A 72089-nucleotide genomic window follows, 5' to 3' on the forward strand; every position below is an offset into this window, starting at 1 on the left:
GAATGGTATCTGTGTTGTTGATCTCTAATATCAGTGTTACGTTGATTTGTTTCTCCTTCTCGGACCATGCGCTACGCATTTCAGTGGTGTTGTGTTAGAAAAGAAAGCAACCAATCATATCTTGTTCTGGGTCTCTGGGTAGAATATCCTGCGTTTGTTTGTGCCGACCCTTGCTCTCATTTGTTTGTAAGGTTGGCAGAGCTGGAGTAAACCCTGAGCTGCTGCGGTAAACGAGAAAAACAAAAAGCAGAAAATGTTAAAGTGTACCTGGGAGCTCTTCTCCATCTCCTCCATCATCCTCTCGTGCTGCTGGGCGATGGCCAGCGTGGAGGAGTGGACCCGCTGGTAGATCATCTCCCCCTCCCGCGTCTGGAACGTGAACAAACCCTCTCCTGTGTCACACATCCTGCGCCAGGAACACCACACACACACACACACACACACACACACACACACACACACACACACACACACACACACACACAGAGAGATAAACGCACATGCTTTGATCGCGTTCACTCTTGAATTGCTGATTTACAGAAAATGCATGGTTGAACGTGCACTTACAGAGAGAGGGGCATTGATATAATACCGAACTGAAGTCAAACACACACATGCCTGAGTAGATAACAGTACACACACACACTCTCACAGAGGCACCTGTCACATCAATGCCTGAAGCGCTCTGCGGCATGTGTTTCCTGGGATGCTTCCATATCCGAAAAGCGCTTTGTTGAAGTTTTTTACATTTCCAACGTTGTTTTTCCCTCCCGCCGCTAACATTTCAATCCCACACACACACACACACACACACCACACCACACACACACACACACACACACACCACCACACACACAACACACACACACACACACACACACACACACACACACACACACACACACACACACCCACACACACACACACACACACACACACACACACACACATACCATGTATACATCACTTCAGGGGACATTACATTGACTTACATGCATTTCTTGGAGACTTATCCTAACCTTAACCATAACCAACACATGCCTAACCCTAACCCTTAACCTAACCCTAATCCTAATCCTAATCCTAACCAAGTCTTCACCCTAAAATTAATGATTCCCCTCATGGGGACCTCCATTTTGTCCCCATAAGGGAGGCGAGTCCCCACACGTGACTGTGTAAACAGATTTAGGTCCCCACAAGTATATTAATGCTAGACCACACACACACACACACACACACACACACACACACACACACACACTGATCTGCGCGCACACACACCTTCCAGACTCAAAGGTGAACCAGGTGGAGTCTCGCCCCGTATCTCCGCAGCGAGCTGAGCGGCCACATGACGAGTTTGAGGCGGTTGTTGTGGATGTCCCACAGGTAGATGTTCTCATGAGTGATCTGCATGGTGCACTCCCCGTAGATGTCCAGGTTCGGCGTGGGCATGAGGTACACGTTGAACCGCTCTGGAGAGATTCAAAAAACCTCATTAGTTAAAAAGAATAAACCAATCAAAGACAACCTGAATTCTAGGATTCTAGTGGTAGCCTCTCTACAGTAGCCATGCAACTATTTGTATCTCCGTGTTTGAGCGGTTGCCTTTATTTCAGTAAAATGGAGATTCATATATTTAGTTTGTTGAGCTTGAAGCATTAAAAGTGACATTTGAAATATTCTCTTTCACAAACTTGTGATCCACTGGAGCTGCTGGGGAACTGTCTTGGGCTATTTTCTTTTAAATGTGCATGGCTTAAATATCACTGAGAAATGTCCGCCTTTAGTAGTGGTCAAGATGAAGTCATGTGACTGCGGTCATGCTAGCATATTAGCTTTAGCAGCTTTAAAAGTCATAGAATTGAGAGTATATTCTGCTGAAACAAACGTGTACATATAATAAGCGTTTGATGACATTATTTATTTTTAAATAATGTACGAAAAACATTGGAAGAAACCCCAAAATGTGTCACCCCTGCAGCACTATATAAATACACAGTCTGCCTCGACTCAATTCACTCGAAGGTAGAGGGTGTTTTCCAACGTGTCAAAAGTGGAGTCGCTTAAAAAAGGTATTTTAAGTTCACCTGACGCCGTAAAGTGAGCTGCTCTGGGATCAGCCGCTGCATCTGCCCCGTCACATTAAGCTGTGGGAGGCAGACAGAGAGGGAGCGCTCTATAATCTAAATTAGTTCTCACTAATTAAGCTTAATGATTCAAATAAGCCGTGTGTCCTGCAAGCGGAGATAGGAAATGGCAATGGCATAGTGCGGCGTGTTTTTAGGGACAGGGAAAATGAACTCTGATTTAATCATGTTGTAGATATATAGTAGTAGTTTGAGGAGATAATTGAAACATGGCTGCAGGGCCTCTTGATTCATTCAGGGTTATTTCACTGCTGCAACTCTTCCCATGAGCACCACCACTTCAGTCGAGTGGTGATGCTACACTTCCAGTGCGCTCGCCAAAAAACTTAATTAATATCTAAAAAAAAAAAATGGCTATGTTGAAGAATACAATTTTCACTTCCTCGGCTGCGGAGAAATGAAATGACTGCCGATTATTTTCAATTACTTCGCCTTCCTTCTTTACAACTTTAACTTCTCTTCTTTGGCTGTTGCCTTTTCAATTTCCTCCCCAGTTTACACAATGACACAGAGAATGAGCTCCGGTGTGTATAGCCAGCGCCCCGTTGTCTCCTCTCTTTTCCATTTCCATCTCCTGTGAGTGGAATATGTGGGGATGAAGCACATTTATTTCACATGGCTTTTGGAGCCATAATCTCATCCATCTCTGTGACAAGCTTCATTATGAGGGAAGCCAGTGATGCACAGCAGCTCTCATTAGCGCTGGAACAGAGCCTGTGACCTGTGCTCCAACACATATACACACACACACCACACACACACACACACACACACACACACACACACACAACACACACACACACACACACACCGCACGCTCATACTTTAAAGTTGAAACCAACATGCGCTCTTTAAAGACTGCAACAGGTGGACTTTGGGGATCAGATATTGACAAAAAATGGCCCTTATTAGCCGGGCCTAATTGGACGGGAGGATGTTTTGCTCCCCTAACCCTCTGAGGACTTGCTTTTTTAACGCTCTGCAACCGCTAACTTCTCCTGAGAGTCAGAGCTTGACCCTGAATGTGACTAATTGGGGCACTCACCATTTCTGCTCCCGCTGCAACCCCCGCTGCTAACAGGTCCGGCTCCCCCAGGCTGATGTCGTTCAGACGGCTGCCGAGGCCACTCCCACGCACCAGAAGCTTACAACCACTCCTCTGCATCCAGCTCTGCAACACACAACGCACGCACACACACACACACACACCACACACACCACATACACACACACACACTCACACCACATACACACACACACCACACACACACACACACACACACACACCCACACACGTTACAGAAGTGATGGAGACCATGGTTGAAGGCAAACAAAAAGAGGAAATAACAGATCAAATCAAGCAACTCCCCCTCTCTGATTCCACAGCAACCAGAAGAACATAAATACTGGCTGGTGATTTGATTCATCAGCTTTGTGAAGGAATACAAAATGCACAGTGCATTTCCTTAGCTGTGGGTGAGTCCACTGACACCACTGACAATGCTCAGTTGCTGGTGTTTGTGAGTTGTTATGATGAGGCAAAGGGGGAGTTTGTTGAAGATGTGTTGGGCCTGACGAACCTCAGTGGACACACAAGGGGGAAGACATTTATAACGCAATCATGGGAATGCTGAATGAAAGAGGGGGCAGCTGCCTTTATTCATAACTGTGCAGCTCTGCGACTCTGAGGGATCAAGCACAGACACAATAACAATGAAAACTGCTGCATACAGATTATTTTTTTGTTTTTGCAACCTCGTGTTAAGAATCTTGTTGCAATTGTTTAAAAGTTTGAATGACCGTAATAACGGACCTTTGTCGTATTGAAACAATTTATTTTGGACCTTTAAGATTTGTATTTGAGTACCCCCTGCTCTAAATAATAATGATCACGCCACCCAAACACACATTCAAACTAAAGGAACCAGCCTGTTTGGAAAATGAGAGAAGTAGAAAGTACAGATATTTGAGTTCAACATGTAAGAAGTAGAAAGTACAGGTATTTGAGTTCAACATGTAAGAAGTAGAAGTACAGGTATTTGAGTCTCAACATGTAAGAAGTAGAAAGTACAGGTATTTGAGTTCAACATGTAAGAAGTAGAAAGTACAGGTATTTGTGTTCAACCTGTAAGAAGTAGAAAGTACAGGTATTTGTGTTCAACATGTAAGAAGTAGAAAGTACAGGTATTTGTGTTGAAAGTGTAAGAAGTAGAAAGTACAGGTATTTGTGTTCAACATGTAAGAAGTAGAAAGTACAGGTATTTGAGTTCAACATGTAAGAAGTAGAAAGTACAGGTATTTGTGTTCAACATGTAAGAAGTAGAAAGTACAGGTATTTGAGTTCAACATGTAAGAAGTAGAAAGTACAGGTATTTGTGTTCAACATGTAAGAAGTAGAAAGTACAGGTATTTGTGTTCAACATGTAAGAAGTAGAAAGTACAGGTATTTGAGTTCAACATGAGAGAAGTAGAAAGTACAGGTATTTGTGTTCAACATGTAAGAAGTAGAAAGTACAGGTATTTGTGTTCAACATGTAAGAAGTAGAAAGTACAGGTATTTGAGTTCAACATGTAAGAAGTAGAAAGTACAGGTATTTGAGTTCAACATGTAAGAAGTAGAAAGTACAGGTATTTGTGTTCAACATGTAAGAAGTAGAAAGTACAGGTATTTGGGTTCAACATGTAAGAAGTAGAAAGTACAGGTATTTGAGTTCAACATGTAAGAAGTAGAAAGTACAGGTATTTGTGTTGAAAGTGTAAGAAGTAGAAAGTACAGGTATTTGTGTTCAACATGTAAGAAGTAGAAAGTACAGGTATTTGAGTTCAACATGTAAGAAGTAGAAAGTACAGGTATTTGTGTTCAACATGTAAGAAGTAGAAAGTACAGGTATTTGTGTTCAAAGTGTAAGAAGTAGAAAGTACAGGTATTTGTGTTCAACATGTAAGAAGTAGAAAGTACAGGTATTTGTGTTCAAAGTGTAAGAAGTAGAAAGTACAGGTATTTGAGTTCAACATGTAAGAAGTAGAAAGTACAGGTATTTGTGTTCAACATGTAAGAAGTAGAAAGTACAGGTATTTGAGTTCAACATGTAAGAAGTAGAAAGTACAGGTATTTGTGTTCAACATGTGAGAAGTAGAAAGTACAGGTATTTGTGTTCAACATGTAAGAAGTAGAAAGTACAGGTATTTGAGTTCAACATGTAAGAAGTAGAAAGTACAGGTATTTGTGTTCAACATGTAAGAAGTAGAAAGTACAGGTATTTGAGTTCAACATGTAAGAAGTAGAAAGTACAGGTATTTGTGTTCAACATGTAAGAAGTAGAAAGTACAGGTATTTGAGTTCAACATGTAAGAAGTAGAAAGTACAGGTATTTGTGTTCAACATGTAAGAAGTAGAAAGTACAGGTATTTGTGTTCAACATGTAAGAAGTAGAAAGTACAGGTATTTGAGTTCAACATGTAAGAAGTAGAAAGTACAGGTATTTGTGTTCAACATGTAAGAAGTAGAAAGTACAGGTATTTGAGTTCAACATGTAAGAAGTAGAAAGTACAGGTATTTGAGTTCAACATGTAAGAAGTAGAAAGTACAGGTATTTGTGTTCAACATGTAAGAAGTAGAAAGTACAGGTATTTGAGTTCAACATGTAAGAAGTAGAAAGTACAGGTATTTGAGTTGAGTTCAACATGTAAGAAGTAGAAAGTACAGGTATTTGAGTTCAACATGTAAGAAGTAGAAAGTACAGGTATTTGAGTTCAACATGTAAGAAGTAGAAAGTACAGGTATTTGTGTTCAACATGTAAGAAGTAGAAAGTACAGGTATTTGAGTTCAACATGTAAGAAGTAGAAAGTACAGGTATTTGAGTTCAACATGTAAGAAGTAGAAAGTACAGGTATTTGAGTTCAACATGTAAGAAGTAGAAAGTACAGGTATTTGAGTTCAACATGTAAGAAGTAGAAAGTACAGGTATTTGAGTTCAACATGTAAGAAGTAGAAAGTACAGGTATTTGAGTTCAACATGTAAGAAGTAGAAAGTACAGGTATTTGTGTTCAACATGTAAGAAGTAGAAAGTACAGGTATTTGAGTTCAACATGTGAGAAGTCAAAGTGAAAAGTAGCGGAGTAAAGTACTGATACCAGAATAATATACTTAAGTACAGTAACGAAGTATTTGTACTCCACTACTTCCCACCTCTGCACACACACACACACACATCCTGCACACTGCAAACATAATAAAACACAGATGATACAGCAGTGCTGCCTTTAGTGAGCCACATAAATCACAATCAGGATAAAACGCTGCATGCACAGGACACGTGCTAACTGTAGCCACGGGGAGAAAATCCATCTGATCGATGAGGTGCAGATTAAAAGAGGAGGTGGGTTCAGCAACAAACAAAAAAAGGCAGGCTTCTCCAAGGCCGTATGTCCGCAGTCACCACTGAAGCTACTGATCCTGCATTCAGACAATCAATAAGCTATTTTCCAAATTGAAGCTGTAGCTTGTTAAGTGGAAAGGAAATGCGGCACGTTATAAAAACAGAGAGGATGTTTCAACGGAAGGAGGGAGAACACTTATGTGCTTACTTGTTGAAAGTTAGATGATAACATCGATATCACTCTCATATCTGTACTTTAAATATGAAGCTCAGTTAGCTTAGCTTAACACAAAGACTCAGTAAAGTGTATTGCTTTCATCAAGTTTAAAGGGGACATCATGAAGAAGTCACTTTTGTAATGTTTGTGTATGAACATCTTGAATGCCTTTGTTTACATCAGGGGTGGGGAACCTTTTTCCTCTCAAGGGCCATTTCAATTTTTTCAACATCCTCCGAGGGCCGTACAAATTATTGACCTCTGCTTAAAAAAACTAAAATCACAGCCCATTCATTTGGCCTTTCTTTCATGGTGTGCAAAGAAAAAGCAACCTCTCAATCCAGATATCTTACCATGACTCGCGCATGCATGCACGTGCACGGTTGTGGCAGGACCACCAAAACAGAAAGATATGGACACAAGATGTGTGCAAATTCAATGCAAAGGACTTCGAATCAGGGTAAGTTTGAGTCCCACTGCAGTCAGCATCTCGTTGTGTCCCTGGGCAAGGACTTCACCTCAAATTGCTCCTGTGGGGATTGTCCACAGTACTGAATGTATGTAAGTCGCTTTGGATAAAAGCGTCTAACAAATGACATGTAATGTAATGTAATGTAATGTATTTAGTGTCCTAACCATGTGAACATGATTTAAGGGGGGGGGACCTAACCTCCTCTAGCGGGGTCCGTGGGCATGCTCCCCCAAGATTTTTTTTTAAATGTTGAAGTTAAAAGCATCAATCTGGTGCACTTTGAGAGCAACATGAAGAGATCTATGGATACATCTCAACACCCATATGAAACAGAACTGGAAGCAGATTTTCTTTTTCTTTATGGATATTTTACAAATCACTCTCCTTTCAAACTGTATTTTTGTTTATTAATAACAACTTTGTTTTACTATCATATAGTATTTTATACCCGTTTACTTTATTCTCTTATTTTTTTATAACTATAATGATCATATAAAGATGTGCCTTTACCTCACTGGTTGTAGAAAAAGCTTCTCATATTCGTTAGCATAGCTAGCTAACCAGATGCTAATAACAACAAAGTTATTGACTGTATGATCAGTGTGACAGATGAACAGATCGCCACTGGGCTTTCAACTAAAGACACAGCCACGCAAAAACTGCGGCATGTGTACGGCTCCTTATCTGAAGTGCCGGAGCAGCCCACGTGATGACACGTTAGGCTCGTGTTGTGTTCAATGACCCTGATTTTAGCAAGGAAAAACAGGTACTCGCTTGTTTAATTCTTTTGCGGTCTAGATTTCTTTAATTTCTTTCTTTTTTGCGTGTATTTATAAATTACATCGAGGGCCGTATCAAATGGTCTCGCGGGCCGTATACGACCCGGAGGCCGGAGGTTCCCCACCCCTGGTTTACATCATGTCATCTTTGCTTGCTTTGATGCTCATACGAAGCTTTGCATGCCAGATATTCACTTTATCATGATAGCAATCAGGGTCAAACTTTACTCTTAAGAGGCTGACATATTCTGCTATGTTGTATAAAACCGTTTGACAAATGGATTAGTGGCCTCATCCCTGCAGCTCTATTGTTAACTCATTTTGAAGTGAGCCGGAGTTATATCTACAACATGTGACAGCTGGCACCTAAAGGTGGGAGGGCATTCATTGTGAGACTGAATGCTTTAATTGGAGGCTAAGTGGAGACCAATGATAATTCCCTGAATCGAGTCTGCATGGCAGTTTGTTGTTTGTGAATATCAATTCAACTTCCTGTTGATTTAGAAACAAAACGGTGTTTACAGAGTGGAAGATTCTCCAATTGTCTTCTGTGAGCTTTTGGTGAGAGTTACTGGAGGATGAAATTAGGCATTTGGTTATCTTTCTGAAGCTCAAAGCCCAGGGGAATTCTGGGTAATGTCACCATGTCCAGTGATGTGTACAGAGGCGCATTTTGAAACAGCAGCACCATGTTTCTGTGTCCATCAAATCCATGCAGGATTGTGTACTTTTTAGGGTTGGTAACTTGTTTAGTTTGGAGGGAAATATCTTTTCGGTCTTTTTTACTTTCCTCACTTTAGGATTTAGTGACAGCCTGTTTTTCAGATCAGCTGTAGAGTCCAGTGGGACAGAAACACACAACTTTGCAGGGTGAAAGAAAGGTCTGCCGCTGCCTGAAGCACTTCATTCACACACAACAGAAACACACACACACACACTTACAGGCAGCAGCTCTGCACTCTAACTCCTCGCCCATGCCTCCCAAGATTCAGCTCGTCTCATTCAGAGTTACCATGGCCTCTGAATGCCTCCAAACTAGGGATGCATATCGTTGACTTTTTTATGATACCGATACCACTGAACGATACCGATACTCAACCGATACATATCGTGATACTTTGAAAATGTATCATCCCACAATTACTCCCATGAAGCGCTTTACGATATAGTTAACATGTCAAATGAATATTAAATTCAATTGTGGGACTTCTTGGACCTTTTAGTTCTGAACAAACAATGAAAGATAGATTAAAAATATGAAGAAAACCGATTATGGAATATCTTTTATAACACATCAGGTGTGCCGCGTGAATAGCACACCTTGATCTTGTCAATGCAAACAGACCGTTATAGCACCGTTATAATTAATGTTAAACCTGAGATTCGACTAGAGAACAAATACATAATAGAATAAAGGTCATGAGATCTCGGCATTGCACAAACAAACAAATCTCATCTTTAAAATCAACATTTGCCTTCACTGGTGAGAGAAAACAATCACAGTTCATTTGTGGGACTTTTACCTTTCTAGTGTTGAACAAACAATGAAAGATACATAAAATATGAAGAAAAACGATTATGCAATCTAATTTATAACACCCGCCATCACGGGCCACGGACTCACTTTTAAAAAAATATCTATATATATTTTTTTAAAGTATCGAAACCGGATCTGATTTCGGTACGGTATACCGTAGCCACCAGTAACCGGTATTTCGGTAATACCGGTATGCATCCCTACTCCAAACTCCCACACTTTTGAGACCACTGAGTGGAAACTCGGCTAAACAAACACTTCATCAGCCTCGCTAGTTGATGTGCCGTGCATGAAGAATATGGTAGGAGGAGGGAGGATGTTTCTGTAGGTGTGTGATGGGAAAGGATTGAGTGGTGCTTACGGCCCCTACACACGGCGGCGTGTGTTGCCGCTTCAACGTTTCTGCCCATTCACTTTGAATGGGGTGACGTCACGATTTGCCGAACTGCATTGTGGGAGCAAAGTGTAGCTTCTCTCGTGGTGCTCGCTGCAAAAGTAGAGCAATGTTCTACTTTTGCCGCCTCGACGGAGGCGTCAGCCAATCAAATCCCGCATATGCAAATCTGACAGTACAAGCGCTAGCCAATCAAACCGCGTGTATGTTGGGAGAGCCAGACTGCAGTTATTTCCCATATGTCAAAAAATTGAGGGAGGGAATCACCCGGTATATGACCAGTCCCTCTTTACATACAGGGATACAAACCGGAGGAGCCAGGCATGGGGGGAGGTGGCAGAGACAGTGGGTGAAACTGGTAGGTGTTCGCCTGTTTGGGGAGTTTATATCCAGTGTACTTCGTTTGAATGGACAGCTAGCAAGCATAGACAGTATATTTAGCCAGCATGGATGTAGCATGAATGCTTTGCTTTGTATGTCCGGGGCGGGACATTCATGTGATTGGTTGTTGGTCGCGTTGACTCCCCAAGCTCAAGACACGCCCACCGCCAAGCGGCAACGCACGCCGCCGTGTGTAGGCTCCGTTAGTGTTAGAGAAGAGGAGTGAGGATACATGTGATCAGGATACTCAAAGATAACACTGTATGCAGATGACGCTTTGTTCTCTCTGCAGGTCACACTCTCTTTATCTCCAAAGCACACACCTGTCAAGAAATGTCAGATCTGTTACCGTCTTTTGTGTCGTGTGTCTTTGACAGCACATGCCTGGGTGAAGGCATCGCAAGTTATTTTAAGTGTATATATATATATCAGGAGATCACCATGAGGCCTAATTATGTTTTTTATTGCTGTTAAAACCTGTCAACACCTCATCGTTATTTGGTTCTCTAGGACTTTAGACACGTTTAAGACTTTCCATCTGACAGGTTGAGTTTCAGATACAAACTATTTGACATCGCACATCAGTGGGACGACTGACATGGAGATAAGGTCTCTCTAGTTTTTATTATAGTCACATAAAGCCTTTAAAATACAAATGTTTCCACTACAATTGCTTCTCATTTGGTCCTGGACTCGAGCCACGTCTCCATGCACACAGGTGTGTTTGTGATTGTATATTTCTTTGTGTGTTGGTCTGTGCGCACACACACACACACACACACACACACACACACACACACACACACACACACACACACACACACACACACACCACACACACACACACACACACACACACACACACACACACACACACACACACACACACACACACACACACACACACACACAGTGTGTGAGGTCACTTAAAATGAGCTTTTGTAAAACTCTGTCCAGGGGGAAGATTTCCAGAAACAAATGTGTCTGTGTGCATGTCCACATTGAAAACCATGTTAGGGTTAACAACACCAGAACAGAGCCATAGAAATCATTAACATCAAGTGTTTCTTGATGTTAATGATTGTGTTGCAGCAGCATAACAAGACATGGCATTGCACAATGAAAATTAAAGACTGGAAATAAACAAGAAAGTAGAAAATGTTGAATTAGTATTTGTGTACATATGCTGACATAAGGTAGTGAGGCGTGAGGGGTGTAACTGTAAAGGGCTTCCAGGAAGTGAAGGTCAATGGGAGGTCATTGATGCAGGGTGATAGAACCATCCATATGGTGGTGTGAAGAGGAGGGGGTTGTGCCTGGCTATGAGCCAAGGGACAGAGAGAGTGCACCACTCTGAGGTCAATAACATCTCGCCTCATGTTTATCGACTACCACGCTCATGCGCAAAATCCACTTCTTCATGTCTCTTCTACATCAACATGTGTCCCCTCTTCCTCATGTCTCTTCTACATCAACATGTGTCCCCTCTTCTCCATGTCTCTTCTACATCAACATGTGTCCCCTCTTCTTCATGTCTCTTCTACATCAACATGTGTCCCCTCTTCTCCATGTCTCTTCTACATCACATGTGTCCCCTCTTCTCCATGTCTCTTCTACATCAACATGTGTCCCCTCTTCTCCATGTCTCTTCTACATCAACATGTGTCCCCTCTTCTCCATGTCTCTTCTACATCAACATGTGTCCCCTCTGTGGAAAGAGACTCTGAAAGTTTCAGGAACAAAGATTCTCTCTTTTTGATCCATTTCTATAAAAACCTGTCTGAAAATGAGCTGATCAGATTTTGGCCACTTTATGATGTCATAACGATGTGTTGTCTTGTGTAACCATTAGCCAATCAGCAACCAAGGTAACCCCCCCCCCCCCCCCCCCCCTTATCACCTGAATCTCCTCCTAGAGCACCATTGAGTTCTTTGTAACCAAATGTCTCTCAGAGGGGCGTGGGGAGGGGCTCCTTATTTTCATCTAAAGTAACAGACAGAGAATCAGCACTTTGGAAACAGGGCTGAAACAGAGGGGATTATGGGTAATGCTGCAATGATCTGTTTGGTGTTTCAGCCAATCAGAGACAGGCTCTGTATATATCTGAGACCTGTGATATATTGAGGAAGAACAGTATAATAGGGGCCCTTTAAGATGGAGAAGTTTACCCCGTCACATTAAGGTTCATCCTCCTTATCCTCCCCACCCGGCTCCATTTATTTTCACCTTAACGAATACAATCATGTGCCTCTTTGGCTTCCTATCCACGTATTAGATGCAATCTCGATTGTTACAGTCCATAATTGGGTTGCAACCCGTTGCAACACACTGTAAACAACGGCCAATATCATTTCTCATATACCTGCAGTATGAAAATCAATATTTCGGAACGGATCCTCCCACTTCTTAATATGGCGGCAAATGAGCAACACTTGGCTAAACTCCAATTCTCCACTGCCTCTTTCACCTCTCACTGGAGTTCAGTCTTCCTCCGCTTCTTGACAAACTTTTCTCATGCAGCCTCTTGTGTTTGCATGCAAAACAAAGACATATAGTAGTCCTTCCCTAATTTCCTCACTCACCTGATTCACAGGCGAACGTCTTGGATGTGTCGTCGCAGAAAATAATCGCCACCGCGTGTTTTTTTGTCTCCCGCGGCATCCGGGTTATGTTCTTGACGTTATGGAGCTCAGTGATCTAAAGAGGAAGAGAGAGAGAGAGGAGGCAGCACATTATGAACAGCAGCAGAGACTTCATTTCCATCTTGCATTGACTTTGCTGAAAGTGTAGTATTTAAAGGCTTAGCATAAAAAGGTAGGAACGGAAAGGAAGTAAATATTAGCCGTTTTCTGCTGATGACAGAAAGCAACACAACGTATCGCTAAAAGCACTTTCTGAATGAATGTGACCCGATGCACACAGTGTGTAATTGTGCAGCTGCTGTTTAAGCAGCCTCCTGTCCTTGAAACTGGTTTTCCAGTCAATGAGGAGAGGAGGGCGATCAAAAGCATCCGAATCACTTTACCAGGAGATTGATTGCGGATGAAAAAAAAGAAGAAGATTACATTTAATTGAATATCCCCCGCATTTACAGGCCATTTTGTTCGACGGTCCTCTGTGTGTTCGCTCTGCCTGGGAGATAAGGCCCATTACATTACTGTTGTCCATTGTGCGCTAACTGTGGGCTTGTTGCCAGCCTGTTGGGAATGAATTAGCTGGGCTCAGTGCCCATTTTGTAAAGGTCCAAAGATAAAAGACCCTATACACACACAACATATGTGGACTACACGTTTATGTGCTCCATATCATTAGATATAACACGTTTCTTCTGTGCTCAGCATTCAGCTAACAAAGAGCTAATACTTAGTGAAGTGCGAGCAGGATATGGATATTGAAGGATAGCCACCTTAAAGATAGTATCTATATATATTTTATATGAGAAGTGGATGTTTTATTCCCCTGTGAGGAAACGGTACCTTGTGTTCTTATCCTCGGGCAGACTCATACATATAACTGACACAAAGCAAGCATCCACTTCTGAGCCATGAATACAGCCTCTCATCTCTGCCTGTGTGTGTGAAGATGTGCATGTGTGTGTGTGTGTGTGTGTGTGTGTGTGTGTGTGTGTGTGTGTGTGTGTGTGTGTGTGTGTGTGTGTGTGTGTGTGTGTGTGTGTGTGTGTCTAAGAGAGAGATTTGGGTGCATTCCTGGCCCGAGGCGCTAGAGTCCGAGTAAAGTGAATCATTTGTGATGAGACCTATTCCTCATCTCCTCTCCTCTCCTCCATCTTTTCAAAAGGTGTACGTCAAATTTGATATCAAAAAGTGTACTCGGCACACAGCCGTGCTTTCAGTCCACATGCACACAGTGACGATGATAACATCTTGACGTTGGCAGGTCATTTTTTCGGGATTGAAATACCTGGGCTGATACATGTTGATGAGTCATTTGATGTCAAGGCAACATCACGCTTGACATAGAAGACGTTTATTTTTATTAAACCAGCACATCATGGATTGAGGATGATATAAAAGACGAGGGAATGACGTTAGTTCAGCAAGTATTCAGTCGTGATCCAAGGTGTTTTGGACATTACCTGATAAAGGTGCTAGAAGAAATGAAGGGGTCGATACAGTAATGTTTCGAAGGGGAAGATGAATGTCTGTATCAAATTGCATGCCAATCCCTCCGATAGACGTCGAGAAATCCAATTAAAATGGTTACTGTCTTTATGTATTATTGTCCTTGTTTTTTGACAATCATTCATCCAATTAGATTCCGACTTGACCGCCGTATAGGTGAAGTGAAGCGTGTGAAGTAGCTCGGATAAAAGACAAAACAATCAGCTTCTAGTGTCAATAAAAAGCATAAATGTCAAAATGTTAGTCGTAAAAGTCCTTGCGATCCATCCACTTTTGACGATGAAGGTCTGTGGAAATCTAAATGACAATCCCTCTAATATTTATTGAGATATTTCCCTCCAAACTAAACAAGTTAACCAGCCACCCTAATATAGTGTAACTAAAACCATCCTCTGTTCAGGCATTTAAACACAGCTCCATCTCTGCAGAGCTCACAGAAAAACAACTTTTCTACAGGAGCTACAAATATTCTAGGGATTGTTTTACTGAGTGGCCCGGCGCCTCTAAGACAGAGGAAAGGGCACAGGGAAATAAACAGAGAGAGAGAGAGAGAGAGAAACAACAACGACATAAAGCCAATCCCCTTTGTGGTGATTGTGTAAATCAGCCAGCAGTGCAGCCTATTCCCTCCCAGAGCAGCGCAGCGTTGAATGAAGCCCTCGGACGGGACCTTTCTTGATCTTTGTGGCGATGCATTACGAGGAGCACTGGTGCATGTGTGTGTTCATCGCTCACTGCTGCGCTGTGTGTGTGAGATACTTCTGGGAGGAGGGGTACAGCCACACAGCACCCCCCATATGACAGCATGATGCAGGAAGGCACTTCATTCACAATACTGATAGCGTAGCAGCGTGGGATGCTAACATCATGTAAGCCAATGCAAGGTTTATTTATACAGCACCTTTCAACACAAGGCAATTCAATGTGCTTTACAAAAACGAAACAAATTGAGAAAATGGCGCAAAGAAGAGAAGAAAGAAACACATGAATAAAAGTTACAGTGCAGTGTGAGATGTGAATAGTTCAATTAAAAGCAGCGGCAAAAAGGAAAAGTCTGCAGCCTGGATTTAAGAGTAGTCAGAGTTGCAGCGGACCTGCAGGTTTCTGGGAGTTTGTTCCAGATATTTGGAGCATAGTAACTGAACTTCTCTGTGTTTAGTTCTGACTCAGAGAGCTGACCAGAAGACCTGAGAGATCTGGATGTAGCTGTGTGTGTTCACCGCTCACTCCTGCGCTGTATGTATGAGATACTTCTGGGAGCCACACACATACAGTGGGGCAACAAAGTATTTAGTCAGCCACCAATTGTGCAAGTTCTCCCACTTAAAAAGATGAGAGAGGCCTGTAATTTTCATCCTAGGTAAACTTCAACTATGAGAGACAGAATGGGGGGAAAGAATCCAGGAAATCACATTGTCTGATTTTTAAAGAATTTATTTGCAAATGATGGTGGAAAATAAGTATTTGGCGAATAACAAAAGTTCATCTCAATACTTTGTTATATACCCTTTGTTGGCAATGACAGAGGTCAAAGGTTTTCTGTAAGTCTTCACAAGGTCTTCACACACTGTTGCTGGTATGTTGGCCCATTCCTCCATGCAGATCTCCTCTAGAGCAGTGATGTTTTGGGGCTGTCGCTGGGCAACACGGACTTTCAACTCCCTCCAAAGATTTTCTATGGGGTTGAGATCTGGAGACTGGCTAGGCCACTCCAGGACCTTGAAATGCTTCTTACGAAGCCACTCCTTCGCAATTGGTGGCTGACTAAATACTTTTTTGCCCCACTGTATGACAGCTTGATGCAGTCTGCAGGAAGGCACTTCATTCACAATACTGACTAATAAATCTATTAGAGCCCCCATCTCATGTTCAGTGGATCCAGGAGGTTCTAAACAATGTGAAGTTGGAAAAACTGAGGTTCTCTCTTAAAGAACTTTAACACAATACGGAGCCCGTTTTTATATTTCATAGACACTCTGGTAACAGATCAGATGACAGTCCTTTTGGTTCATATTATTCTTATTGTTAGGGAATCATTTGCTTAGGTAGTCAACCTTCGACACAGTTCATAACGTTCTCCTCTCACTGTCTCCTTTCTACGGCCTTGGGTATCGCTGCTATCTCTCTTAAGGAGGGGCAGCTTGGGTATTGCTGCTATCTCTCTTCAGGAGGGGCAGCTTGGGTATTGCTGCTATCTCTCTTAAGGAGGAGCAGCTTGGGTATTGCTGCTATCTCTCTTAAGGAGGAGCAGCTTGGGTATTGCTGCTATCTCTCTTAAGGAGGGGCAGCTTGGGTATTGCTGCTATCTCTCTTAAGGAGGGGCAGCTTGGGCGCATTGTTGTTGCCAGTCTGTGACCGAGCACAAGCCGCCATGAGGTAGGTTACTGTTCAGGGACGAAGGTTCCCTGACGCACGTTCTTTCCTATGGACGAGAGCTCTATAGATTCAGGGTCCATAATGTTTAGTCTCACTGATGAAGAATGTTGATTATTACACTCTGAACTAGTTAAAACCTCGAGCTGCAGAAAGAGTTCTTCAGAATTGGTTTGTCAACCGCTGTGTCACCTCGTGACGCACCACATGTCTCGTCAATTCTCCGGCCGTAACTCCAAATAAACCGTCAGTGTTTGCCATCAAAGCTCCAGCTCTCCTCGTGTCTCTCTAAGTCCTGTTTCCAATTGCTTCAGAAGTTTCCCCCACACTTATTGTAAGAATATTTTTGCTTACAGTTTTCCCTTATTATTTATTTATTATTTGTGTGCTTAATTTAGTTTCTTACCTGAGGTCGAGGCGGGGTGGGGATGGACGGTGGGATGTTTAAAATAGAAAACTGAAAGTTATGTTTCTGCCCCTTTCTTATTCTGTAATCGTATATGTTTTACTTTTAATGCTCAATACAAATATGTAAAAACAATAACACTAAGAAAGTGGATCAGTCCAGTTCTGAAGTCTTTACACTGGCTTCCTGTCTGTCAAAGAATTGATTTCAAAATACTGCTGCTGGTTCATAAAGCATTGAATGGTTTAGGCCCAAGATGCATGTCTGAGCACTTTGAATTGCCTTGTGTTGAAAGCTGCTATATGAATAAACTTGCCTTGATAGCGTAGCACGGGATGCTAACATCATGTACCAGTGTGCAGACTGAGGATGTTTCTTTTGAGAAATCCCCTCATCTATAATTACATGATGGCAGACTGAAGCCCCGAAGGTGTCAGAGACCCCTCTCATCTGCTCTTATCTCCTCTCATTACTATTCGATACTGTTCACGGTGCTATCCTTTAACATCATCTCCTCTCTCCACGATAATGAGCCATAATTGGAGAATTTCAAAGGGCTTAAGAGGCGGGGAGAGATATTATACACTGGATTATTGCTTTCAAAAATCCCTGGAGGAGAAGATAAAGTTTCAAAAATGTGTCTTAATGGATTCTTAACTCCATCATCTGGGGCCAACGGACAGATTTACATCGTTTTATATGAAGATGAAAACAAGGCTCTTGGTGGGAAAGTGTTAGCAGTTTAGTAAACCACACCTTGTTTCGTTTGGCAAAGATGTGTCACATATATCGGCTAGTTTAGTGGCACAGAGGATGTTTTAAGATCATTCATCTGGTGCATTAATACAATGAAGGGCAATCATTTTTGGTCGGGGATCATTGATGTCACATTCATCAGCTAAAGATAATTAAATCACCAGTCGGCCAAATGGCTAAATGAAACTCTTGGCTGATTCCTTTAATGTTTTTATTCCAGATGTGATCAAGTCACTTTGAAAACTGTTTGCATTTTCTGAGTGTTTTCCGACATGTTATGGATAGCTAAATCGAGACTAGGGAGATTGTATTGATCATAAGAATAATTGCAGATGATCTTTCTGTCAATGAACTAATTGAATATTTGACTTATCATTCCAGCTCCAATACTATTGAAGCTCTAATGCTGTGCAGTATTGACAAGGTAAATCAATAGATAAGACAAATGGAGATCATAGTGGATTCTATAAAGTGTGTGTGTGTGTGTGTGTGTGTGTGTGTGTGTGTGTGTGTGTGTGTGTGTGTGTGTGTGTGTGTGTGTGTGTGTGTGTGTGTGTGTGTGTGTGTGTGTGTGTGTGTGTGTGTGTGTGTGTGTGTGTGTGTGTGTGTGTGTGTGGCCTAGCATTACTATACTTGTGGGGACCTACATCTGTTTACACAGTCACGTGTGGGGACTCGCCTCCCATAAAGAAGACTTGGTTAGGTTTAGGGTTAGGCATGTGTTGGTTAATGTCAATGTAATGTCCCCTGAAGTGATGTATACATGGTATGTGTGTATGTATGTGTGTGTGTGTGTGTGTGTGTGTGTGTGTGTGTGTGTGTGTGTGTGTGTGTGTGTGTGTGTGTGTGTGTGTGTGTGTGTGTGTGTGTGTGTGTGTGTGTGTGTGTGTGTGTGTGTGTGTGTGTGTACCTTGTGAAAGGTCCTGAAGTACGCCGCCTTCTCGTCTGGGTATTTCTCTATCCGCCGCGGTCCTTTACTGGAAGCTTTCTTGAAAACCAGCCAACACCTCCGGAAGATCTGAACACAGACAACGATGTGAGTTACTGAAACGCCACCGAGACGTGCATTTCGGTAACTGGAGACACAGAAAACAGAAAAACAAGCTGAGGACGACCCTCTGAAACCAAAAGAGTCAACCTCCAAAGCAGACAGCAGATAAATCAATGCTGCTTCACCAGAACTCTGTCTATTATCCACCAAAATACCCAAAAAACTAAGTATTAAACTCTTTAAAAGTAGCTCTTAATGTTTCCCATTGATCAAAATATAGATTGGCCTAATACAGCGGAGAGAAAATACTTTGGAGAGGAAATTAAACCATTAAGCCTCATGAATCAAATCTGAAAATACATTTTAAAGGAACATATCTCATTCACATATTAAGAACCCATTATTAATGCATTTAGATCAAACTGACAGCTGGAGTAAATGCTTTCATTTTGGTCAAAGCAACTCCAATTACTCTTTATTTAATCTCTCAGTCGTCCAACGAATAACTGATGAGCTGAAGGATTATGATGAATAGTTTATTTGTTGTGTGTTCGTTGTTTTCAAAGACATGTCCACGATATCCTCAGCAGCATATTATGCAAAAGATAAACAACAAGTGCACCAGCTGGGAAAAATATATTTAATTAGTAAAAACATTTAGCAAAGAGGGAATGTAGGTTAGTAAATACACAATTATTTATTAACTTTTTCTGTTATTAATTCAAAACGTAAATACTGGATATTTTATTGTTTTAGTGATGAATTTATTCATTATTTTTCCGATTTCTAAGTGAATTCACTTTATTAGGCGTTAGGGCAGAAATAGGCTGTCACTGTAGGCTATAAAATGCATGTTAGAAAACACACACACTTCTCTCTGTGGTGCAGCACATACCAATACACTGTATTGATTATACTCTGACCCATACACAGGCTGAAGATGACACAAAACTAGGTTGTTGTATATCGGAGTACTTCAAGGTCAAATCATGACACTAATGGATGCAAACACACATGCACACACACACACACACACACACACACACACACACACACACACACACACACACACACACACACACACACACACACACACACACACACACACACACACACACACAAAATCTCTCTGCAGTTTTCCCTCTTATGGCGGAAAGCTCATGCATGCACGTTTATTTGAACATGAACATCTGTCATTGTAAGATAAGGAAAACTAAAGAGTGTAAACCATGTAATCCTCATGACTTAAGAAACACCTGCCAATCCCTGCGTCCAATTTTCAGCTTATACATCGTTTTCTTAACGGTTTAGGAGAATGTCATCAAGACACACTTCATCCGTCCGTTTATACGAACAGAATTGAAATCTCCACCTTTGGAAATTCATGTTTTTCTTTGGGCCACGACATCACTGAGGACTGAGGATCAATAACAAGATAGATATCATTCCGCTGTAGTACCCCGCAGCAGTACTTTGAAAGAGCCGTGACTCCAAAACATAGCTTCCCCCTCTACAGCCGGTGTGTGTCGAGGTGTGAGGAGCCAACACACACCGTTTAGAGTCTGAGGAAGTGTAATGGTTTCTCATGAGTCCTGCGTGGTTTCTCGTCTCTAACGGTGGGACCTTTTTATTTCCTGGTGCAGACAGCCTCGATCACTCTGCCTGATGTATGATTGCCCCGGGCCGCATGTTGTGTTGTTGATTAATTTGTTTACTCAGCTGGTGTACTTCATAAAGGGCCCGCTGAGTTGAACTTGGCACTTTGCAGTAATTGACTAGAGCGGATCCCTCGGTCCTTATCGGGCCGCCTTGATGGGCCTCATTCTAGTTAAGTGTTGCCCAGGCCCATTATAAACAGCAAACTACACAGAATGATAAACAACACTCTCCCTCCATCATTCCCCACACCCACCCTCCATAAAAGGCTTTCAAGAAGAAGCCTAAGGACCTTAAGAGGCGATAAAACTGATTGATCATACTGTATTTATACCCGCAGCTTTGACAGAAAAACTAGCAGAGATCTGAAACCCTTTTGACAATGGTTGTTACCACATGTGGGAGTTTTCAAATGAACCCTAACCCCATTCCCCACACCCACCATCCATAAAAGGCTTTCAAGAAGAAGACTAAGGACCTAAAAAGGCGATCAAATCAGATCGAGCATACTGTATTATATATATAACCGCAGCTTTGACAGAAAAACTGTGAATCCCTTTTGACAATGGTCATTACCACATTTGGGAGTTTCAGAATTAAAGCTAGCTGCAATTCCCTTTTGGGAGCGTGAGTCAAAGCAATGCTGCCTGCCCACAAAGTATTTTACCCCAGCGCTGCTCAGATTAAGCAATTATAGGAGCACAAAAGCAGTGAGATAGCTGGTGCATAATAAGAACAGGAGGGTTTGAAAGGAGAGGGCTTAATTTCTCCTGTTCCTCAGTCGTCGGAGCTTTGTGAAGGCGCTGCTATCCTCTGGCTCATTCAGAGACACTCCAACTCTGATTGTAATTACATGGACGTGAATGAGACTCTCTGCTGGTTTGGTGTAACTCATTTAATGCCAGAACAGTAAAGAGTGCGCTGCCTGGCACTGAAATCTAACCACTAGTTCCAGGAGAAAACACAATGTGAAGATGAAGAGGGTTCGGGGGAAACTAAAATCGTCCATGTTTTTGATGTCCTCTGATTACTGATGTGTGAAAGATGTTACACCTCCACTCGCTGTGTGGTTTACCTTCGCTCAATTACACAAAGTAGGTTTTGAAACAATATGCACAGTAAACTTCATTTCATGATTTCACATATTTAATGTGTGTAAGCTTTCGTTCATCTTTTCATTAAAAGGTAGAGAACAAAACCAGAAATGACTGAGGAAAACAAATGTGCCTTTTTATGGTTTAAAAAGGGCCAATATGTTTCATATATAAATGAATGCAGTAATAACGTGTGAAGTGTATTATCACATATGTGCAACTTAAATCAAAGTACAACTGGCAAATAAACCTCATTTTAAATCCCCATGTGTAAAGCTTTAGCTGTCTCTAAAAATAGGGTTTAACTTGTCATGGAGATTATTTTCTACACTACAATTATAAAATGTCCTTGAGTATATATTCGTGTTTGCACAGAGGGGGTATGCATTACTCTTGTTCTTCTAATCATATTGTTTACCAGGTAGAAACGTGTGTTGTTTTATAAATATTTTCTTTCTTGTGTTTCTGGAGGTCCTACAATTCCCAGAGCTGCCCTTTAGGAAGTGCATTCCCCTTTAAAGTGCTTTAATGTGAGTCATTTCCATAGCAAGGCGTGTCCACTTGTTAAATAACTTCACTAACTCATTTGTCTGTTTAGATTATGTCATTGTTATTGTTGTTATTGTTATCATCATGCGTCGCTTTCCACCTTCTTCTCCAGTAGGACTCAGATGAGGGTGTTGCACTTTTCTTTTCCTTATACATGTGATGTTTTGGTGTTGTTTTGTTTCTTTCCGTTAACCGTCAAGTGGGAAATAAGTATTTTTTTTGTGTGTTTCATGCGCTCTCTGTACATCCTTCATGCACTCAGTTTGCCCCGGGGCAAACGAGAGTGTTGCTGAAGCCCAACCCTGCCTTTATACCTAAGGTGGTTGGCTCATGTACCCCCATTGACATTGTGGCATTTCCTCCGCCGCTGTGTTCCTCTGAGGAACAGCGGCCGAATTTGCTGTGTCCAGTTCGTGCTTTACGCATCTATATGGATAGGTCAAAAGAGTTTCGTTGTAATGACCAACTCTTTGTATCCTGGGCTAACCCTCAGAAGGGCAAGCCCGTTACCAGGCAACGGCTCTCCCACTGGATTGTGGAAGCGATTGCTCTGGCTTATACGAGTCAGGGTTTGCAGGCACCAACGGGCCTGCGTGCTCATTCTACTCGTGGACTGGCTACATCCTGGGCTTTGTTCAAGGCTGTTTCCATCCAAGACATCTGTGCAGCAGCGAGCTGGTCCTCACCGCTCACTTTTGTCCGCTTTTACAGGCTAGATGTTCCAAGTGTGGCCTGCGCAGTGCTGGGCCCCGTGTTGAGACAGGGTTCTACCTGTTAAGTTCTGGTTGTTTTGGTGATTTTCGAGATAAGCATGTCTAGCAATACGGGAGTTTCAATATCCCATAGTGAGACATCGAACGGAGTGTTATGAATGAGAACTATAGGTTACTTACGTAACCCCAGTTCTCAGAGTAACATGAAGTGAGATGTCTCACCAGACGGCCCTTCTTGCTAAGGCGAAGCGAGAAGAGGTGCTTATTTTGAATTACGCTGCGTCGTAGCGCAAGCTACTTAAAGGGTGGGTGGATTCCCTGACGTTGACGTCAAGATCACCAGCCAATCAGGATTGGCGTAATGAGATTGATGCTCCTGTTTGCATACGCATTGAGGCGCATCCCTAAGATACTGTTATGTTTGGCTGTGAAAAAAATATATATATATATTATGAAGGGCAGACCATCTATTTGTATTTATTTTGTTTTTTTTAGAAAGGGGCAGGTCACATAAGATGTTATTCTTCTCCCTGCTCCTTTTCGCTCAATGGTAGAGTCATGTTTTGTGGCAATTATTGTACATTTGGTTTTGCGTACCATGAGCGGGACAAATAAAAATGAAAAGAAGACTTTTGAGAGTTTTTGATAAAACACTTGGAGGTGCATTTGAGTACAAATCAGCTCCAAACGAGGGCAGATATGCCACCTGCTGCAGAGCTCCTCCCTGATTGGCTACAGGCAGCAGGTGACAGGTATAAACGATTTCAGGAGAGAGCATCCTGGTTGGTCTGTCCTCTCCATAAAAATGGATGAATGAGTGCTTTGTTTTCTGAGATATTTCCCTTCCAATTGTCTGCAGAGGCTCCTCGAGAAATTAAATGTTTTTTGATGCCATGAATATTTTTGAATCAGTACAAATCTACAATGGCATGCTGGTCCAGTCTTTGCCTCTGCCTGACATCTTTAAGTTTCAACAAACATTATTGAATCAATGGACTGGCCGGTACGGAAGAGGGCCCCCCGTTGACAATTGACTAGCGGTACCGAGTTGGGCCGGTCGGTCGGTCGAGTTTCCGGGCTGATTTTTAGTCCCAGTCCGCCCCTGATCAGGTCACATGCATGTTTCTGCCGAGCACATGTTTTGGCTAACCATTGCCATTTTGAAAAGTGGCAGGAAGTTGTCAACAAGAAAGAGCATCAACATTATGAAACAGCAGACAATGGAAAGCATCTTAAGCCACAAAATACTGCAAAGTGTTTTTAGGTTTCAGTGTTTGAGAATGATCTACTACACAAATTGGCATCAAAAATACAAGTTTAAAGAATAGTCAGTGGAAAGTAAGATAACACAAAACTGCAGCTTTTTAAAACATGTAATATTAACCTCAACTACTGGTGTCTGCAGAGGAAGTGACAGGTGCCCCAAGCCACAACTTGATTTCCAATGAAAATGTAAAAACTTGGGTTTTCCCTGAAGCACCACCAATACAATGTAACTGACCTTGAGAAAATGTGTAAAAGACTTGACAAGGATGTCACTAAAAATGTAAGACATGCAATGTTGAAATATTGAGAACATAGTTATCAGGGTTGAATTCCTTCTGCAAACATTGGGTGCTTTACCTTTTTCTTCTCAATGTGTCAAAAAGGTGTATTTCCACACAATGCAGTTTGTGGTCTGTGTGTTTAGGAAATCTCTTCAGGAAGTGCTTGGCAAGGTGCAGCGAGTTCGACTCTACGAGACGGATTAGAGCCAAAATACGACCACAGATGGACACGGACTGTCGGATAGGCTTTAATAAAAGGTTGAAAAGGAAACTAAGAGCACATCTGTCTACATATAAAACAAGAATGGCGTTCAGAGAGTGCCAAGTCCCGATCATAAGTGAAAAATATAGTCCAGGATCCAGATCAACTCCAAATTTGTGTGGGTTGATCTTCAATTAATCTACTGAGAAATCTTTAAAAAAGAAGCTCCTGCAACTGCACACTTTGCCTGAGAATCACGACATTTCTTCAGTCTTCTTCACCTTCCAACTAGTCCAGTGATAGATGTCTATACAATTGATGAATGCATTGCAAACAGGACATGCTAACAGCTAATTTAGCATACTTTTAATAGTGCTAATGAACCAAAATGTAAACAAATCCTGTCTTAAAGCAGAGGAGACTTGCGCGGCTTTCTCTGGGGTAAAGAGACATATTTAAGATGCATTTAAAAATAGTGTTTGTTTACCTCAGTCAGTGCTTCACCCTTTCACGAAGTTTCATGAAAGTCGGGCTAGTAGACCTCCGCTAATCCTGACAGACAAACAGAAAACATAACCTCTTGGCAGCGTGATCAATTTGCTTTATGGTGTGACATTAAATGCCACAATAAACGTTAATTAAATGAGAGTGTAATAAACCATGACTCTGAGAATTTAGGACCCAGACACCTCGCCGTAATGAGTGATGGTTTAGTCATTTCTGTAAGTGGCCTCACACACAAAGTCCATTCACCTCACGGAGCATTATCAAACTTCTGGCGCTATTAAAGAACTGTCTCGCCTCTCAATAAAATATAGGCCCTACTTTCCCCTCGGGCGAAATCACTTGTCATTTGGATGAACTGTTTGAAGACAGGAAAAAGATTTCCCATGACAGGCTGCTTCAGGTAAATGACTAATCACAGGGCGGAATAAAAATAGCTTCCTGCTGAATTCTCAGGAGTGAACACAATCATAATACCTCAGAGGCTCACCACTTTCATTATTCCTAAGATATTTGATTTGAACAAGAAAAGGGACAATGTGGGAAGGCTTTGTAGTCTCTCCGGGATTTATGAGCGCTAGAAAACATGATTTGAAGATGATTGCTGCTGCACTTATTGACAATACAAGAGTGGAGAGCACTTCAATCAAAAGAGTCCTGCAACACTCAGACGTGATGATAACAGGCAGGATTTAGCACTTAGCATGTTGAATACTGAGCCATTTCTGACTGAACAAAATATTTAACCTTGTAATCACGAAGAAGACAATGAATAAAATGTCATACAGCATGTTTCTGTTACTGTTTGTTTTTCCTGTGTGACTTGTATCACAAGTCGAGGATGAAGCTTTTCCAACTGCTGCAGATATTGCACACATTTCTGTAGTCCGACCCTGAAGGCAGCATCTCACTGGTTCCCTCCACAAAAAGTCAATGGGATCTTTCTATTGGATTTTGGATTACGTAATACTTACACGTTTTGTTCAGAAGGATACTCTCCACATATCAACACTACTTTATGATTTCTGAAGTAAAAAAGCTAACGTTTTAAAGGAACTACAGCACGGTCACATGACTTCACGTCACCACCGCTAAGCTAAAGGTGGCTAATGTTGGGCTATAAAGGAACTACAGCACGGTCACATGACTTCACGTCACCACCGCTAAGCTAAAGGTGGCTAATGTTGGGCTATAAAGGAATACAGCACGGTCACATGACTTCACGTCACCACCACTAAGCTAAAGGCGGCTAATGTTGGGCTATAAAGGAACTTCAGCACGTCACATGACTTCACGTCACCACCGCTAAGCTAAAGGTGGCTAATGTTGGGCTATAAAGGAACTTCAGCACGGTCACATGACTTCACGTCACCACCGCTAAGCTAAAGGAGGCTAATGTTGGGCTATAAAGGAACTACAGCACGGTCACATGACTTCACGTCTCCACCGCTAAGCTAAAGGAGGCTAATGTTGGGCTATAAAGGAACTACAGCACGGTCACATGACTTCACGTCACCACCGCTAAGCTAACGGAGGCTAATGTTGGGCTATAAAGGAACTACAGCACGGTCACATGACTTCACGTCACCACCGCTAAGCTAAAGGAGGCTAATGTTGGGCTATAAAGGAACTACAGCACGGTCACATGACTTCACGTCACCACCGCTAAGCTAACGGAGGCTAATGTTGGGCTATAAAGGAACTACATCACGGTCACATGACTTCACAGCACCACCGCTAAGCTAACGGAGGCTAATGTTGGGCTATAAAGGAACTACAGCACGGTCACATGACTTCACGACACCACCGCTAAGCTAAAGGAGGCTAATGTTGGGCTATAAAGGAACTACAGCACGGTCACATGACTTCACGTCACCCCCGCTAAGCTAAAGGCGGCTAATGTTGGGCTATAAAGGAACTACAGCACGGTCACATGATTTCACGTCACCACCGCTAAGCTAAAGGAGGCTAATGTTGGGCTATAAAGGAACTACAGCACGGTCACATGACTTCACGTCACCACCGCTAAGCTAAAGGAGGCTAATGTTGAGCGTGATGACGTTTAGGCATCTCATTTAGACACTTGTTAGTAACCGCTGTTTTTAAATCCACCAGTGGGGTCTCTTCATCTTGTGTTAACCACACCCCTTATTGGTTCAACAACCAAAAACACACTCAGAAAACCATTGACTTCCAAAGAGAACAGGAAGTGCTTAAACGCTAACTCATTTCCATGTTTAGGACTCATTCCTGCACCTCTCCGTTCTACATGAGGTGCAGTGTTCCCTCTGATAATGACGCCTGATGGACTGTGACAGACATCCTGGTGCTGGCAATCAATTCCAGACGGCGGCGGGGTCGGTGCCACGGTGCCCACCTTTTATAATTTGATTTGTTATTCCGTTGGACAGTTGTTACAGCACTCATCACAGCAATCACTCCCCCCCCCATCTCCCCAAATCCTCCCAGATCTCCTCCACCATTTCGACAATCCTCCTCTCAAAAGCATTTGTCCTCGGTCACTCTCATCCCTAGTCGCCGGCTGTCACCTTTTGACTTGATACACAACATCCCCCGCCTGTACGGACATATATATCCCATCTCAAATGTTTGGACATCCCATAATTTCATAATTCGCCCCTGACTACAGCTGTTGGCAGGGTGGCAAGCCAGCCGCGCCCCAGTTAATCATAGATTACTTTATCTGGGCCATTCCAAATCCTCATGTGTAATGCAGTGCTACCTCAGCAGCAAGTAATCACTGCCCCCCACTCCACCCCAAACACACAAACAAACACACACACACACACTCCTCCTGCCCTTCTGTCGCCCCCCTCGCTCTTCTATATTTCTCCTCTCAAATTCCTCATCTCTTTCTTGTGTCTCCGCCTGACAGGACATTCTCATCAAACATGCACGAGCCAAACTGCTCCCGAAATGTAATATTACTGTATTAGAAAAACCCTTATTCTCACACGTTAAGGCGTTGGCTGTGGTGTGTGTGTGGCATTAACACTCGCTGACGATTAGATCCTAGTCACAAGGTCAGAATCAGAATGCCTTTATTAGTCATTAGGACATTTACAGCAGAAAAGAGCCAAAGACAGCTTAATGTTACCAAAGAAATGTGGCATTGGAAGCTTTCCTTTTTGGGTCATGACAAAGACTTCAAGGGAAACTGAAAGAAGAGAAATAAGAAAGCATGCTTAGGAGAAAGGTTGGAGAATGATTATGAGGTTGTGAGAGCAGTTGCTGCAGCCCTCCATTAAGAGTCATGATGAAGTATTTCGGAGCACAAACTGTGTCCACTACCTTTTCTCTAATTCCCTCTCCCCAAATGTAGCACAACATATGCACCAAGCTACAGGCCGAGTGTTTTCCTGCTTCCAATTGTCATGCAAATACCATTGTTGAGAGCAGGGGAAGAAGTATGTCTGCTGTTGTTTCTCATTACTGGGGGAGACAGCGGAGATGTTGTGTAATCCAGCCATCACACACTGTAGCAGGGCTGCTTCTTTAAGGATGGCACAGAAATAGCCACCCAAATTATTCTGCAGGAGATATAGGTCAATATTGAGGTTTCTCTCCCAGGTATAAGGGAGGGAAGAGGAGGAGAATGTGTTTTAATGGTGTAAACAGGGGGATGTATTGCGTGTGCTGGCAACCCAAATCTTCTTTTTGACAATTTACAAAGCTGGGACAAAGGATTACACCGCAATCATAATCCCATAGTAAACCAACATAGTTCGTAATGCTGCTTACTTTATTTATTCCATCGTGTATATTATTGATTTTTTGTGACACTGATGTTGACAGGCGCTGCTGGGTACAGTAAACAAGACGGTGCATTTGGAAACCATTTTTACAGTGGGACAATCGAGCTTTAAATCATCATTATGACAATTGCATGCTCCTTAAACCATCCCTCATCCAAAACCTCTTTATGTATTACAGCTTTAGTCAGCAATCCTCTGCACACACACACACACACACACACACACACACACACACACACACACACACACACCACACACACACACACACACACACACACACACACACACACACACACACACACACACACACACACACACACACACACACACACACACACACACACACACACCAGGCAGAGCAATCTCCATGTAATCCATGTACAAGGCTTGATTGTTCACAGACAATGACACGCAGACAAAAAGGGGGATTTGACTATTGCAGAATACCCTCGTCGACAAGCATGCTGAGACCACCGAAAACACAGAAAAGCAACAAAACACCGCCGTGTGGTTTTCTACGAGACGGGAATGAGTTGTCCAGCTCTGTGTCATCTGCATGCACGGAAACCCAGTTGTAATGTAATTGCAACTAACTGGACATAAACCCTACAAACATGTCTTCTGTCTTCAGTGGGAGCCATAAGCCATATTGCTATAATGAGTGAAATCAATGGGGATTTGGACATTTAATGGATGTTTGCAATGTAAAACACACAATTAATGTGCTTTCCTCAAAGCCAGACTCCATTGGCAGAAACAGGAAGGTAAATTCATTTAAAGTAAAAAAAAAAAATGTCGGGGTTCGGGTGTTTTGTTTGATTTTAAACAAACAAAGTCTTGGCTTTCAGAATATGAAACTTTTATTTCCAAAATCACACGATAAATACATGTTTGAAGCTTTTAAAGGGACGAAGACAGGCACCTCTCCCTCGCACCCTGCTCTTCCGCAGCGCCGCCCCCCTCCCTCCGGCTGACATTATGAATGTACGAGTATAGTAATCATAGATAACACGGCAGGGTCCGTTACAGTTTGTTTTCATCTGATTTCAAATAAACAAAGTCTTGGCTTTCAGAATATTAAACTTGTTTCGGCAAATTCAGATGATAAATACAACTTTGAAGCTTCGGCATAATTACAAGCGGAGAATGGAGTAACTTGACGTCACGGCAGGCATAACAACAGCCGGTGTTTCTCGTGAGTGTTTTCCCCGGGAAACAAACACAATACACACAAACACAAAATTACACAAACACACACACACACACGTATACACATACACTCGCAAGCTTCCCCTCCAAACGAAAATATCTTCCCTCCGTAGTATTTTGATAATTTGCTCCACTAATAACCAATCAGATCGATGGATTCCAGAGAAGAGACAACTTTGAAGGCCTTTTTCTCAAAATGATGACTCGGTGACAGTCATTATATAATGTGACATATTTCGCTTAATATTCGGAGAACAACAACAATCCTGATATCATTAGAAAGCTAGGAATCTCCTCTTTCCAACAGTGTATACAACTCAAAATGTGTCTTCGGGTCAATGCGACTGATTTCGATGGAGCAGGTCACATATATGATTATATAGTCATTATTCATTTGTTTTAAAGCTCAATAACAAAGAAGACCTTTGAGCGGCACTTTTCTAATTTTGTCCGAAAGATTTAAACTTTAACGGACATGTTGACCAGCTGAATCTAACTGAAACTCTGCCGCACTCTGCTCGTCCCTTGGAAGAGGCGGAGAGGTGGGTGTTTTTCATCTGCTGGTGGACTACCGGGGAGATTTACAGCAGGAGCACACGCTTGCCTCGGGGAGGGAGAAAAAGAGCCAGAGCGGAGAATAAACAGAAGGGCAACCATGGCAACCATGCGTGGGAAGTCTTCTTCGCTGCTTTTGTGGCAGGAGTACAGCGCCACTTACAGGCCTGGCATATGTACTACAGCGTCTCCAGCGCTTTCGAGCGGCAATGGCCGGCCGTGGCCCAACCCCCCATTCCCCTGATAGGTGGAGAGTTGCCCATATAGGCGGAGCTCCTCGTTTCTGACGTCAGAACAATTCAAATCTGGATCAGCTCCGTTTTTAGAGATTTGGGTATGGAGGAAAAGAGAGAGGGTTGTGTTTTCTGACACTTGGTGGGTTCCCTGACACACCGGGGACACATATTCATGTGTAAAAGATGTACAAAAGTGCATTTTACTTGATAGGTCCCCTTTAATTTAAACTGGCACGGAAACCCAGTTGTAATGTGTGCAAAGGGTTATTCTTCACTTTAGTATGTTGGTGCTCGCGCCGCCGCCGGCTTCTAGACGAGCAAAATTAGCATCTAGGCCAACAGGTGAGGGTCTGCAGGAAGGATGGAAACCAAATGCAGAGCCTCAGAAGTGACCGAGCAGCCTCTGGGGGAAGAGAATATAAAGTAAGAGGATGAAAGGAGCCACCATGATGCAACTCCACCAAATGACTGGCTTAATTAGCATTAGCTGACCACTTGATTATCATATCAATAAAGACGGTGAAATGGAAAGAGGCGCTGCGAGGTGTTTCCGGCGAACCCGTGCATGTTTAGAAGGGTATTATGAAACGAAGAGTGTTTTCCAGGACAGTGTGTGCGAAGCGTTTGATATTTGAATTCCATCAGAGGCCCTAAAAGCAGTAATCCTCATGCATTGGTGCAGTCATTCCCCCCCGAGGATTAATTCTAAAGAGGTACTCGCTCACTGATGTTCGGCTGCTTCTCTGATACGGTTAGCTGTGTCTGCAACAACTATTCCCTCACATCCAAAAGAGATTTCTGCTCCCTGGAACCAACTCGACTCAGGCTGCAAATCAAAGAGGACGCTTGGGCACAAACACACTGAAAGAAAGGGGAGATGTAGAGTTTACTTCAGTGCCAAAGAAGGGGGTCGGATATTGTTTTTGTCTCATTTCCTCCCTAAGAACACACTCCCTTGGAAATAAGTGGGCTGTGATTCGTTGTCACTGTGTTTCTCAGCATGAAATCTTTAAGGAATGCAATTATCACTTCATTTCTCGGAGATGTGAGCGAACATTAAGAGGGGAGGGAGGTGTGTGTAATGTTGACCCCAATGTGTGCTCTCTACTTCTGACTTACTTTCTTTCAAGTCCTAATCTGATTGCATGCTTTAAGCCCCTCAACAACTGGACAAACAAGTCTTCTGTCTTCAGAGAGAGACGTTAGAATCTCTGTTTTGTTTCCCGGGACAATCGACACGCTATTTCTCAAAGATGGAAACATGACAGCCAGATAGACACGCTCATTTTCACCCACGCCATATTGCTATAATGAGTGAAATCAATGGGGATTTGGACATTTAATAGGATGTTTACAATATAAAACACACAATGAATATACTTTCCTCAAAGCCAACAGACTGCTTTGGCAGAAACAGGAATTTAACTTCATTTAAACTGCAAAAATATGAAATAAAACTCATCAAAAGCATCATATTTCCACTGTTCAACAATCTTCAACTTTGGTTTGATTGTTTGAAAGAGTCTTAAGTAACAGATATAAAACAAGAAGTAACCACTTTAGTTCAGAAACACTGATTTCTGACGTGTTTGTGACGTTAACACATCAGGGGAAAAAACTATTTTAAGCCCTGTTTCTCCATTAAAAAGCATTCATATACACGTGGAATAAGATTAATGATGGGTCAAAAGCTTACCATATTATCTCCTCCTTCTTCCAATATATAATAACCTCATGTTTTCAATTGTTTTATGTCTCTTAAGAGCCAGTATTTCCTCCATTTTGACCTTTAAATTATCCGCTCAAAGTGCCACTGCCAAGGCTGCCGTTGTGCTCCGTTTCCCTTGGCAGACCTTATCCAGAACTCATTCCCAGAACAATATTTCTTGGTGGAAATATTAAAAGCTGTTTAATAGAAATAGAAAATGGGATCAGATTGCCTTGGCCTACACTCAAGGTCGTTAGGATGAGAGTGTGAATTAAAAAAAGCAACGTGAGCTGTAGCTTCAGCGCTGGCAGGTACCAAACGGTCACCTCCTTACTATTAAAAGAAGCCCCCTGAGAATATAAAACAAACCCACAGACAGATTCCCCGACTCACACAAGGTCAAGGTGTTTCCAACAACACATTAATAATACAGAGACAATTAGTACCACATAAAAAAGCCGTGTTTACCCGATAGCCCCGGCTAATTGACATCAGGCTATCTGCTTGCATTTTAAAGCAGATCAGGTTTTATATTTAATTATTTTTTCAAGGCCATAATAATGTTTACCTCTGCAATGCACTGAGTAAATTAAGAACCCGACAAGCCCCTTAACACACACACACACACACACACACACACACACACACACACACACACACACACACACACACACACACACACACACAGATGAGGCTATCTTTGGAGCGCACTGTACTCAATGTGCCTGGCACGCCGGCTGATGAGAGGTAACAGCAGGAGAAGAACTCATTATAGATCGTGGTTCAAATATTAAAAGGGAGGTGGGACGACTTTCTCCAGGAATAACTTCATCTGGATCCATTTTCACACAGATACAAGTCGCTAGGCGTATTATTTATTGGTTATAGTATTTCCCTGAACATCAGTACCCTAACATGTTTATTTCTCTTTATTTACATGTGTTTGTTTTCTCACATCAAATATTGAGATGAAGCTTTTATCAAGGGCACTAAATAAAAAATGTATTTGGTCAAAAGTTGATTCCTCAATGTTTAGTTTTGGATAACCTCTAAAAAAATAAGAATAAGTGAATCTCAGATAAACTGAGAAACCAATAACATTGTTAAATAAAATAAAATCTAATTTCAGTCTAATTTCGCCCCAAAACATCTAGTTTTATTTAATCTGATGCTAAAAAAGAACAACAACAATGTATTAGTTTTATATATTGGCTTCCCTGGTCTATGAATATAGGTGTGGGCCATTAAAAGAAACATATAAGTTATATTCATATTTATATTTTTGACAACTTGTATACAAGATAGACTATAATATAATAGCAATTTTTCGTAAATATACCACTGGAAGGAGGATTTTCATACATCTAACACACACAAACACCTGCGCATGTACACACACACACACACACACACACACACACACACACACACACACACACACACACACACACACACACACACACACACACACACACACACACACACGCACACACAGTGAAAGTGAGCGTCGCTGCAGAGCCCGAGGGCCGGTGTGTTGATTAATGAGGGGAGGAAGGCGAGGAGAGGGGATGAAGAGTGTTAATGGAGCTATGATAGATTCCTCGGCTGTTTTATAGGTGAGTCTCCAGTGGATCTGCACAAAGTAGCAAATAATACAGTACTGGAAGACCCTGTAAATCCACCAGGGAGAGGATGCTTGGGGATCAGACTGACTTTAATACGGAGCAAAAATATAATCACCTTTTAAAGTCACAGGTTGCATTTTACGGGAATTCATGCGAGTGACTAAGATATCTATTGCACCGACAAAACATCTCAACCAAACAACCTTAATCTACGGAGTCCTGGCATGAACATATGGGTTAAATATGAATGAACGTTGACTAAGAACAGCTGTCAGATGTTAGCTTTTATTTTGTTGCATTTTTAAAGCGTCATAACCTTTTGGGCCACACAGGGGCAGCAGAAACGAGAGAAAACATGCCACTGACATATTATCACTTATGCACAGCGGCAAGTTCATAATGACCACCTATGAAACTATTTATCGACTGACCTGATCATAATGTAGCAATTAGCTTCTGCCAAGCCAACAGAAAATAAAATAAAAATACATTTACAACATGAAACATAAAACAAGTCGCATTTCTAAATAGATATTGACTCATTGAGGCCATGGAATGCAAGACAGTTGCTTTTTGTCTTAAGGTAATGGTTAATGGCTTTTGAAAGCTAATTGAATTGAAACTGCCATCCCGACTATATTGAATATGCTGCTTTAGATGCTATTAACGTTCAAAGAGAATGACTGAAAGACAGAGCAAAGTGAAACAGGGATTTCAATGCGGTCGGATAATAGCTTGAATGAATCGAGTGTCCCGTCTGTTGTCGTGTCTTCAGGGATTGGGAAGATTAAATAGCCACGAGGAGAGTCGTCTCCCATTGAGCTGTGACTTCCCCCTCGATGGGATTAGAGAACTTTGCACTTTACAAAGCAGCTCATCAGAAAAACATGGGGAACACAAAGCTGTTCTGGACAGCGGCAGCTTGACGTGACATGTGTTTGTGTTCGGATTTCAGGCCGAAACAGAAGCAATACAGCGAGAGAGGGATAACAAAAGTAGCTGGGATTGAAAGGAGACAGAAAGAGAGTGTTTATGCAAAAGGTCATTTTAGCAATCAGCCTTTCCTTTCCATCAACTGGGTTTTAATGCATTACGAATAACTAAAAACAACATCCGTCCATACGGCAAAAAGCTTTCCTGATAATTAGGAACAACGAGAATCAATGAGTTGAAATGTTCAAGTGGAGATTTATTTATGAAAGCGTCTTTATAATAGGGGCACATTTTTCACCGTGAGGTGTTGTTCCCATATCCCGCTCCAGGCGCAATTCATCAGAGCCAATAAGAGCCGGTGATCTGTCTTCAGGTCTGTTTCTGAGGGAGGAGGCTGATGAAAAGGAAAGGAAATGACGTATAGCTCTGCATATCTGAAGATTAATGCACCCAATCGAATAACATCTATCACCAGAAGAGAGGGAAGAAGGATACAAGCACACATATAAACAAGGCTTATTAAAAACCTGCAGCATTTTCAATTTGTGTTTGGGAATCAGACGGCTAATTGTGACCACTTAGCCGTATTTAGCCACTTGCTAATTGATATAATGTGGTCGGTCACAAGTGTGTCTTTCTACGCTCAACCAGAGGTGGGAAGTAGTGGAGTACAAATACTTTGTTACTGTACTTACATTTTTCTGGTATCAGTACTTTACTCCACTACAACATTTCTGACGACTTTTTAATTTAACTTCTTACATTTTGAACACAAATACCTTTACTTTCTACTTCTTACATGTTGAACTCAAATACCTGTACTTTCTACTTCTTACATGTTGAACCCAAATACCTGTACTTTCTACTTCTCACATCTTGAACTCAAATACCTGTACTTTCTACTTCTTACATGTTGAACTCAAATACCTGTACTTTCTACTTCTTACATGTTGAACACAAATACCTGTACTTTCTACTTCTTACATGTTGAACTCAAATACCTGCACTTTCTACTTCTTACATGTTGAACACAAATACCTGTACTTTCTACTTCTTACATGTTGAACACAAATACCTGTACTTTCTACTTCTTACATTTTGAACACAAATACCTGTACTTTCTACTTCTTACATGTTGAACTCAAATACCTGTACTTTCTACTTCTTACATGTTGAACACAAATACCTGTACTTTCTACTTCTCACATGTTGAACTCAAATACCTGTACTTTCTACTTCTTACATGTTGAACACAAATACCTGTACTTTCTACTTCTCTCATTTTGAACACAAATACCTGTACTTTCTACTTCTTACATGTTGAACTCAAATACCTGTACTTTCTACTTCTTACATGTTGAACTCAAATACCTGTACTTTCTACTTCTTACATGTTGAACTCAAATACCTGTACTTTCTACTTCTTACATGTTGAACTCAAATACCTGCACTTTCTACTTCTTACATGTTGAACACAAATACCTGTACTTTCTACTTCTTACATGTTGAACTCAAATACCTGTACTTTCTACTTCTCTCATGTTGAACACAAATACCTGTACTTTCTACTTCTTACATGTTGAACTCAAATACCTGTACTTTCTACTTCTTACATGTTGAACTCAAATACCTGTACTTTCTACTTCTTACATGTTGAACACAAATACCTGTACTTTCTACTTCTTACATGTTGAACTCAAATACCTGTACTTTCTACTTCTCACATGTTGAACTCAAATACCTGTACTTTCTACTTCTTACATGTTGAACTCAAATACCTGTACTTTCTACTTCTTACATGTTGAACTCAAATACCTGTACTTTCTACTTCTCTCATGTTGAACTCAAATACCTGTACTTTCTACTTCCTACATGTTGAACTCAAATACCTGTACTTTCTACTTCTTACATGTTGAACCCAAATACCTGTACTTTCTACTTCTTACATGTTGAACTCAAATACCTGTACTTTCTACTTCTTACATGTTGAACTCAAATACCTGTACTTTCTACTTCTTACATGTTGAACCCAAATACCTGTACTTTCTACTTCTTACATGTTGAACTCAAATACCTGTACTTTCTACTTCTTACATGTTGAACTCAAATACCTGTACTTTCTACTTCTCACATGTTGAACTCAAATACCTGTACTTTCTACTTCTTACATGTTGAACTCAAATACCTGTACTTTCTACTTCTCTCATTTTCCAAACAGCTGGTTCCTTTAGTCTGAATGTGTGTTTGGTGCGTGATCATTATTCTTTAGAGTCATTGCGTGCCTATTGATTTGAACACGATCCGTGTATCCATCATTTCCTGGTCTTCTCTAAAGAAGAGGGACCAATGGAAACATTGTCATGTTGCCGTTGTTCAGCATGGAAACATTCATTAGCTAACAATGACATTATTGTTCTATTAATATAAAGGGAGGTCAGGTACTCTTTAAAACAGCTGCTAGTTATGGGTACTTTCTACTGAAGTATATTTCAAAGCCTCTTTACTTTGACTTGAGTAAAGAAGTTTAGTCAGTAAACATGAGTCTTTTCAAACACGAGTATCTATTCTTCTACTTGAGCAAAGGATGTGTGTACTTTTGCCATCTCTGCGCTCAACTGACCTGTAAAGTTCCTGCAGTGAATAATCCCCTGAATGCACCGACGGCCTCTCATTGTTAAAAGTGAGTGCATAGAAGTGGCAGGATCCTATCTTAAACGGCCATCTCGAACAATAGACACATTGTTCTCTTTGTGGGAAACACACACACACACACACCGTGACAACACACACTGTCCACCTCAAGGCCACAAATACACACTTGTGAGACAAAAACAGCTGAGTCAGACAAAACTGTTAATAAGTATTTAGGTAGGGATGGGAGGAGAGCACTACTTGGTCCAAAAAAGTACTTAAAGAGTGATACATCTAAATGTTGTCCTCATATTTAATGGATGGAAAAGGCTCTATTTGCACCATTAGTGTCTATCTGTGTAAACTGCAAGCTTAGCATCGGACTCAGGTGTTAAAGGTGTCCAAAAGACAACTTTTTAAGATTGTTTTATAGATGCAACCCTTTATAAATATGTACTTTGTCTAACCAACACCCCCCCCCCCCCCCCCCCCCCCCCATTTATTGCACTTCAACACTTTACCATTCATTTTGGCACTTGGTTTGATACGCAGAGAGATTTCTATGAACAGAGCCTGCACCTTGAAAGTCAATATCGCATTTGAACGGGTTCATTCAATTGTGGGAAGCCAAAACATGATTAATATTAATTTGATTGTGCTAGTTTAATCCATATTTCTGATTATATTAAACAAAAGGTACAATTTGAGAAGCTTTGAACAAAGGCATTATTTCTATAAATAGACTCAAACGATTGATCAATTATCACAATCATTGCAGCTTTTCTGGAATCTAATCATTGCTCCAAAGGGCAATGTTGTTCAACTGCAGTGTTTACATTCCTAATGTCTTTCCCAATAGAGCGTCGATGGGAAGATGCAGAGCCAGTGTGAGTGGCAGGAATATTACAGCATGTCATTTGATGTCAAAGTGCTCCTTACTGAGTTTTTGCTTTAACACGAGGGCTTTTGTCGAACATTTTTTTCAAAACATAAGGTGGCAAGGTTCCAATAAGTACCGAGCTACAGTAGTTGTTCAGCCCTTAAATAACAGATGGCTAATCTCCACAAAACAAAACTGTACACATCCTCAATATTGCAAAATGGTTCCCTCGTTAAAAAGTCATTTTAAAATCCTGTAACACTTCTGTAAATCTGGAAAGACAAGAGTAACCACAACGATTTACAAGCTTGTGTAACAAATGTCCCCTAAACTGAAGGAGGCAAGGTTCCAATAAGTCCCGAGCTTCAGTAGTTGTCACTTGTTTCCCAGTACCCAAAAACAATCTGTATATATGAAATGGTTCCCTCGTAAAAAAGTAATTTAAAAACCCCGAAACACGTCTCTGTGCAAATGATATCCTTGTGTTTGAGGAATAACTCGCAGTCTGCAGCGCGGTTATTGCTTCACTGATGCAGCCACACTTTTGACTGATTGTGTTTCCACCGAAAGACATAATAGATTTTTAATGTGTTCTCTGTTTGACATTTCTGCTTTGACCAATAACTGCACTGAGTGAAACTGTGTCCTTTCACTCTTCCTATTCTGAATTACAGACCATTATATCTTATATTCATCCTTTAGACCAGGGGTGTCAAACTCAAGGCCCGGGGGCCAAATCTGGCCCGCGGCTTCATTTTATGTGGCCCTGCAAGAGCTTGCAAAGAATATAATATGTTTATTATACGGTTACATGCCACTTTACAAAAGCAGGTTGCCCATAAACTACATGTCCCACAATGCCTTTTGTTTTGTGACATGCGCACTGAAGAGACTTGCAATTATTTGTCCTGGACTTCTGCTTTTCAGACGTAAGTTATTATCCTATCCGACAATAATCCAATTCAGAGGCAATTATGTAATATAATACATTATATATTTATGTATATTTATATAGTTACAACCGGCCCTTTGAGTGCAACCATAAGGTTAATGTGGCCCGTGATGAAATTGAGTTTGACACCCCTGCTTTAGACTATTGGCCGTCACCTTATTCAATCTGAGAACAGACACAAGCACAATAAGATGACCAGTAGCTGAATATCACAAATGTATTCCAGTACACTGTTGATTGTTTTGAAGAATCAACAATATGAAGAGGAATTGGGAGCTTTTTTCTAGTATTGTGCGTAGAAATAAATCTGGGAAATTGCACGATAAGGCGTCTAGCCTCCGAAATGTGAAAGAGGTCACATGTCGCATGTACCCACAGAAGATTATCACCAGACGCACAGCTCAATATATTTCATTGGAAAAACTAACTAAATAATAAGCTAGAATTAATAATAATAATAATAGATTTAATTTGTTAGCGCTTTTACAGGTGCTCTAAGACGCTTTACAGATATAGTGAAGAGAAAAGAAAAGAAAGGAACAACAAATAAATATATAGTTAAAGTCAAATAATACAAAAACAATCACACATGAAAAGCCAGATTGAAGAGGTGAGTTTTTGTGAGTGTTTTGAAGGTGGTGAGGTCAGTGCCGTCTCTGATGGGTTGTGGGAGTGAGTTCCAGAGGGCGACGGAGAAGGCTCTGTCCCCCCAGGTCCGGTGATTGGTGCGGGGGGGGAATTGAACTAAAACTAACAAAATGACTGAAAACGTACTAAAACTAAATTAAAATCGTTGTAAAGTTGATTAAATCAGGACGACAGAACGTATTTAAGATTAAAAACTGTTATTATTGGTGCAGTTGGATATTTAGAGCTTTTGCATCTAACAACAGTTTTTTGTCTAAGAGTGGTGATATAAACCAATTGAGTACAGTATGGTTTTAAAACAACAATATCTGCAAATGCACTTGTGTGTAAAAGACGTTAGTGTTGTGTTTATAGCAGGTATTATTTATTTCGGGGTGGTGTTGCTTTGGTAACGGAGTGGTTAATTAATTTCAAGTATTATCTACGTGTGAAGTCTGTGCGTTATTTTAAAAGTATTACACATTTCACCTCGGGGCCGACACCGGATCACGCTCCTTTGAAGTGTTAAAAAAACATGTTTGTGAATGAAGAGCTGAGTGGCACACACACACACACACACACACACACACACACACACACACACACACACACACACACACACACACACACACACACACACACATACACACACACACACACACACACACACACACACACACACACACACACACACACACACACACACACACCTGCAGCTAAAGGAGAATGATTTTTTGTTAAGAAAGTTGGACAGACGGAGGAAAAATATTCCACGGCTGACCTTTTCTATTTACCACAGCCATGGTTAACCTTGGAAACATGTGCCTGGTCTCAGACTGACGCACAAATGACTCAAAGGTCAGTTTATCCAGCTCAAGAGGAGCTGATAGCGTCTCTAAGGGGAGAAAAGAAGACCTCGTGCCAGATGGTATGTTCTTCCTCGGTGCAGTTTTTGTCTTGTAGCAAACAAGAGGAATACAGTATGCTCCAAAGCCACAGGATTACAATTAATTGAGAATCCACACACTGTTCTCTGGCAGCAGACTGTTTACTTGTTTGTCGGGAGCATGTGTGTGCCAATTCTTCAATGTTGCACCGAGCCAATGTGTGTGTGTGTGTGTGGATTGTGTCGGGGGGAATGGCCTGTTGGGGTTATGGAGGGTGCAGCGTGGGGTGATGAATAGGACGCTTTTGTTCTCAGTCTCTCAGCTGTCTGCAAACCAGTGAAGGAGAGAATTGTGAGAGAGTAAAGGGAGGATGAGGTGAGGGAGATATCCAGATAAAGGGCAAGAAAAGAGGAGATAGAGGGGGTGAGAGAGACACTGTGAAGCGTGGGGAGTACAGGTGAGACGTGAGGTGAGAGAATAGAGGGGACAGGGGAGGAAGAGGAGGGGGATGTGAGGAAGGAGAGACTACTTGTGCATTCAAGAACACTGCAGCGTTGTCTCCGCAGCCAACACAGAAACAAAGAAGTTGGCTAATGTTGGAAATCGTTGCCTTTCATGCCGGTGGTAAAAAAACAAACAAATGTCCCGGGGAAAAGAGAGAAAGTGTCCCTGATGGTGATCACTCTGCAGAACACACACTGACCTCATGGCCTTCACGCATGACGGGCTTTGGAAACGAACCAATCATATTGACAGATGCTGATGAGTTTGGCCGTGTTGGAGCGGCCACTTTAATATCGCATAAAGAAAACCATTGGACTGTACTACTTTCTAATAAAACATATAATGTATAATACATTTGAAATGGCAGCGCATTACAATGGAGAGCTGGGGCGCTATAAGGTCATCTGTGATGCAAAGTCTTGATATGTGATATTTGAGAGACCTTTAAGGCACTAAAGAAAAGCGTTTAAAAGTAGCACATGATGGGGGAAACAGGCAGGACCTTTCTGCAGCCTGACAGCTCGAGCTGCACGGCTTCAAACCTCACTTCACATGTACCACATCCTGACAGAAAAAGTCAGACATTTGAGTTTAGAGTTCACTGTAAAGTTGGGGCAAAAACATCCACCTCACCGTCACGAAAAAGCAGTTGTCTAACCATCATCGAAACGCAAAATGAAGTATATTTGCCTGCTCTCCTGCAGGTAAGTTCATGTCCAAAGCTGCTATAACCAATGTTTTCATAAACACAATTGATCAAATGTGAAAGAGGTCACATGTACCCACAGCCATATATCACCAAACTCTGCAGACGCACAGCTTAATATAGCATTTAATTGAAAAAAGTAACGAAATAATAAGCTGGAATTGAACTAAAACTAGCAAAATGACTCTGAAAACGTACTAAAACTCAATTAAAATGGTTGTAAAGTTGATTAAATCAGGACTACAGAACGTATTTAGGATTAAAAACTGTTATTACCTCGGCTATTTTTGCATCTGACAACAGTTGTTTGTCTAACGGCCCGTCCACACAGCGGCGTTGGAAGCTTCTTCCACTTTTCGCCGAACTGCATTGTGGGAAGCAGAGCGGAGCTTTCCTGGCGTTTCAAGCTGCAAAAGTTGAGCAATGTTTTGAAGCTTCTGAAGCTTTCGGCCGAAGCCAATCAAATCATATGCCAGTACAAGCTCTAGCCAATCAAACCGCTGCTTGTGTGTCAGGGGCGGGAGATTCATGTGATTGGTTGTTGGTCGAGCTTCAGACACGCCCACCGGCAAGCTTTTTCCAAAGCCGCTGTGTGGACGGGCCGTTTATAAACCAATACAATAACATGGTCTAAAACAACAATATCTGCAAATGCACTTGTATGTAAAAGATGTATTGTGTTTATCATCTAAAGGCAAAATAAAGTTGCCTGTTCACCTGCAGGTAAGTAATGTCTAAATATGTTTCCGATGCTATAAGGAAGCTGGTTACAATCTTTGAATTTTCTCTGCACAAAATGTATTCAGGAAAATGTAAAAAACGTCCCTAAAGAAGCTGGTGTTCACTTGCCAAAGAAACATCAGCGTGTCACGGTCGGCCATGTTTTCTGTTTGCGTTGGGCACCTGGAACGTTCTGCAGGTCGGGGAAAATGGTCTGGAACGCAGCTTGAGTGCTTTTCTGGAAGCCAACTGAAATGTGTCTGAAGAACTAAATGTCAAAAACTGTCAGTTTTAACGCAGAAGACGAAGATTAGTTTTCCTAAAGCTTTGTACTCTTTTATTAAATCTGAATATGCCTGGGTTTTAGAGTAAAAGAGTAATCAAGGGATTTGAAGATATTGTTTTAGGGTTTATAAAATTGTAATTATCCCTACTTTGATCCATTTTATTTTATATAGAAAACAAGGAATAATCTCTCCTTGAAAAAAGCGTTGAAGTCGACTACTGAGTAGAGGAAGCAGAAAAAAGGGGTTGTAGGAATACATCTTGTACTTTTGAAAGGAAATCATTTGGGTATCAGTAATCAAACTCTTGTAGACAGTTATTGAAACATTTCCAACTTGCAACATAAGGAACCGTTGCAACATAAGGGACAATTGGACATTTGGCTGTGTTTTAGTGAGGAGGAATCCTAAAAAGCGAAGCAGCTTGTGTCTAAAATCTGTCTGCATATCCAGTTCTGTTCAAAATATCAAACGTCTCTTCGCAGCCACGAACACTATTGAGCTGTTGAACGTAATCAACGATCATGCAACAAAACAACAACTCCAAATACCATCCTCTCCACGCAGATTTTTTCCAGTCACCCACGCACACGTTTCCATCAACACAACACACTTGAAATGAATCCATTAAGCTGCTGATCATCTCCCCACGGAGAAGTAAAGAGGTGGCACACAGAAAACACCTCTCTGTTGCTGATTGAGAATCGGTCTGGAATAACTAACCTCAGCGTGGACAAGAGAATATTTTCTGTCTTCCCACACCGGGGTCCTCTGAGGCCAACATGTCTCTCTCTCTCTGATGAAACAGAGGAGTGGGCGAGCAGGACACCAACTGTTCTTCCTCCACAAACAGCAGGACGAGATGGAGCATCCTCTCTCTCTCTGAGTCATACACCACTGTAGCACTACCTTCCCTTTGTCACATATCTGTGTTATTACCTATTTAAACGACTACTAAACGCTCATCTCATCAGTAAGGGTTCGTTTTTGGTTTTTAGTGTATTTGGTTTGTGTTTTTAACTGTTATACTATCATACTTGGGATGATATTGTATAACATTGGTGCTTTCGTTACAGATGTTTGATCCTAAAACGGTAAATACAAAGAAACCGTCTTGTAAGTTCAGAAAATGACGCTTTACTGTAATGCAGCATTTAAAACCACGAAAAGACAACAAGTGCCAAATGAAGACATCCAAACATCGGTGACAGTTAGGGTCGCAAAGGGGCGGAACATTTCCGGTAAGTTTCCGGTACATTTCCATGGGAAGTTACGCTGGGGAATTTTGGAAATATTCCATATTGTTTTTTTATTGTATTAATTATTTTATTGAACAATCATTTGTTTCATTGAAGAACAAAAACATGAATGTTGAGTTAAATATTACTTCTAGAAATCATGTGTGCATGTGATGGAGGAGTGCACAGTGCCTGTAGGGCAGGGGTCTCAAACTCGAGGCCCGGGGGCCAAATCCGGCCCGCGACCTTATTTGATGTGGCCCCGCAAGAGCTTGCAAAGAATATAATATGTTTATTATACGGTTACATGCCACTTTACAGAAGCAGGTTGCCCATAAACTACATGTCCCACAATGCATCTCGTTTTGTGACATTCTCACTGAAGAGACTTGCAATTATTTGCCCTGGACTTCTGCTTTCAGACGTAGTTAATTACTAAGTTATTATCCTATCCGATAATAATCCAATTCAGAGGCGATAATGTAATATAATACATTATTTTATATATATATTATATATGTATATAGTTACAACCGGCCCTTTGAGTTCAACCTTTATGGGAATGTGGCCCGCGATGAAATTGAGTTTGACACCCCTGCTGTAGGGGGTGTGGTCTCAATAGCCATGCAGTAAGCAGTGTGCTATGGCATGGATATTCAAGTGTATGGCATCCGTTTGTTTTAGTCAAGATTATGCTAAAATGTACTTTCCCCAACTATATTGAAGTTCCCTTTGAAGAGCCAACCTTCAATTTAGAAAATTCCCAGTTTATTCCCGTTTATTCCCGTGGAAAGTTTCCATCTTTGAAAATTCCCGGAATTTTGCAACCCTAGTGACAGTACCTAGTCTCATCATGATATTGAGATTCTATTGATGTGTTGTCCAACCCTCAAAAGCACAACCACTTTCCCTGAATGCATGTAGCTAATACTTTATGCAAAAGGTAAATAAACCATGCCAAATGTAAGCAAAATAAACTGCATGTTAACGACAACAAATATCTCTCATTTGTCAAACAAGCTTGTCTATTAAGGGAAAACCTTAACTGCCACCTCTTTTTCCCCGAATGCATTAAACTAATAGCATAAACAAGAAGTAAATAAACCGTGCTAACTGCATGCGAGCTAATTTGCATCTTAACAACAACAAATGTCTTGTCATTTTTTTAATCAAGCTTGTGTTAGGGGCAGTTACGGTTTCTCCTACTCAACAATGATTAATGCTAAATGATATTCCTAATGTGCATTAGCCTTGTTTTCTAAATGCATAGCTAATAGCATATGCAAAAAGAAAATAAACCCCACCGACTGAATGCAAATAAACTAATTTGCATGTTAACGATGACGAATGTCTTTCATTTTTTGAGTCAAGCTTGTGTGAGAAGCACTTCAGGTTCCTATTCATCCACAACATGTAATCCTAAGTAACCCTTAACATGCAGTACCTCTATTTTTCTGAATTCATCATTTATAGCCTATTTATAATTATTCTATTAATAAAAATTCCATGTATAATTATTCTCATTATGTAGACTCCTGCACTGCTATTTTGCACTTCTGGTCAGATGCCTAAACTTACATTTCGTCACTAGTACATGTACTATGTAATGACAATAAATCTTGAATCTGATAAGAAGTAAATAAACCAAGCTTGTGTTAAGGGCAGTTAAGCTTCCTCTTACTCTACTACGATTAACCCTATATCTACAGTATATGGTATCCCTTATCTCAATCTGTTTCAATGCATCTTGCTAATTGCACACTGAGCCGACTATGCAACAGCTAATGTGCGTGTTAACAACTGAGAAATGTACTTTCATTTATCAAACCACCATCTTGTGTTCAGGGGCAGTTAAGGTTCCTCTTTCTCCACTACAATTAATCCTGTGATGTCCTGATGGCACAAACAAAGGTGGAGTGATGTGGCTGCAGCCAGGTGATGAAGGTGATGATGAGGAGGCAGTCAGACTTCATTAGCCTTCATCATCACACTTCATCAGAGAGAGGGAGTGTTTCCCGCTGGCGTAATGAGCCGGAAGCATGAACAAAAGCAGATGGCTCTATGAGTCAGACAACAAGGCGTTCATAATTGAATATATATCGTTCATTTCAATTTAAGCAGACCAGCCATTGTTCTCCCTTATGTACCTCAAAGGAAAGCCATTATCAAGAGCTGCCATCACACTGAATCCAACGAGACTTCTCAATACTGGGAATAATTTATAACGAGTCAGGGATGATGGGGCTGTGTAGTGATGAACGGCTCCCCAGTATCCCTATTAGCTATTTCATTATCTATTCATCCGCAGATATAGTCTATAAATTGTCAGGAAATAGTAAAAAATCTCCATCATAGATCCTTTAAAATCCAGGATGATGTCCCTGAATAACTTGTTTTTGTACAAAATCCAAAGATATCTGCTTTATTTTGATCAAATCTCCATATTTGAGAAGCTGCAAGACACTTTTTCTGACATGTTTGCGTGGAGAAATGACATTAAGGATCAATCCATCATAAAATATTGCTGTCTATTCTTCCAACTAATCACTGCAGCTTTCCTATTAATGCACAACCTATCCATCAAACACATTTTAATGATCCCTATAATAAAGACACTCTTAGCCTGTGGTGCTCAATTGTAAGTGACCTTATTAAAGGTATATGAGGTATTTATGGCTGTCATATAACTTCAACACCTCACTAGCTTTTTATAATAGCATTGTATCTCCTTATAGGCAGTTCGTTGTTCTCTTAAACTCAGAAATATAGTTTAACTTTCTCAATGAAAGTGTAGAAGCTGAGAATAAAGGAGGAAGTGATTTACAACGACATGCACATGACAGCAGCAGTCAACCTGTCACTCATGCACACTTTGCAAAACACGTGCACAAGTGTGTGTTTTCTGCACAGAAGTGTGTGTTAGCAGTATGCACAGAGAGAAACTTGCTCTAATGTGTCTTCCTCGCAGCAGGACAGTGCATCAATTAAAGTCTCCTTCCGGATCCAGACGCACAACTGGAACTCCTCTTCCTCCTCTTCCTCCTCCTCACCCCCACACAGCAAGTGCAACAGTACTCACCCCCAGTTTCTTGCTCCGTATCCTCACGTATCCCTGTTTCACTATGTCGTTGAAGTTGGAAGCCATGCTGAGGGGAGGCTTCCTGCCCGGGGAGGGAAATAACACACAGTAATCTCTCCCAGTGTGTGTGTGTGTTGGTGTGTGTGTGCAGCGGTAGTGTTTCTACTGGAGGGTCGCTGGTGGGGGAGACATCCGGCGGTGGGAGACCTGCCCGGCTTCAGAGGAGCGATCCATCCGAGCAGGGAGATACCATTCAGTCAGCTGATCCTCCGAGGAGAGAGAGAGGGGGGGAGAGAGAGAGGAGGAGAGCTTCCTGGACCACACCATCCCAGAAACTGCGAGGGGGGTGGGGGAGGGAACCTGCAGAGGGAAGGAGCCTCATTCAAGGAGGGTGCAACCATTAATTGGCAGGAGGAAAACAAATGCTTTTAAATGTTACAATGACTTACTTTCAACAGGTGAGCTATGTTAGAAAGAAAACAGCCTAAAAATCCAAAGACCAAAAAAACACAGCTATAATAAACTAGTCATCCTAAGTTTCGTTATACATCTTCGAAAGAGTATTCATGTGGTGCAAACATTATTTAAGATGATTTGAACTCCTATATTAAATATGACCCTGCTCCATTCGCCTGATCAGCCTTGAGCCTGTTTTCCAGGTCTCAGGCTTAACAGGTTAGAAAGTCCGTAACTTCCATACATCTACTTTAAAAGACTATTTGAGAGCTCTAGTCATTTTATTTTCTCCTTCATGTTATAAGATTGAGAGAAACATATCAGATGAATTAATAAAGGGACTATTCTTAGTGAATGCCTCTACCTTCTTAAACACTAAGATATGCTGCATTGTTTTCTCTCATTTCATCTTGCATTTGAATCGATTTGGTTTTAGACTGTAGTCTGGGTTGAATGCTCAATTAAAGATGTAACCGTTGATACATAATCAATATTTCTAAGCATACTCTGATGTTTAAAGAACGAAGCATTTCATAAACAAGTGAAAATACACTCGTATTTTCCCCATTTCATCATTAACAGGTTGTGACTGTAAATCTCAACAATGACTTGACGTTATTATTATTATATTTTGCAGCAGCACACTTTAATGTGTTTCTACAGCACATGCCAGCGCTGTAGGTTCAGGTTCTTTCGGTCGTTCATCATCATGATCACTGAAATAATTTATGAGCTCGTGCACAAGGTCACAATCAAGGTGCTCCTCTTCATCATGTGTTACTCAGTGTGCTTTAATAAGACTTCCTGTTCAGTGGATTTCAAATCTCACTATAAAATGTCTGAAGTAACTCTTGCCTGTCTTTTGCATTATGTTAAAGAAAATATGTACAGCCTTGTTTAGATTAATTTGCATTCTTTTACTTTGCCTTTCGGTCATTATTACCTGAGTATGAATATCATTGCCATCTTTCTTTACCCTGACAGCCTAATAGGAACACTATAACATATATGAAGTAATGTGGCTTGTCTTTTACAGTATGTTCAAAGAAGATATGTACAACCAAGCCTTGTTTAGATGAATGTGCACACCTTGCCTTTTGGTCATTATTGCCTGAGTATGAAAAGCATTTCCACTGTCTAATAGGAAAACACAATTTGAGTGTGTGTCCTCCACGTTTTGACATGTTGAATAACGAGAGCAGCTAGTCCACTAACAGATGAAATTAATTGTAAGAGCCTGGCCTCCAGCTTGTAATACAATGCAATCAAAAATCTCTGATAATTAAAAAAGCACGGAGACAAATGCAAGAGCTCTAAATCTGATAGAGAGGAAGCATCAGGTACAGTTGCAAGAAAAAGTATGTGAACCCTTTGGAATGACCTGGATTTCTGCATAAGTTGGTCATAAAATGTGTTCTGATCTTCATCTAAGTCACAACAATAGACAAACACAGTCTGCTTAAACTAATACCACACAAACAATGATATGTTTTCATGTTTTTATTGAACACACCATGTAAACATTCACAGTGCAGGGTGAACCCCTAGGCTAAAGACTTCTTCAAGAGCTACTTGGAGTCAGGAGTCAGCCAACCTGGAGTCCAATCAATGAGACGAGATTGGAGGTGTTGGTTAAAGCTGCCCTGCTCTATAACAAATACACACCAGTTTTGAATTGGCTATTCTTAAGAAGCATTGCCAGATGTGAACCACGCCTCGCACAGAAGAGCTCTCAGAAGACCTACGATTAAGAATTGTTGACTTGCATAAAGCTGGAAAGGGTTACAAAAGTATCTTTGAAAGCCTTGATGTTCGTCGGTAAGACAAAGTGTCTATACATGGAGAAAGTGCAGCACTGTTGCTACTCTCCCTAGGAGTGGCCGTCCTGTAAAGATGACTGCAAGAGCACAGCGCAGAATGCTCAATGAGGGGAAGAAGAATCCTAGAGTGTCAGCTAGAGACTTAAAGAAATCTCTGGCACATGCTAACATCTCTGCTGACGAATCTACGATACGTAAAACACTGAACAAGAATGGAGTTCATGGGAGGACACCACGGAGGACACCACGGAGGACACCACGGAGGACACCACGGAGGACACCATGGAGGACACCACGGAGGACACCACGGAGGACACCATGGAGGACACCACGGAGGACACCACGGAGGACACCACGGAGGAAGCCACTGCTGTCCAGAAAAAACATTGCTGCATGTTTGAAGTTTGCAAAAGAGCACCTGGATGTTCCACAGCACTACTGGCAACACATTCTGTGGACAGATGAAACCAACGCTGAGTTGTTTGGAAGGAACACACAACGCTATGTGCGGAGAATCCAAAGGGTTTCTTGCAACTGTACATCGATAAGAAACGCTGACATTACTTATGTTGATTAGAAGAGAGATGGCTTATGTAACAGAGGGAAATAAACAAATAATGAAGTGCAGATTCCTTTATTTTACTCTCCTCACTCCAACAATAAGACGGCAGCATAGATTAGTGTGTCAGTATCAGAAAACAGATGAGGATGTGTTATCGTCTCTAGCTCCGCACCATTATCCCATTGCTCATACTAATGTATTTGCTTGTCGTGAAAAAACTTTAGTAGATGCTTCAACACTTCCACAAACTTCAAAATATAGTGACTTTCTTGATGTTTCCTCACTATTTTGTGTCTAAAAGTCCAAAGATCACATGCATTGTTGAGTGTGTGAAATATGGAGGCTTTGTACAGACGGCTGCCACTTTGAGACGAGCTCTCCTGTCAAGTGTCGTCTTTTGAAGTAAAACTTTCTCCGTCACAAGCGGGCGCTCCGAACAGCACGCCGCCTCCCCTCCAACAAACAGCTCCACTTTGATTCCCCTCATTTCTCCGTGGAAGTGTCCTCGAATTTCAGACTTGTCAAAGTTGTTTTGTCTTCATAATCCTCTTTGTACAACATGGCCCTGTTCCATTTCCCGCCGCCTCGTCTTCCTCTCTCCAAGAAAACAATGCTGACAGCCACAATGTCTCTTTCATTGCACCAAATATCGTGGTGTCATTGCACAGAGCTGTCCTAGTTTTTGGGGATGTAATTACCAGTTTGGCCTCGGTTTGTCGCCACACAAACCAACATATGGCGCACACGACCTCCATCAAGGTCACGAGCAAAGCCGCCGATATCTGCTGAGCTGTAGAAAACAACTCTTGTCCAATACGGGCAATTTATCGGGTATTGACCTCATAATCATCGCCATTTGTCACAGACGATCCGCTTCACATATCCCAGTCCCTTCACGTCTGTGATGATTAATACTGCGAAGACTGAGAGAAGCCGAGCCATCCATTAAAGCATTAAGTTTTGTTGTTTATTTAGTCACATCGCAGGAAAGAAGCAAACTTCCAGATGCTCTGGTGAAATATGAAAAGTGCCTTTGCATTAGTTTGTCTCTTTGGCGTTCGTCCACGAGCGGCTAAATAATTAACACATTCTGAAAAGATAAGGGGTGAACGGGGGAGGGAGGGGGAGAAATGCCTCCCGTCGCTTACTTGTTTGCCAGGTAAGCATTTGTACGTGTGGGCGTCTGCAGAGAAAATAGAGATCACACAGGCAGAGTTATGGTAATGCTCTGCTTCGGTTCTGTACTCCAGCTTTTTACAGCAGCTCCTATCAGCCTGATATGTTAATAGGCACAATGGGATTTGGGTTTGATTAAATGGCAATGCCTGCAGGGGGAAATGGCTAATGTAGAAAGAGGGAAAAAAGCTAATTTCTCAGAATAAGAGATGCAGCGGGTCCTTGGATACTGAAGGAGGACATTGGTCAGTCACACGATGCAGGACAGAGAAGGTTGTGTGGAGTCCCCGAGGATCAGGCCTTGACATGTACTTGTGATTTACTCCGCAGAAGTAGAAGTGGTTGGAGGGCGTCTCTGTCCTTCTCTAGAAGGTGAGTGCTGAAGAGTGGGTGATAGGAGAGGGTCCTTAACTTCAATCAAGCATCTGAGCCTATTACAAAGACTCCTTTCATTACTAAATTAAATGAATAATAGCAGACGAAAAGACATAATTTACGTCTGCAGATGTGTCCTTCCTTCATGGTTATCTCATTGTTGATAAGCAAGTGTGTATTTGCATCCGTGAGTAGATTTATAATTGTAAATGAGTGCGTGAGTCATCAAATGAACTTTAGAAGTAAACGGTACACTAATGATCATTATGGTAATTAGTGCAGGAGAAAGGAAAGAGATGGGGGTGAATCAGAGGGGAAACCAGGAGGAAGAAGAAAGGCACGGTGGCATCACAATGAATAAAAAGCCTCATTCTCCGGGAAAGGCTACACCTCCTGCTGGTTTGACCCGCTCTTTGTCTCTTAAATTGGGGTCCATCCTGAGTCACTGTGAGGATGAACCCGGGCCGGATCTCTGGAGACGTTTTCTGTTCTGCTGCAGCGGCGTTTCTCTCCGAAAGACCGGGGGAGGCTGACTCCACACAGTTCATCACACTCAGCTCCTCCTGGGAGACAGTGGGGGGAAAAGGTGCCTCCCTACTCTCCCACAAGAGTGATGAGAAAGCCTGTTTCTCCTTCCTTTTCATGCCACGCAGCTCATTTAGAGAGAAGAGGCTTTCTATGTGAAGGAGGTCCTGGATCACTGAAGGCCCTTCCTGTGACCGTCTCGCTCACAGTCAGATGCACTCCATGAAACAGAGCCGACACTCCCAGGATCAGGTCTTATTTATCACTTTATTAAATCACTCTTTAAATTCAATTTCTTAAACCATTTTTTATTTGTGTCAACACATTCACAAGTCACAAGATGGCGTCATGTTTTGGACTCTTCTATTTTACTATTATAGTTCTTGTTTTTTGAAAGACTTGATAGGGTTTTTGTGACAGTTGCTGGATTTAAAGGTAGGGTATAACAATGGAGAAGACAGCTCGAAAAAACTTCAGACTTCCTCACAGAGCCCCTCCTCCAACACACACGAACGCGCACATGACCAATGAGGGCACGAGATAAGTTTGTGCACAGATGGAAGGCTGACAGGCAGGTAGGCCATCCAGTTACTTTAGCCGGCTCAGATGATTGGTCGAGCTTTTTACAGCGTCACGGCTTCCACTGATGACATGTTTTTATGTATTTATTGTCCAAGCATTTCAGATATTCACTGCTATCGGGATCTACCCCACCTTTAAGATTGAGAGAGTTTAAGGGGTGTTGCTGCTGATGGTGAAGTGCCAGTGTGTTGAAGCTCTGAGGAAGTTAAACTCCTTGGCAAACATGTTGTATTATGTTTTTCTCACCTGACATGCATCGAGCAGGTCTCATGCTAAAGGCTAGCACAGGAAGGTTGAAGATGCTAAATGTCTAGAGGGTGAAGTTGGGGGTCTTGATCTCACGCTGCCCCCCTGCATCTCAGTGATTAAACATTAACACTGCTGCTGATCAGCCTCTCCATGACTAACATGTCCGCCCTGTAGAGGGCAATATTGTCTTCTGGGTCAGGGGAGCACTCTCAAAGGGCTCTTTAAATGTCCTCATGTTTCTACTGTATGCTAATTAGATTTCTAAACGTATTCAATTAAAGTGATGACTGAGCAACAGGAGGTTCATGTTGCTGCAGAGAAACTCACACATGGGATTTCACACTGGTTGCATTCCCCTAAAAATGACTTATAATACAAATAATAATCTTTATTTGTATACCTTTCATACAATAAGTGCAGTTCAAGTTGACATTTCACAGAAAATTGAGATCACACAGAATACAGTTACCAGTAATAGACGTAAAAATAGACGTAAAAAACATACATTTAGATTAAAGGATGAAATTATGCATTAAAAGGAGGATAGTGCAAATTCAACACACAATCAGGTGACAGGTTAACATGCATCGCAGTGCATTGAGAAAGTGCGGCATGCAGCTTGCTTCCTAAAAGGCTAAATTGTACAAATGTGTTTTGAGTTTTTCCACCGAGCTTTTTAACATGCATCTCATTATGCAACAAATGATGAGGTGCAGATGCATGATTTGCAGAAGGTGGCGGTCCCTCAGCTCAGTTTGAACACAGTGTGTCTGATCAGATCCGCAGAGGGTCAACTGAGAGCTGCAGGTTATTGGCCTCCTTATTTCATCTGACAGATTTAATATGAAACAGGTGACGCTTGTGCTTCCCTCAATGGCCCCGGCTTGTGGGCCCTTCTTCTGGATTGGCAGGCGCACATGACTCCAGGTCGGGACAAAGCCACTCTTTTACCTCCGCTTCACAACGGCCCGTGTGTGAGCATGGAAACGGAGTGGAAATCAAACCTGCTCTGTAAATACAGCAAAGGTCAGCGATGACGTCAGAGTGCGGGGACAGCCTCCTCCGTGATTCTGCGGCACATCTCTGGCGCCTGATTGGTCGCAGCTCTTTATATGTTGCACTCTTTGCCCCCTGCCCATGATCCCAACATAAACACACTCTGTCGCAGAGTCTATTTACTGTGCCATGTGTTGCGGGGAGAAACTTGTCTGCTGACTCGCACAGAAAGTTGAAAACAAACTTATTCTGGGATTCCTTTTGATGTACTATTTTCATTTTTTATGCAGAGCTCTTCTCCCACTCCCCCTGGAGGCCTCGAACGCTCCCACTTCCCTCTGCTGGTGTTATGACTGACTGCAGAGGAGCGTGGGTGTCAGTATGTGCTCACATGGACCTTCATGGCCTCGTTGTTCAGGCGTGACCCTCAGCTGCTTGTTGTCCTGCCAGGCGACTTCATTCTCCTCCTCAACATTTATTTTCCTTTCCTCTGCAAACAAGTGTTGGTTTTACCCGTGATTGCGCCTTAGATTCGCAGCACTCTTTGAAACTGGAGCCACTTCCTCTGTTATCCATGGCTTTGTGTGTGAGCAGTGATGCCACATTCACTATGGCTTTGTTATTAGTGTTAGTATGAATGCATCTGGAGGGGAAACAGGAAACCAGCCCATTAAATGTGCTCCGAGTGCAAAGTGAAGCGCTGATAAGTGATACAGAGATAACTGAGCCCCCCGATGGGGATTGATATACAAAATGAACTGTCTCTATTTAACAAATGTTAAAAAAAGGTCAAAAGCGCCCATGCCAGGAAACGATGCACAATTATGTCTGGATATAAATTGCTCAGTTCCATTTTCTCACTTTTATTTTCCTTTTATGTTATTTCTTATAACAACAGTTCAATCCTGTTTATGTTTGCATCGTTCCCTACTGTTCAGCAATGACTGCTGTCTATATTGATTATAGTCTTTATGTTCCTTTTGCAGAGTCCAGGTGCAAGCCAATGTTATGCAGTGAGTCTAACCAGAAATGCATACACGTATAACTCTAATAGATCTTTCTTAACAGGATTCATTTCTTGAGCTCTCTGAGCACTTTCTATGTGCGTGAAAGTTGAAAATACACAATAAAAATAAACACTGGCAGTCTTCAAATGTGCTCCAGGTATTAAGACTTGTTGCAGAGCAAATATGAATTGGTTTGTGAAAGTGTCCAGATGATGAGGGCTTTATTTATTCTGAGGGGCAGCTCTGCAGCAGCCTGGGAGGCAGCCAGACGTCCAGTCAGCACAGCGTCTCTCTGAAGGTTTCTACATGTGGCGCACATCTGCGTCCAGCGCATAAAACCGCCTCGCTGACACCCGTTTATACAGGAGCAAATGTCAGTGTCTTATGTGTGCAAGTTGTTGACGATAAATCATCTTTCCCCCTTCCTTGGTAATAAAGCATACAAATCTGGCTGTGGTCCTGCCTGTCAGTGGAAGTAAGATGAATGTGTGTTCATCAGGAAGGAGGGAGACAGTGAGAGACAGTGTTCATTTGAAGATCGTTGTGTAGTGCATAATCTGTAGGGAGTAACTTCACCAGATGTTCTCAAATGAGGTTTTCTTCTCCCACTTGTGACAGAAACAATCTTGCAGGAGTGAAATCTATCAACAAAGCAGCTTTTTCTCCCTTGTATTTGTGTTGGACTGAAGAAAAGAGGGAGTATGTGATCTGTTAAAACCTCCTGTAATCAACCTGTAACAAACTGGCTCCTATTTTGTAACCATATGGCAAAATGTTGCTCAATGTAAGGCTCACATTACAGATTATACCGTTACCTTTCATGTGATGCTAACCTTTAGTTTGACAGTATGAGGTCACACTGCTCACACCTCAGTGAAACAGTCTAAAAAGGGAACGGTGTAACCCATTTCTTTACATCTTGAAAGGCTTTCTACCGCCCTCTTTTCCATGCTTCACATTGGCAAAAGACTTTTACACATAAACCAGACTGTCAGTCGCCTTGATTGATTTTAAAGTTGAATTTCTTCCAGTAGATTTCCCAAGCTGAACGGCGTTAATTTGACTGCATGTTAAAAGATTTCGTTGGGTGGGTTGGTCACAGGAGAGCCAGTTGGTAATGAACGGTTATTGTAAATCAAATGTCTAAGACTTGTCAGAGGTTTGTTTTATAAGCACAGAGGCCTAAAATAACTCGTTAATTATATGAGTCACCTTGCCACTCAGGAAAAACTGATTTCTCTACTCCATCTTTGCAAAAACACATTCACAGTGTGGCAATGTGATATTTTTGGAGCACGAGGGGAAAAAACCCCACTCCCTGTCATATTTAATATTTTGTTCATCTGCCAAAGTAAAGGTTTGACAAGAAGGAACGCAGTCTTTAGCACTGAAAGGTCCCTGCTAGACGCATTGCACATACACAGGTGAACAAAAAACAATTAAATCTAAATATACAGCACATGCAGATTCACATTCAAACGCTGTCTGCTCCCCCCCTTCAGGTGTGTGCTCTCTTTGACACAGTCTGATGCCATGCAGCGCCACATTTAGCTCTGCAGCCGAGCAGAGCACAGTGAGGAGGTTATTAATGGCCTTCCTTATTTTAAACGACAGTCTGAAAACACGGTGCAGACCCTGCGAGCTGCGAGCGTCGTTCTTCCCATCTGTCTTCACGCCACTCCGTCTCCTCGGACCTAATGGACCCGTGTCGCTTTGCTGCGAATGCAACCTCGTCTGTCTGGTGGATCACATGTGAAGGCACCCAACGAAAGACGTGAGGCACATTAAATATTAAGTCTTGTAGAATTTTTTTGACAGTGTCCAAAAGTTGTAGAAAGTCATACTACATATATACGGCGCTAGTTCCAGTGTTAGTGGAGCCACCAGAAGTAGGACCAAATGCTGAGGAAGACATTTTTAGGAGACACAATTGTATCAATTAACTTTCATTAAGTTAAAACACGCTTTGAAAGGATTACATTGTAAGGCACAACCCTAACCCTAAAGCACAACCTGGTTTATCGTCTATTTTACTCCAAAGGAACCAATAAGTAACGCAATCATGCTTAACTGAAGAAGACTTGAAACTGGAGATTGAGACCATAAACTCACAAGAAAATTGTAAACTAAGGTAAAAGATCAAGTGAGAAGATGTCTAATTTCTTCACTATCCTCCTCATCTTCTTGCCTTTCATTTTTCGGAGCCCTTGAACGCCACCATCACCACATCCTGCTGTGAGTTTTGACGCCTGTCTGATGTATGTTCGCCTCTCCTTTCTCTCACAGGACCGAGCTGCACATGGGCGGCCTATCGCTCACTCTGCAGACCCTTCTCTGTCAGTGCTCGGCCAATCACGAGAGATCCGGTTTACTTCAAAGGTGTGGAACAGAAATTAGTGCCCACTCGAATGTGTGAGCATGCACACTGATTTATACATGATTTTGCAACTTAACTAAGGTATAAGTTGTCAACCTCATGCACACTCACACACAGATGTCTGTCTTTTCTCACGTTTCCATTGCAAGTACATTTACCCAAGCTAATACGTGTTGTACCTTTACTTGAGAAAGCTTTTGAATGCTACTTCTACTTGCATTTGTGTTTTTACTCGAGTTAAAGGTCTAAATACTTCACCCACCGACCAATAAGTAGTTGTCCATGTGGTGCAAGGGTCAGTGTGCATGTAGAATGTACTGTCCCTCATGTGCAGTTAAACCTGCCAATGCAGAAACATTTAAGTGATCACTATTCCCCTCATGATCACCAATGAAACCTAGAGAATAACTCAGGAGGATATATTGTGTCACCGGGACAAACACTGTGTACTTAACCCATCATTTAAGATTTACTAGCCCTCATCTGGGGAATAACACGGACTGGCAGCCTGAGTCTGGACCTCATGCCGCCTGCAGACATCATAACAGGCCGGATATGGAGATGGTGGAACCATTACAGATCGGTCATTTCGCTCCATTGCTGCTCAGAAGCAAATGAGGAGTGACGACTCTGCTCCCTGGTGACGGACATTTCAAATCAAACGCTTCCGCTCTCCATGGTTTGAATGAATATGGATATTGGGCAGGAGGAGAGGGGGGGGGGGGGGGACACATCCTGTGAGACTTTGGGAGTACATCTTCTTCCGCAAATGGAGCAATGGATCTGGAAGTCTGATATATTTCCAGATTGGTGCTTTAATGTGAAAGCACATGAAATATTCGAGAACAGGAATATGGAGCACCGCCCTAACGCCGCCGCCGCCGCCAGAGTGACAGCAGGAAATCCAATACTAACAAACGTTTGATGGAGAAATTTGACAATTTTAACGCTGCTTTTTGCATTTCATGGTTTGCATGACGATAAAGCAGGTCCTTGAAGAAAAGTGTTTATTTATTGTGATAAAGCCTAATAGATGTTTAGTTTTAAAAGCAAGACAAATTGCAAAAGGTAGGTATTGGGCAGGAGGGAAGGGGGGGACATCCTGTGAGACTTAGTGGATGCTTCTTCTTCCTCAATGGATCTGGAAGTCTGGGGATTTGGTTCAGTCTTCATCCACAGAACGTACCCCTTCAGTGACTACCCGAGGTACTTTGATCTTTGGCTCTGCGCGCTTATCCACCGGTTTATAGCTGATGTGAAATGAGTCATTTCAAATGGGGTTTTAGAGCAGATTGATGCTTTAATATGAGAGCATTATGAACCATATCAGATGAAGTGTTCAAGGACCATTGACAGCCTTCTGGTGATGCGGCTCCCTCCTTTCAGAGTGCCAATATTCAATCATTTTTAGATATGTCATGTATGAGTAGCTTTTTCAGTTTTAGACTCTAAAGAGAGCATTTCCTGTCAAAGCAGAAAGTCATCCCAGATTTCTCTTTGACGGCGGTTGAGGTGAATTGAGTCTGACGCAGCGCGGTGTTTGAGGTCGGGATAAATCAGCACAAGTAAACACAAGTTGTGATCGTGTTACTCACATGAAATATTCGAGAATAGGAATAAGGAGCACCGCCCTAACGCTGCAACCGCCACATTTACAGCAGGAAATCCAACACTAACAAAAGTTTGAAGGAGAAATTTGACAATTTTAAAGCTACATTTGATGGTAGGCGAGTTTCGAGGAGCAGTGACTCTGACGCAGGTCCTTGAAGAAAAGGGTTTATTTATTGTGATAAAGCCAAATAGATGTTTTAGTTTGAAAAGCAAGTTATTTTAATAGCACAAACACATGTCTGCAAGAGAAGTGAGGTGGCTGTAATATTTTATTGCAAAATTGACTTTTCCCAACATCTCGAGGTAGGAAAATATGTAAAATGCAGACAAAAAAACAATGAATTGCCCATTAAAGCTGGAAACAATATGAACATTATACCGATTAAAACTCATTACCCTACACTGTATGTGATACAACTGTTGCATAGTATCGCTTCTGCTTACTTTTGTTAAATACAAATGAATAGATATGACTTGAAAACATACTTTGGAAATAGAGTGAGTCCCCGACCTGCAGGGAGTTTAAACTAAACCACATTATCTGTAAAACAAACAAATCCCAACACACTGGCAATTACAAAACACATATAGCAGCATCCTTTATAAATCCTGTTGATATAAAGCATTATCATATAAAAATAAATGCATAACAATTTGTTCGCCAGTTAAAAAAGTACAAAATATGACAACAAACCCCCCCGGAGCACCAGTACAAATGTGCCAGACTTAATAAAATAATAATGTAATTCCTCGTTAAGTGCCTTTATAAAGTTATATCGTATTATTTTCTATAATCATACACAGCTGTTTGTTAGAATGGCAAGGAAATGGCACAAAGACAAACACGTGTGATATTATTTACAAGTCTGTACAGCGAGATATTTACAGGTAAAAGCGTTTCCTGCTGGAGAGGACAATTTGAAAACTCAATGCAGGTGACAGATGTGTGTGTTTTTGTGTGTGTGTGTCAAGTTTCCTTTGCTAGATTTACGCTGTCATGGTAACGACCTCCGACCCCTGGTGTGAAGCAGAGCCAGAAAACATTTCAGTCGTTGTGTTTTGACAACAGGGCTTGATTGGCGCCTTTTCAACAGCACAAGTGCGCTTTCTGTTTTTGTGAAGCCGCTCTCATGGGGTTCTCAAATCACGGCGAACACCCGGAAAGCTTTTCCTCCGGGGGGGTTTTGGAGGCTGAGGAAGAAGAGGAGAGAGAAGGAGAAGGAGTCAGTGTGTGTCCGATACATGCAGGTGGGAAGTAGTGGAGTACAAATACTTCGTTACTGTACTTAAGTATATTTTTCTGGTATCAGTACTTTACTCCACTACTTATTTTTCTGACGACTTCTTACATGTTGAACCCAAATACCTGTACTTTCTACTTCTTACATGTTGAACTCAAATACCTGTACTTTCTACTTCTTACATGTTGAACACAAATACCTGTACTTTCTACTTCTTACATGTTGAACCCAAATACCTGTACTTTCTACTTCTTACATGTTGAACACAAATACCTGTACTTTCTACTTCTTACATGTTGAACACAAATACCTGTACTTTCTACTTCTTACATGTTGAACACAAATACTTGTACTTTCTACTTCTTACATGTTGAACACAAATACCTGTACTTTCTACTTCTTACATGTTGAACACAAATACCTGTACTTTCTACTTCTTACATGTTGAACCCAAATACCTGTACTTTCTACTTCTTACATGTTGAACTCAAATACCTGTACTTTCTACTTCTTACATGTTGAACACAAATACTTGTACTTTCTACTTCTTACATGTTGAACACAAATACCTGTACTTTCTACTTCTCACATGTTGAACTCAGATACCTGTACTTTCTACTTCTCACATGTTGAACTCAAATACCAGTACTTTCTACTTCTTACATGTTGAACCCAAATACCTGTACTTTCTACTTCTCACATGTTGAACTCAAATACCTGTACTTTCTACTTCTTACATGTTGAACTCAAATACCTGTACTTTCTACTTCTTACATGTTGAACCCAAATACCTGTACTTTCTACTTCTCACATGTTGAACTCAAATACCTGTACTTTCTACTTCTTACATGTTGAACTCAAATACCTGTACTTTCTACTTCTTACATGTTGAACCCAAATACCTGCACTTTCTACTTCTCACATGTTGAACACAAATACCTGTACTTTCTACTTCTTACATGTTGAACACAAATACCTGTACTTTCTACTTCTTACATGTTGAACCCAAATACCTGTACTTTCTACTTCTTACATGTTGAACACAAATACCTGTACTTTCTACTTCTTACATGTTGAACTCAAATACCTGTACTTTCTACTTCTTACATGTTGAACTCAAATACCTGTACTTTCTACTTCTCACATGTTGAACTCAAATACCTGCACTTTCTACTTCTCACATGTTGAACACAAATACCTGTACTTTCTACTTCTTACATGTTGAACCCAAATACCTGTACTTTCTACTTCTTACATGTTGAACACAAATACCTGTACTTTCTACTTCTCACATGTTGAACACAAATACCTGTACTTTCTACTTCTTACATGTTGAACTCAAATACCTGTACTTTCTACTTCTTACATGTTGAACCCAAATACCTGTACTTTCTACTTCTTACATGTTGAACCCAAATACCTGTACTTTCTACTTCTTACATGTTGAACTCAAATACCTGTACTTTCTACTTCTTACATGTTGAACTCAAATACCTGTACTTTCTACTTCTTACATGTTGAACACAAATACCTGTACTTTCTACTTCTTACATGTTGAACTCAAATACCTGTACTTTCTACTTCTCACATGTTGAACTCAAATACCTGTACTTTCTACTTCTCTCATTTTCCAAACAGCTGGTTCCTTTAGTCTGAATGTGTGTTTGGTGCGTGATCATTATTCTTTAGAGTCATTGCGTGCCTATTGATTTGAACACGATCCGTGTATCCATCACTTCCTGGTCTTCTCTAAAGAAGAGGGACCAATGGAAACGTTGTCATGTTGCCGTTGTTCAGCATGGAAACATTCATTAGCTAACAATGACATTATTGTTCTATTGATATAAAGGGAGGTCAGGTACTCTTTAAAACAGCTGCTAGTTATGGGTACTTTTTACTGAAGTACATTTCAAAGCCTCTTTACTTTCACTTGAGTAAAGAAGTTTAGTCAGTACTTCTACTTTTACCAGAGTATTTTTAAACATGAGTATCTGTACTTCTACTAGAGTAAAGTGTGTGTACTTTTGCCATCTCTGGTGATACGCTGGGAAGAAGCAGAGAGTAGGGATCTCAAATGAAGGTGGGAGGAAATTCCAAGAGATCTCCTAAAACAAATATTAAAACGTCTAATAAAATGCATCAAAGGACCGGTCAATTCTTCACGATGTATCAAGTCCAAGGTGCCAGGTAGGGGTTAGAGTGAAAGGGTCACTTCTATTTTTACCAGAGTATTTTTTAAACATGAGTATCTGTACTTCTACTTGAGTAAAGGATGTGTGTACTTTTGCCATCTCTGCCGATACCAAACATGTCCGGGTGTTTGCAGAGAGACGAGGAGGACATACACACACAAACAGAAAGACTTCAGGTTTCTACGGAGAAACGTCATTGTGACACGGGGATGACAGATAGGACACACACAGATAGAGGTCACGACTCCCCGAGAAAACAGATAAACCTCCCGTCTTTCCACACACACAGGGGACCTTCATGTGTTAATCCAACAGAGACAGACATGTTGTGAAGTTGAAGGGGACAGATAAATGATGAGCAGATACTAACAGACGTCAGGCCTCTCAGCGAGTGACAGAGACAGATGTGGAGAGGGAGGAAAGCCACAGAATAAGTGTGTCCTCTAAACATCGACCAAAACAATGCAAAGTATGTGCAGTGTAATGTCTCACAACACTACAGCAGTATGTGGGTCACTGAAGCTTTAAACCGAGGCTGGTACGGACCTGTAACCTTAATACTGCGGTACAGCACATGTGCTCACTTTATTGGAATTAGCAAAGTCTTTCCAAGGCAAGCACAAGCTCCCTTCTTTGTTAAAAATGTATATGTTGTTCCCTTTCAGCCACCAAGGACTCATTATGTAGGAAGTTAGTGACAAACGTCTTTTATTGATGATCAGGAAACACATTTAAGGATTATTTATTTATGTCTCTTAATTTCCTTGATGTAGAAAAGTTCCTAGTGAGGTAAATGTTTTTCACATGTATTTGAATTGGATAGATACTTTATTGCCTTGTCTGAGCTTTTTCAAATGTCAAAAGCCACCTAATAAACCAATGATGTCTCCTGAGTTAACAGAGGAAGACATGCAAATATAGAAAAATAGCAAATAGCAAAAATATTCCTCTATGCCGACGATACTCTGCTTTATTTTAAATCCTCCCATGTCCTACTTCCTTCCTAGCAGGTTTGACTTTGTGTGTTAGTGTCCCGTTGTCGTTCAATAGTACTGTGTGTCTATAAAGGAGGATGTGTTCCATATATTATATCATTTTAAAACCTCACAAAGCTTAGCCCTTCTTGTTCACATCCTTAACATCTTACTGTAAAGCATCACCTTGGTCACCATAGCTTCAGTGATGAGAAGGTTTATTCTGGATCCCTTACCTCTCTGAAGAAATGCCATTTTGATGTGAGGCGATGTAATTTTTCCGCTTATCCACCGGCATCACGTCGATGTAACCCCCGAGATCGTTCCGGAGGACTCCAGCGTGGACCGCTGCTCGGCAAATACTGGACTTCTACAGAAGAAGAAGAGGAAATAAGTATATAACAGAAAGGTCTCTAAATTCATGGAACAATTGATGATTTTTTAAGATAGGGACTTACATCAGAGTATATTCTGGTGCCGATTACTCTGGATATGTGAGGGTTCTCCTCTAAACAGTTCCTCGGGCAGTATAACCTAAAAGTAGAACAGTTGATAGTTAATGAACTTGTTAATGAGGCTGGAGGAATTAAGGTTCGAGGCAGATTTAGAGCTTCATACCGCGGACAGTGTTTTGCAGGTCTTTGGTACGAACACATCGGTGCAACTGTGGTTTCGCATGTGATGGCTTTGACTGTAAGAAAAGGTGCCGCAGCACATCTTATAATGAGGTATTTCACACAATATGTGACATATCTATAATTACAGTGTCTCATTATAGTGAGACTAACCTGCTACTCTGGAAACGGTGAAGGAATTGGCACTGAGATACTTCCTGTCAAGAGAAAACACAACACTGACATGAGACTCCATTCATCGTTAGAATATTTCACCAAATATCATCAGTATATGTTTCTAACGAGTCTCACCCGAGAGACTGGACTCCGTTCTTGTTGGATTTGATGAAAAAGTCCTTCCTGCCTTGTCTTGTCACATCTATCCATCCCCCGTCATTATCTATGACTCCTGCATGTAAGCCGGCTCTGCACACGCTGGATTGCTGCAAGTGGAATCATTTTATTGACGATATCATTTGCATAAAAGGCCTTGTGCAGTGACAGATGTGAGCGATGTCTCAGGGACACTTTGACAGGACACACCGCTGCTAATTGGCTTAATATCGACTCACCATTTCATAGTAAACTGTCCCAACTACTTTCCCTGTAGCATCAAGGCACCCGGCTGGACACTCGTATCTGTGGAGGAATATGAAGTTAATAATAAATAATAATAATAATTTGATTTATATAGCACACTTTAAAGGTGGGGTAGGTAATTTTGGAGAAAGCAGCTCGAGTGCGCTAGAATTAGAAAATACACAACCGGAAAAAATCTGCCACTTCCTCACAGAGCCCCTCCTCCAACACACCTTATTATACATCCATGCAACACACACGAACGCGCACATGACCAATGAGGGCACGAGATCAGTGTGTGCCCAGATGAAAGGCTGACAGGCAGGTAGGCCATCCAGTTACTTTAGCCGGCTCATATGATTGGTCGTGCTTTTTACAGCACCACGGCTTCCACTGATGACATTTTTTTATGGATTTTTTGTCAAAGCACTTCAGATATTCATGGCTATCGGGATGTTAAGAGCATTCCATGGAATATAACAAAAAGTGTATCTCGAGCCGGTTTCTCAAACTTACCTACCCCTCCTTTAAAGACAAACGTCATCTCAAGGTGCTTCACAAAGCTAAAAGTTAACTGCAAACTTTATTTGTTGGCGTTGTTTTTATACTATTTCCTCGGAGCTGTACCTGTTACATGGCGTTCCTTTACACTGATCTCGAAGCTTGGTGTCACAGGTCACCAGTTGAGCTGAAAAACACAAAATAAAGCCTTTTTTCATTCCCCCTGCAGGAATCAACATGCAGGAATGTCTCGTTTCTAAAAGCCACAGTTGAATGACACCCAGTGATTGTTGTGATGCTTCAAGAAACCAGAGAGAAGAATTCCTGCGACAGGGTTCAGGGTGGTCAGCGTTTCTGGAGGAAGCGTCTCAGCTTACAACCAGAGCCTGTTTCTGAGCGGAGAGGAAGCCATTTAAAAACCGCACGGAGCGCCTCTCACCCCTCTCCGTCGGCCAACAGCAAACACACACTCTGGAGATCATGCTAAAACCAGGGGTGGGAAGTAGTGGAGTACAAATACTTCGTTACTGTATTTAAGTACATTTTTCTGGTATCAGTACTTTACTCACTACTTATTTTTCTGACCACTTTTTACTTTGACTTCTCTCATGTTGAACACAAATACCTGTACTTTCTACTTCTTACATGTTGAACTCAAATACCTGTACTTTCTACTTCTTACATGTTGAACTCAAATACCTGTACTTTCTACTTCTTACATGTTGAACACAAATACCTGTACTTTCTACTTCTTACATGTTGAACTCAAATACCTGTACTTTCTACTTCTTACATGTTGAACACAAATACCTGTACTTTCTACTTCTTACATGTTGAACTCAAATACCTGTACTTTCTACTTCTTACATGTTGAACTCAAATACCTGTACTTTCTACTTCTCTCATGTTGAACTCAAATACCTGTACTTTCTACTTCTTACATGTTGAACACAAATACCTGTACTTTCTACTTCTTACATGTTGAACTCAAATACCTGTACTTTCTACTTCTTACATGTTGAACACAAATACCTGTACTTTCTACTTCTCTCATGTTGAACTCAAATACCTGTACTTTCTACTTCTTACATGTTGAACACAAATACCTGTACTTTCTACTTCTTACATGTTGAACACAATACCTGTACTTTCTACTTCTTACATGTTGAACACAAATACCTGTACTTTCTACTTCTTACATGTTGAACACAAATACCTGTACTTTCTACTTCTTACATGTTGAACACAAATACCTGTACTTTCTACTTCTTACATGTTGAACACAAATACCTGTACTTTCTACTTCTTACATGTTGAACTCAAATACCTGTACTTTCTACTTCTTACATGTTGAACACAAATACCTGTACTTTCTACTTCTTACATGTTGAACTCAAATACCTGTACTTTCTACTTCTTACATGTTGAACTCAAATACCTGTACTTTCTACTTCTTACATGTTGAACACAAATACCTGTACTTTCTACTTCTTACATGTTGAACACAAATACCTGTACTTTCTACTTCTCACATGTTGAACACAAATACCTGTACTTTCTACTTCTTACATGTTGCACTCAAATACCTGTACTTTCTACTTCTTACATGTTGAACACAAATACCTGTACTTTCTACTTCTTACATGTTGAACACAAATACCTGTACTTTCTACTTCTTACATGTTGAACACAAATACCTGTACTTTCTACTTCTTACATGTTGAACTCAAATACCTGTACTTTCTACTTCTTACATGTTGAACTCAAATACCTGTACTTTCTACTTCTTACATGTTGAACTCAAATACCTGTACTTTTTACTTCTCACATGTTGAACACAAATACCTGTACTTTCTACTTCTTACATGTTGAACACAAATACCTGTACTTTCTACTTCTTACATGTTGAACTGAAATACCTGTACTTTCTACTTCTTACATGTTGAACCCAAATACCTGTACTTTCTACTTCTTACATGTTGAACTCAAATACCTGTACTTTCTACTTCTTACATGTTGAACACAAATACCTGTACTTTCTACTTCTTACATGTTGAACCCAAATACCTGTACTTTCTACTTCTTACATGTTGAACCCAAATACCTGTACTTTCTACTTCTCACATGTTGAACCCAAATACCTGTACTTTCTACTTCTCACATGTTGAACACAAATACCTGTACTTTCTACTTCTCACATGTTGAACTCAAATACCTGTACTTTCTACTTCTTACATGTTGAACCCAAATACCTGTACTTTCTACTTCTCACATGTTGAACCCAAATACCTGTACTTTCTACTTCTCACATGTTGAACACAAATACCTGTACTTTCTACTTCTCACATGTTGAACTCAAATACCTGTACTTTCTACTTCTTACATGTTGAACCCAAATACCTGTACTTTCTACTTCTTACATGTTGAACACAAATACCTGTACTTTCTACTTCTTACACTTTGAACACAAATACCTGTACTTTCTACTTCTAACATGTTGAACTCAAATACTTGTACTTTCTACTTCTCTCATTTTCCAAACAGCTGGTTCCTTTAGTCTGAATGTGTGTTTGATGCGTGATCATTATTCTTTAGAGTCATTGCGTGCCTATTGATTTGAACACGATCCGTGTATCCATCATTTCCTGGTCTTCTCTAAAGAAGAGGGACCAATGGAAACGTTGTCATGTTGCCGTTGTTCAGCATGGAAACATTCATTAGCTAACAATGACATTATTGTTCTATTAATATAAAGGGAGGTCAGGTACTCTTTAAAGCAGCTGCTAGTTATGGGTACTTTCTACTGAAGTACACTTCAAAGCCTCTTTACTTTCACTTGAGTAAAGAAGTTTAGTCAGTACTTCTACTTTCACCAGAGTATTTTTAAACACGAGTATCTGTACTTCTACTTCAGTAAAGGATGTGTGTACTTTTGCTATCTCTGGTAATAACACACTGCTGCAGAGAGTGACTTGCAATATTAAGTAGTAATGCTACAGAACATCAATATTTCCGGTTAAAGCATATTTTTTTGCTTTGTTTTTTACCCTCACCTCCCAACCAGGTCCCGCAACCCCCATTTTAAGTTGAAACCAGACCCAGAATAAACAGTTAAATGGCAGCTTACACATCTGCTGTGTGTTGACCACCTCGTTCCTCAGCAGGTCCTCTGTGGGGGGGTCCGGGGCGGGGACATTTTGGGGGGGGTCCGGTTTGGGGGCCCTAGGTCGAGGTTTCTGTGGAGAACGAGGGGGGGTCTCCGGCTCGATGAAGTTGTTTTCTTCCGTTTCCTCTTGTGCGCCGTAGGAGCTGTCATCTACAGGAAGAGTCACAGAGGCAGGGGACAGTTAGTATATTATCCTCCAGGCCTTTCTACTATATAATTATATCACACACACACACACACACACACACACACACACACACACACACACACACACACACACACACACACACACACACACACACACACACACACACACACACACACACACACACACACACACACACACACACACACACACACACACACACACAACACACACACACACACACACACACACACCACACACACACACACACACACACACACACACACACGCACGCGTTACCTTTGTAGCACAGGTTTTCCTTGCAGCCTCCTCCATAGCTGGGAGGACAGGCGGAGCAGGGGGTCCCATGTTTGTATGGAGAGTGCCCCCACCAGTTTCCCCTGATCAGATCACATGACAAGCAAGGGTTAATGAACAGAAGACATACTACTAGTCGATTGAAGCAATACATTCCTTAATTTGTCATCTGTTGACCGAAAAAGCTGCAAGAAATCTGTTCTTCCTTCGTGAAGCACCGTCATTTAATGTGACAGTTATTTATTGGATACTTAAGCTTTGATTTCTCATCTCTGACTCTTGGTAGCCAGGGGCGGATGCAATGCATTCTGGTACATAAAGTAGAGGCACTTTCTTAATGGCAGTATAGCACACTATGAGGAATTTCACTTTCACATTTCTTTCAAATCGCCTTTGTGATTGACAATTTAGCAGCAAATGATGATGAGTTATTCTGCCTGTCTATCAGTCATGCAGCCACGAAGCAACATCAAAATACATCTTCTTACTTTGGTGAATAGTTGCAGACGAGATAGACGGCTTTGGCCCAGATCTGTCCCCAAACATTCATGTTGTAACACGTGTTGATGGCACAGCCGATCCGACTGCTGGTGGCCCAGACCAGCTGCAAAACAGAGAAGAACAACTGATCATTAGGTCTTAAAGGTCTCCTATTATACTGTTTTTCATCAATATATTACAGGTCTCAGATATATACAGAACCTGTCTCTGATTGGCTAGAAAAAGAAAAGACATGAAAAAGTGGATTTTGCATAATAGGTGACCTTTAAATCACTAAAGGATGGAGTCTACAGAGGATGAATGGTACGATCCGAGCTACCTGAGTGTAGTGAGTACACACGGGGCCGGAGCATCTGAAGGGGCAGTAGGGGTCGCACTCCTGAGGGTAAGGGAAGGAGTAATCCTTCACCTCATCGTACCAGGCCTGCACGTGGAAGGTGGGGGGGCGATGCCTGGAGATATGGGGAAAAATACCTTTGATTAGAGTGTTAAAAAACCGTATACTGTCTTTTGTCTTTATCCGTCAAGACACTGGAGCTTAAAGAGTCTTCTCTTAGTCATTTTGTATGACTTTGTAGTTGTTTTGCATTCCTCCAAATTATGGGGGTTAAAAAACACCCATCTCTCCAAAACATATACGAGCAGTCCATTATCAGACAGGCAAACAAAATGGTTTCTGATCCCACCCACGTACTCCACCCAGAATTCCAGCTCCTACCTTCTGGTAGAATATTCAGCGTTCCCAAGAGCAGGCTGAACCGCTATGAACACTCATTCCTACCTGTCCATTAAGCTTCTTAACATTCACATTAAATGAAATGTAGTCAAATGTAATGAAATGTACTTTTTAAATGTTGGCCATGAGGGTAGTGCAATAGGTGGCCATTGTCAGTATGTGCGTCTGTGTATTGTGTTCGTTCAAACGGTGTATGACTGATGATATGTGTATGTCTCTTAATGTCTACTATGCTTGTATATGTACATGTATGCGGAACTGCAGGACGGAGTCCAGAACACATGTCCTTACGGGGACAATAAAGTATATTGTATCGTATCGTATATGCTCCCCCTTGGCAAAAGTCATTCGTCGCCACAACCTTCGATTTCACTGCTACTGTACACCGATGACATCCAACTTTATATCTCAACAAAAACCCTCACCCCCACAGCACACTCCACTCTCACCAACTGTCTCTCAGAAATAAAAGCATGGATGCAAACAAACTATCTCCAACTGAACAGCGCCAAATCAGACATCATCATCATCATCATCATCATCGGCCCCCCATCATCATCATCATCGGCTCCCCATCCCCTACCAAAGACATCCAGAATGTCACCATTGACAGCCACACTCTATCTCCCCCCTCACATCCGCAACCTTGGAGTCATCTTCGACAGTCAGCTCAAATTCAACCACCACATCAATCACATCACCAGGACCGCCTTTTTCCACCTCAAAAACATTGCCCGTCTCCGCCCATCACTCTCCTCCTCTGCTGCTGAGACCCTGACTCATGCATTCATCACTTCACGACTCCACTACTGCAATAGCATCCTCTACGGCATCCCATCCAACCTCCTCAATAAATTCCAACGTATCCAGAACTCTGCTGCCCGCCTCCTCACCCACCCGCTCCCGAGACCACATCACTCCCGTCCTCCAGAACCTCCGCTGGCTCCCCATCCGTCAAAGAATCAACTTCAAAGTAGGGCTGGGCGATTTTTTCGGTTTTCACGATTAATCGCATTTTTACTTTCCTACGGTTTGTGAAATGGCTAAACCGAAAAACCGCGATTTTTTTTTGGATCTGTAATCAAAAAGCTCCTCAAAAAACACTATCGAAGCAGTTCCTGCCGTTGCTACGTTAGTTCAAACAGTAACAACGCACTATTTTTCTTAGCGGATGCATGTCAATTTAAATCAATACAAAACTATTTTTTAAATCAATAAAATCATTTTCTAAATCCATAAAAGCATTTCAATTAATATTGGGAGTCATGTCGTTACTTTGCTGAGAATTTGGCCATGTAATAAGCGGGATAATGTGCACATTGCACATTGCATAATGTGCCTTCATGCCGATCCCTCCGCAAAAAAACGTCTCGTTCGCGGGCGAGAGCCGGCTCCCGTCGTTCGCGACCGACACATCACTACGACAGACGTAGCATAAAAATGTCCACGAACACAGATGAAGAAGAACTCATTCCTAAAAAAGGTACCACTTCAGTAAGTTCAGTTGTATGGAAGTGGTTCGGGTACAAGCAGTCAGACATAGAACAAACAACTGTTCTGTGTAAGGTCTGTAGAAAGACGATCGCTGCAAAAC

At 41.5% G+C, this 72089-nt stretch overlaps 2 protein-coding genes across 2 annotated transcripts in view; both read right to left on the reverse strand.

The window, feature by feature from the left end:
* Positions 1-267: 267 nt before the first annotated feature.
* Positions 268-48054, reverse strand: dok6 (docking protein 6; the record flags this gene model as incomplete). The annotated part of the gene is given in 8 exon segments (XM_034199652.1): positions 268-406; positions 1282-1319; positions 1321-1491; positions 3214-3297; positions 3299-3318; positions 12892-13006; positions 18897-19004; positions 47793-48054. Coding segments are annotated over 8 exon segments (741 nt in total), but the record flags the coding sequence as incomplete, so codon positions are not given.
* An 11725-nt stretch (positions 48055-59779) lies between these two features.
* crispld1a (cysteine-rich secretory protein LCCL domain containing 1a) overlaps positions 59780-72089 on the reverse strand; it is a 24693-nt gene continuing 12383 nt past the window's right edge. The window contains exons 4-15 of the mRNA XM_034199654.1: positions 70079-70211; positions 69747-69862; positions 69241-69341; positions 68757-68945; positions 65756-65816; positions 65122-65188; positions 64862-64992; positions 64724-64767; positions 64554-64626; positions 64394-64469; positions 64172-64305; positions 59780-60719 (exon numbers count right to left, since the gene is read on the reverse strand). Coding sequence (XP_034055545.1) covers positions 60668-60719; positions 64172-64305; positions 64394-64469; positions 64554-64626; positions 64724-64767; positions 64862-64992; positions 65122-65188; positions 65756-65816; positions 68757-68945; positions 69241-69341; positions 69747-69862; positions 70079-70211 — 1177 coding nt within the window. The 3' untranslated portion in view covers positions 59780-60667. The remainder of the gene's footprint in view (positions 60720-64171; positions 64306-64393; positions 64470-64553; positions 64627-64723; positions 64768-64861; positions 64993-65121; positions 65189-65755; positions 65817-68756; positions 68946-69240; positions 69342-69746; positions 69863-70078; positions 70212-72089) is intronic.

This window comes from Gymnodraco acuticeps, unplaced genomic scaffold, assembly GCF_902827175.1.
Source record: "Gymnodraco acuticeps unplaced genomic scaffold, fGymAcu1.1, whole genome shotgun sequence".
Taxonomy (NCBI): Eukaryota; Metazoa; Chordata; class Actinopteri; order Perciformes; family Bathydraconidae; genus Gymnodraco; species Gymnodraco acuticeps.